This window comes from Anguilla rostrata, chromosome 9, assembly GCF_018555375.3.
Source record: "Anguilla rostrata isolate EN2019 chromosome 9, ASM1855537v3, whole genome shotgun sequence".
Classification (NCBI taxonomy): domain Eukaryota; kingdom Metazoa; phylum Chordata; class Actinopteri; order Anguilliformes; family Anguillidae; genus Anguilla; species Anguilla rostrata.
Window position 1 is genome coordinate 17,978,102 of NC_057941.1, and position 59,047 is coordinate 18,037,148.

The following is a 59,047-nucleotide window of genomic DNA, read 5'->3' on the forward strand; positions in this document are numbered from 1 at the left end:
GAATTACCCTGAATGAAATTCCTGCACTGATCGCATTGAACTTTGGACAAAGAACATTTGCACCACTTGAAACAATGTCTACATCATGGCATGCACACCGTAGTATGGGAAAAGACAGCCCAGTGGGTCTCTGCTGAAGTTCTCCCTATCACCAGAGAGAAACTACACAAGAGACTGAATTCTGTATAGTACAAATGCATTTGATGTTAGCACAATAAAATTGTTCAACATCATTTTTCTATAGCTAGTATTGTAATCGTTTATATTCAGATACTGTACGTGAAGTGTAAAATGAAGAGCATGTGTGCACTATATGTGAAAATCTGGATTGAGTTTACAGTATGACCTGAGAACAAAAACAGATTGTAACAGCTCAGAAGAGAAACCGAAATAAACTTTATTACATTGATTTAGTCTGACGGATTTAATAACATTAAACTGTACATTGATTAATCATGGACATCGACACAAACATACATGTTTATCTGACAAAGATACATTGTTCAGATTATTCAGCGTGCCCTACATAATATATGGAATTTTTAAATAAAATGAAAACAATAATATAAAAATGAATTGCAAATAAACATTGTAATTGAAGAGATCTTTAAATATCTATCATAATTATACTACAATACCTTGTAGTTTTTATCAATTTGCATTGTTTTGTCAGTGTACATAGATTAGTGCATTGCAATGCTATTCAGAGAGTTAAAATACATTGTGCTGTCTCATTAGTATGAGGGAATTTTTGGGAAACTGACGTCTCAGGTATAGAGGTTACTCTGTGTTTGCCTGTGACTGCATATATGTCTCTTTAGAGGGTTGAATAGGGTTGGGTGTGTGTTTGTGTGTGTGTGTGTGTGTGTACTGAAACAGAAAATAACTGCTTCACAATCAGGAGAAACACAATACAGCAGTTAATAAGCAACAGCAATCACACAGATGGTGAATTTAATATGCTTATGCCTATTTAACATAGAAATCTACCTCATACATACATCGAAACACTTTAAAATGTCTATTGGCCTACACTCCGATGCAAGGTCTTTTTCCCAGAATTCACTGCCCCCTTGGGGTTCTGTGACGGCTGTGGATGTCATTCAGAACCACGTCTCCATTGGGCTCCTCCAGAGCGGTTATCTCCCTGTCTTCATACACACCACCTACAGCAGGTGAAGACACTTAAATATGTTTGGGACAAAGATACATTTATTTGTAAGTAAACAATGCACATGTGGTTAAAATGCACATTCTCAGTAATTTTTTTTTTTTTATCACATTTTTATACATTTTGCTTTCACCATGTAGGAATTACAGAACTTTTTTTTTAGTTCACATGTCCACCCATTTCGTGGCACCATAATGTTTGGGACAAAGGGCTTCACAGGTGTTTCTGATTAGTCATGTGTGTTGAATTGCTTCTTTAGTGGTATGGGAGCTTTCAGCATCTAGTCTTGATTCTAGCCTTTTTATTGCCTTTGGAGTCTGTAATTAGTGCTTGTCAACATGAGTTTTGACACTGAAAGTCAAGGAAGGCATTACGAGGCTGCGAAATAAGAAAGAAAAAACAGTCAGAGACAGGCCAAACCTAGGCCAACAAAAATCAACCGCTTGGAACATCATTAAGAAGAAAGAAAGCACTGGTGAGCTCATTAATTGCAAAGGGCCTGGTAGGCCAAGGAAGACCCCTGCAGTCGATGATGAGAGAATTCTCACCATAATTAAAAAAACAAACAAACATCTGTTCGACAGATAAGGAACACTCTTCAAGAGGTAGGCCTGGATGTGACAGTGACTACTGTCTGCAGAAGACTTCATGAACAGTTACAAGGTCCAAAGCCCCCCCCCCCCCCCCCGTGAGGTATTGGCTCACTGATAGCAGCAGCAGAATGAATTCTGATGTGTACAGGAACATCTTATCTGTCGAAGTTCAAACAAATGCTTCCAAACTCATTGCTAAAGCAACAAATGTTTTTTTTTTTTAAAGTTCATCAAAGCCAAAAACAGGAAAATTCTTGACTGGCTAAAAAAAACTTAAGGCAACTAGACACCAAATCAAGCAGGAGCTAAAGATGGCTGCAGTACTACACATGACTTTAATTTACACAACATTGATTTGTCCAAAATATTATGCTTTCCTGGGGGACTATGTACGAAAATTCTGCAATTTCAAAAGTATAAAAAAATACCCTTAAATAAAAGCTATGAATGTACACTTTAACCACATGTGAATTTTTTATTACAAATCTAAAATTGTGGAGTACAGAGTCAAATCAAGAAAAATGATTAATCAAGATAACGATTAAGCAGTACCTAGCTTTAAAAAATGCTAGTTGAATACTTCAGTGAATATTCCAGTGTTTTTAAAATAAAATGCTACAAGAAAGTGCCACAGACTGCTTGAATACATGTGTGATCCCAGAGAATCAAATGCAGTTATAATTCCTTGAAATTACTACAGTATTAAACAATGAGGGGGGGGGGGGCACAGTTGGGTGCGAATGAAGGCTTGACAGAGTATTAAGAGTGTGAGTAATCAGTTGGTGCTCACCAATGCCACTGGCTCCTCCATTGCTGTCACTGGCCAGGAAAGAACTGCTGGAGGTGTTGCTGGAGTGCAGGGAGTTGCTGGACCCAAAGGAAGTCGCCTTGTTATCTCTGAATCTGTTGGTCGTCCGGTGGTGGGTAGCAGTGCGGCTCCAATCTGAGGCGTCACAGGAGAAGCAGGTGTTAGACAGAGGACCTGAGAGAGCTCAGTGAACAGGGGTTTAACACCTATCCTAGATGAATGCACAAGCCAGTTCTCATCAGTGAATCAGCTGTGGAAGAATGAGCTTAATTCCTTTGAGTTACGGAGGCTGCTCTCTGCCCGTGTGTTGCCCGGGACATTTGATGAGGTCAGAAGCCAAACCTGTGTTCTCAAGCAGCCGCAGTTTCCCACAGCACAGGTAGGTCCTCCACTGCCTGCGCACATTGTCTTTGATAGCACAGTGGAAGATGAAGATGAAAAAGCCTGTGTGTGAAAGAGAGAGCCAGCATTCCCTATGATTAATTTGCCATGAGAGACAGTCAGTGCCAATCTCCGCACTAGTCAAAACATTCTGGAATGCAAACATATTGGGAATGGATGTTAACAAGGAAGTTCTTAATCAGGTGAGAAAATGACTCATGTCTACCTAACTTAGAGGTCTCACCTTGCAGCGAATTGAAAATGGCGAACAGATACATGAAAGCCAGGTTGACGGGCCCCCAGGCGAAGAAAGCGAAGCCCCACGTGAGTCCCAGGATAACGGTCAGCCCGGCCACGCTGCGCATATTGTGCAGCGTGGAGCGTTGCTGTGTGTTGTGGGGGTTCTGCCGCTTGATCCGGTACAGCTGGACTAGCACCACTACAAACATGGTCAGGTTCACCAGGAAGACCACGCAGAAGTAGGCCACGACAGACACGTAGAAGGCCACATCATTCTTCACCCAGCAGCTAACGAAGCAGGTGGAATAACATCAGCTTTTGGCACACACATTCCTCTATGTGCACTATTTATAAAACAACCGCTGGGCTTGTACATATGGATGGCAAACTCAACTCTCAATTATTTATTTTTTTCTTTCTTTTATTTAACCAGATTAAAAAAAAAACATAACTCAATTCATATTGGCAGTGACTACTTCAGAATCTATGTGGGCAACGATTGTAAGGGGTTGTGCAGCCAATCAAATTTTATGATATAAGATATAAGATATACTTTTATTGAACCCCGTGGGGTAATTTGTCCTCTGCATTTTACCCATCCTAGTTAATTAGGAGCAGTGGGCAGCCACAGTGCAGCGCCCGGGGACCAACTCCAGTTCTGAGGCCAGTGCCTTGGTCAAGGGCAACTGCAGGAGCGCAGCTAACATGCATGTCTTTGAGTGTGGGAGGAAACCGGAGTACCCAGAGTAAATCCACGCGAACACAGGGAGAACATGCAGGCTCCACGCAGGGAGGACCCGGTCGGACCCGGATTCAAACCCGGAACCTCCTTCTTGCGAGGCAACAGTACTAACCACTATGCAACCGTGCCCGCCCAGAGGGCTGAATTTTTTTATTATTTGGGTGTGCGTTAAACATTTTGATAAAGGGTGATCCAACAGGTGGCTCTGCCTATCAACAAATTTGGAGATTTAAATGATACCAGTGTACCTACATTGCTTGCATCCAAAGAAGAATGTTTTTCATGTCTGCTATATTTTCCCCAAAAACTGTTAAATATGATAGAGGCTTTTGATAAAAGAAATCTGACTTACAAGCCATCCGTGGTGCCATTAGCAAACTTTCCATAGGAAACAAGGCCATAGTTCTTCTCAGGATTAATCGCAATGACAATGATGACCACAACAAGAGGGACACCTGAAATATGCCATCAAGGAAAGGGAAACAATAGTTACAAAATGCATATATGAACAAAGCATAGAGCTGGAGTTGGAAATACATTCAGAATGTATTAGATAAAGTAGCCAAGCAGACATAAAATGCAAATGCATACCAGTTTCAATGAAACACTTTCCTCGAGATTCTTTAGCCAGACAACAGCTGAACCTACGTAAAATCTGAGGAAAAGACCAGGGGGCCCATACAGGGGACCATTCTGAGGCACCAATGGGTAACTCACCCCAGCCTACGAGGGAGAACTTGAGCATGTATCTGGACACGTAGGTGTTGAAGACCTTTACGAGAGCCAGGTACATGTGGATGGCCTCCAGGCACATCCAGGTGAAGGACACTAGCAGGAAGTAATGCAGGAAGAAGGCGGTGGAGATGCACAGGCCTTTGGCCTCAGGGTACAGGGCCAGCCACGAGTCCAGCAAGAAGGTCAGATTCAGAAGCAGCAAGGCTGTGCACAGCTGGATCAAAATCTTAGAAGGGATGTCCTTCCGCAATTTCCTGTGTAATAAAATCAGTGTGAAATCAGCTCACATAGAGTTAATTTTACTCTGATAGAGTTGAATGAACACTGAACATGAACACTGAACTCTGAACAGGATCAGGGCTTCTATTCATGCACAGAGATGTTTAACTGAATTTATGACACTGATTTTCATGGGATTTCTTGGTATACTTCTGATATACTGCATGTGTTACTGTATTATCATGTTTTGCATTATTAACTATTAATCTCCATTATTATGATATTAAATCATCTGGTTTCCCTGTAGGTACAATAGGTTCTATAGGAATTGACACAGAGAGAAAGGTGAAAGGTTGCATGACTAACTCGAAGGCAAGATAGGTGAGTAGAGTGATGGAGAGGAAGATGGCAGAGATCCCACAGCCAATGTTGGTGATGTAGGTAAGGATGATTGACTGTACACGGTTTGTTATGCCTTCTCTAGAAATGTCCTGCAATAGAAAAGTTGCCAATTAGTCACAAATCACTCCACATCAGAATCACCAGTTGTTTCACACACAGATGGGAATGAAAGAATATAAAAATATGAAATTTCATCAGGGTTCCAAAGCACCAGGGGATCTTGTTATTGAAATGGAATTAGAACATATGAGAAATTCATTTAATTTTGCCAATTAGTTCATTCAAATTGCCTGGTTGAGTCAAACTTACCAAAAGCACTGCAAAGCTGGTGAGGTGGTTGCAGCTGCAGTTTGTCTCTTCATTTGTTGATTTTTCAACAGAGCAACCACTTGGGTTCCAACCTCCTGACCCACCTGCCAAAAACCAAACCAAACCAAATCAAAAAAATAAAAACATAGACGCAACTCATAAATAGTGACATATATCAGTTGAATCAGTTCCAACTTATGATATAATTATTTATGAAAATACCTATTTCTTTTTTTTCTAAGAAGCTGGCAAAAAACAATAGAACTAACCATTCATACGGAAGTCCCAGAAAACGCAAGAGGCTACAAAGTTTGCCTGTGGGAAAAGGGAGAGCAATTTGGTCGGTTGGTTGGTTCTGATGATGCAAATCAAAATGCAAACACAAAAACACTAATTTCCTGCAACCAGCCATTAATAAAAGACCAGACAAGCAGTTCTCTTGGTGTACGCCACGCATGCACTCGCCCACTTGTCAAATTTATGGTGAAGGATGACTCATCAGACCGTATCACTTTTTTCCACATCTCTGGAGACCAGTGCCTATGGTTTTTGCACAACTGAATTCTCAATTTGCATTTGTCTTTGTAATGAGCAGTTTATGCACTGAAACCCTACTATAATATCCCCCTCTCGTTGTCAACGGACTTCTTGCTTACACAGTCTGATTACGTCCTGCATTGACATTCTCAGTCACCTGAGGAAGAGTTGCTCTTCTGATTTTGCATACATATCATACTAATGCACAAGCACCACAGTCATTAAATGTGAGCTTTCGACCACAATTTCTGACCCCATTTTCTGATGTCCTTCCCATAGATATAAATACAGATGTCACTTTAGCCACTGTTCCTATTGAAACACTAGCAGTCTTTGTGACTGAAGCCCCAATATGTGGCCCAATAATGAATCCTCTTTCAAAGTCAATTATCAAAGGCAAAGATATGTTCCTCTTGCTGTCTTGATCCAAAATCAAGGTCAACTGGGCCTGCTAAGCATTTGTATACATGAGCATGACAACATGATAGGATGTTAATAGCTTAATTGTATCATGTAGTAAACCAGTATGGAAGCATCTGCATTAGTTATGTTTCTCCACTCATTTACTCATGTTTTTCCTTTAATTTGTCACCTGTCTGTATATATAATTTATAATTATCTGTTATTGTAATCCCATGTCTGAAAAACATATGTATGTGTTCCAAAACTTAATCTGAACATGACGTTTTGTGGTCCAAATGCAGCAACCAAATATTAAAGAGACAGAGGGAAGAACCCCCCCCCCCCAAAAAAAGGGCAAATAATGAAAGTTCCTGGACTAACTGCACTTACAGGGACAGGTTCATTGTTCCTCAGGGTGATGAATACTTTGTTTGTTAAGTTGGTAATCGATAGGTTTGCCACACTCGTTCCCAGAATACCACTGTTCAGTTTTCCTCGAAGGTTTCTATCCTGGAGAGAAAGAGAGATTTGTTAATTTTTTTTGAGTTGTCAACATCAATCTTCCCCACTTAACTAAAATAAAAATTACTCGGGGGAGACATTTAAATATTATCAAGCATACTAAATGTGTAAACTACTTCAGACTTGGGCAACTCAACTCCATTCTAAAGGGGTCATAGTTTCATGTGTGTGTCATTACACTACCAGTCTCTGAACACAAGGGGTTAAAAGAATAACAAGTTGTACCATTTAGTTGTACCAACTAGTTAATTATCTATCAGCAAAGAATGCCTGAGGATACTATGGCAATCTGAAACAGTGGATGAATAACCTCTAGGCAATAATTAAATATGAAATGCCATTTTCAATGATGAGAAGCCAAGGAAAGAACAGCAAAAATACAAACTAAGATGCAACCTGGAACACAGTGCTCTTCTGGTAGAAGTTGAACTGGATCCTGGAGGCCAGCAACTGCTGCTGGGGGGTCAGGCCAATAGTTAGGTTGGGGGGCAGTGTAATGGAACCCTGTGGGGAGCTGGGTGTCTGAGCTCTGAGAGCACGGTTGATCTGTAGGACATTGAGAGCACATAAGACACACAAAAACATGCATCAAACATCAACACATACCGTTCAGCAAACACACCAAAGTATGCATCAAGCAGATTATTTTTCTGCATTGGTGCAGTACTAGTAATGATAGCTGCATTATACTGCATTATTGGTGTGGTGGGAACAGAGCATGAAAAAAGCAGCATTCTGCATGTGTTATGCTTTATGTCTTGAGGCACAGTCATACCTGCACATTGGAGGGGTTTGTGATCAAGAAGGTTGTCCCCTGAAAGTTGGCACCATCCACTTTCTTCACAGCCAATGCAACTGAGTCAGACAAGATGGTCTCTGTCTCTCCTTTCACAACCAGCTTCAGTCCAACAGTATCCACCAATCTAATTATCCTGATAGGGATAAGTAAGTTTTGGCTATAATGTATTTGTCTGACAGTCTTTTGTCAAGGTAATGCATAGCACAGTCAGTGGATGGTAGCTGGATGGACCCCACGATACATGGGTACTTTATGTATACCAATACCATCATTGATGTGTTTTTTATAGCTGAATGAAACACTTAACAAAATATGTAAAGTTGCACATGTGGTTGCATATTGCTGTTATTCTGCTATTTTCTCCTAAAGCAATTCTATCAGAACAATGTTTCTATTTGAACATAAACATTTTCTGTTCTTGTAATACTCGAGTTATGTGCACAGTTATTTAAACACAGTGAAAACATTTGTGGGTCTTCGCATATGAAAATAAGGAGTACACATTGTTTTCACATGGGTGATAGGCACAGTCTGTGGGTACAGGTGAACTGTGACCTCATCTGAGACAGTCACTGCAGGACACTGAAGACCCACCTGTTGGAGGAGGAGGCCAAGGTTGTAACAGGGGCATTGAGGAGGTTGCTGACAATAGTGACAGAGGTGTTCCCAAGGGTCAGGCTAACATTGGGCCCAGACAGCAGGCCCTCCAGCTTGGTGACAAGCTGATCCACCTGGGAGGAGTTGAGGGATGAGACGTTCCGCGTCAGTTCCAGCAGTTGCGCCGCCTGCGCCTCTGCGCTTGCGGTCGTCATGGGAACTGTAATTTGGGTTGTGTGCTTGGTGACGTTTAGAGATGACGTTGTTGCGTTGGCTGGAGGCACTGCAGTTGTGTTGAACCTGTGGGTGGTAGAGTTCCTTGGAGCCACTGTTGTGTTCAGCAGAGGCCCAGTTGTGTTGGGCTTGATGGATGGAGTTGTCGTGTTCTGTGGGGGACCCGAAGTTGCATTGTGTTGTATTGTGGTGTTTGGCTGTGAGGAAGTTGTGACCATAGGAGGGTCTGGCAGACACACTTCAGTGAGGGGCATGCCCAGAGTTTCGCCACTTTTGCTAAAGGTAGAACATAAACATCTTGATTATATACTTTAAAAAAGATATTTAATTTACACACCTATGAAAATTATATGAATATAACAATAGCACATGTTGATTTTGCAGAAATATTAAATGTAATGACTGTGTACATAAAACATCCCACTTTTACATTAATACAAAAATATCCAAACATAAAATATACTGAAATATACACATAAATAAAATAAGAAGTACCCAATACTAAAACCATTCAGTTTATGTACAAAAATAATACATATTAATAACATAATACAAAAATATTGCTCATAACCAAAAAATAAAAAGCCACACTAGTATATCAACTCTATACATTAAATGCTAAGTGGATATTGACAGTAGACACTAATGGCATATATGAAAGTGGGCGGTGCTGTACTGACCATTTGTAGCTAATGCTGTTGTCCTGACAGATCCGAGAGTATTCTAGATTGGTGCCAATCCAGGTGAAATTGGCTATTGACATAATGCCAGAAGATCCTGCAGGCCAGCCACATATCGCTGACAAGGAAAGAGAGCACATAGCATTTGTATGTGAAAGCGGCAACTCGGGAGAGTCCACAGGAACAACCGCTGTTTCTGTATACCAATTACCGAAACACACGCACACAAACACGCATGCACGCACGCCACACAGTGACAACTATTCTTGTGGCCTTACCCACTCGTCTGAGGGGGCCATTGTAGAAGACGCCCTGTTTCTTTTCAATGAGAGACACAATGGTAGCTCGTAGCGTACAGATGTCCATAGACTTGGCCAGCTTTAGAACCACAGTGCAATTGTCAATCCTGGTGATCATGAGAGAAAAGGGGGGAAGGGATGGAGGGGCAAAATGAGAGAGGCAGAGAATGAGAGTGGAGCAGGTAGACGAGTAAGGAAGAGTGCAGAACAAAAAGCCAGGGGAAAAAAATTATTGGGAGGAGAATGTGAAATGGAGAGTGGCAGAGAGGAAGGATGAGGCAGCATGGAGATGGAGGGAAAAGAAAGATGATGAAAATGAGACCAAAGCTCAAAATAAAATACACACAAAATAACACCTACAGTCATAAGCCGCGTTTCCACCAAAAGTACCCGGAACTTTTAGGAACTACTTTTCAAGGAACTAAAAGGTTCCTTCAGCCCATGGTTGTTTGCGTTTTCACCGCGGTCCCGCGAAGATTAGGCAAATTAGCCCACTGACGTATGAAAAAGCGACGTTGTCGTCGGTCCATCTGTCCTATGATTTCTTCTGTAACCCTACATTATTTTCTAATAACCGGGACAGCCCGGAGGGGTTTATTCCACTTATATACAACGGGCTAACAACAATGGTTACTTTTGTATTTATTAATTTTTATCGATTGAATCATTACATTACATTACAGGCATTTAGCAGACGCTCTTATCCAGAGCGACTTACACAACTTTTTACATAGCATTTTACATTATATCCATTTATACAGCTGGATATATACTGAAGCAATGCAGGTTAAGTACCTTGCTCAAGGGTACAACGGCAGTGTCCTTACCCGGGATTCGAACCTACGACCTTTCGGTTACAAGCGCAGTTCCTTACCCACTGTGCCACACTCCGTCCTCTTTTTAAACATAGCGGCTGAAAATAAATACAAAAAAATGCTGCGAGTACTCGACCAATCAGAAATGTTCAGCGCTGCAAGCTCCACCCAAAAGGTTCCTGTACTTTCGGAAAGTACTACCCCCCGAGCAGGAACTTCTTGGGGGGTAAAATAAAGCCCCAGGAACTAAATTTAGACCCTAGTTCCTGCGGTGGAAAAGCACTGAGTTCCTAAAAAGGTTCCTAGTTCCTGGGTAAAGTTCCTGCGGTGGAAACGCGGCTATATTCTTTACTGTCATAAAGAACCTTTATTCTCACAAAGAATGACAAAAATGAGTCTTTATTTCAGAGCTTTTGTTCATTTTATTTTAATGACACATGGAAGAAACTTACTGTGTTCCCATGCCAAAGCACTCCTAGCAAAAGAAAAGAACACAGGTTTTACCACACAGGCCTTCAGCCAGCACTGTGGAATAGTTTGACTGTAGACACATTTAATATAAAAATACCTGATAGACTCGGGAAATGATGGGAACCTCAGTGCAACTATTGTTGAAGAAAGAGTCAATGATCAGCAAAGGTGTGTCACAGAATTCATAAAATTAAAACGTGTCACTTGTCTTGATTGTATATCCATAATAGGTATAGTGTGAGGCTAGTTTAATTATTGAGACTGCATGCATGTCTGATGTTTGTTTGATTATAGATATCATATGCTTATGACTGTTTTGGACTCTGGCGCAATTATATATACATATATATATATATATATATATATATATATATATTGTGTGTACTGGTTGTAGATGGTTGGATAGGAAGGAACATACTCTGAGCTGTTGCACATCCGTGGGGTTGAACCCAGCTCGTGGATCTGAGAGATTGTGAAAGGTCAACAAAATCATTCCTCTCTTTGAAATGTGCACACATGCACACACACACACACACACACACACACACACACACACACACGATTATGCACGCACACAAACAGAAGTGCAAATGTACAGACAGTCATGCCTACACAAAAGCACAAGCCTAGTATGTAATAATTGATCCTTCAATTATTACATACTAAGTGTAGAACAATTGTAAAACATAAAGTGTTGCAATTCTTGTGACCTTTGCTGTTATGAGCACATAAAATGTTGCAGCACACACATGTAGCAATGTAAAATAAGACTAGTCCCTCTTGGCATTGGGCTATCAATACGAGATATCATTATAATCATATCCAATATTAACAGGGAAATTGCATTAATAAAACAAATCAATTAATGAGTAGCACGGCATAGGAACTTACCAAGGACGTAATGTTCTCAAATAGGATGCTATGGTTAGTGACTCCCAGAGTCAGAGTATAGTATGCAGCTGAGAGAAAGAAGGAAAGAGAAAAAGAGATGGTGAGAAAGGGAATGGGTCACTGTTTTTGGAGCCTGGGGTACATATTGCTGAACTGCTTACCTGTTTCATTGCAGAAAGCAGAGCAGTCACAGCCAACCTCCTCGCTTACTGAAACCCAGACAGACAGCAGGCATTTTCATTAAATATCCAGTACTCAAAGTTCAATGGCAGACGCTGCTTAATTGATGGAACAGCTGTGATCAGTGATGATGGTCCAGTCTATGTGATTGCTAATGCAGCTGAGGTCAGTAATCATGGTTGAGTGAATGTGATTCCTAGTGTAGCTGAAGTCAGTAATCATGGTTGAGTCAATGTGATTTCTAGTGTAGCTGTGGTCAGTAATCATGGTTGAGTCAATGTGATTTCTAGTGTAGCTGTGGCCAGTAATCATGGTTGAGTCAATTTGATTTTTAATGCAGCTGAGGTCAATAATCATGGTTGAGTCATTGTGATTGCTAATGTAGCTGAGGTCAGTATAGTCATAAATAAGTCTGTGATTGCTAATGTAGCTGTGGTCAGTAATCACGGTTGAGTCAATGTGATTTTTAATGTAACCGTGGTCAGTAATCACGATTGAGTGTATGCAATTGCTATATTAGCTGTGACATGAACTCACCGTTGCTTGTAGTGCAGTTTTGACCCACTGGGGAAAGAGACTCCACAGGAACAACCACTGTTTCTGCATACCTTTTACTAAAATGTACACACACACACACACAAACATTATATACCGTATTGCACATCTATCATAAATGTTGAAAAAAAACAGGCTAATTCATTACTTCTATCTTTGTGCTCAGAGTATTTCATGCAAAATGTATTTTTTATCGTTGTGCATTAGAAGTGATGTCATATATTGCTAAAATATTATGGATTATTGGTTCCATAAAAAGGTCAGCCTTCCATTGGGCCTTACCATGTGACAGGTCCCTCAGTGTGACAGTCATCAGGAAGTGGGAGGGAGGAGTTGCATTTCTCAAAGCCTCCACCAACAGGCAGCATTTCTTCACTGGTGCACAGCCCCTTGCCTGTATGGAACCAAATAACCCAGTGACTTCCTGCAACAATGTGATGATATCATAACCCTGCCTCGTGCAGCCTGATGGAAATATTATTAATGCATCATTCTAATGCTAAATATTAATTCCCCCATAATTATACTGATTCATAAAGTAAAACAATATGTATGCCATAAAAATAAATATTTTACATTCATATTTTTATGGGGAATGAAACCCTGAGATAATGAGTGAACACAGTTAAAATCCTACTGAGGCCTTCCAGTGTCTGTCTCCGATCTGCCCGTTCATTTGACTGCAGGTTGCTGGCACTAACCCACTCGCTCCACGTTCCCCAGCAGACGGGCGCTGATGGATGTGCCCTTATTGGTCTCTAGCACCTGGTGCAGCACACAAGGGTCTGTGCGCTGGCTTAACTGGAGCAGCACCGTGCAGACAGTCGTTTTGGAACTGCAATCAGGGAAAGAGTGTTAGAGCACGGAGGTTCTGCTCAGAAGTTACCAAATATGCTGTGTTTCAAATACTGACCTTTGATTCTCTTTGTCATCACACATGACTTCGACTCCCTAGAAAGGAAATGGTGGCACTGTGATTGCCATGCATATACATACTATATGCACACACACACACACACACACACACACACTCACACACACCTATGCATCCCTTCCTCTTATGACCCTGTAATAAACTCATTGCTTGATCAATTAAGTACCAGCTTAGGGCAGAAACACCCCTTTTAGGAGGAAATGCGCAGCCCAACTTAACACACTTAAACATTAAAGCAGTAATCAATGGTTTACCTATCAGTTAACCTCTATATTTAGCTGTCACAGAATTAAAACTTCCTCTGATTAAAAATCGTATATTATTCCTCATATTATGCAAATTATTGTTTTCAATTAGCCTATTCACATATTCATTATCCTTGCCAATAAATATATATCCTGTATTTCCAAATCATTGTCGTGTCAGTTATTTGACTAAGTTCTCTACAGACAAAATTCTGATTGATGAACTCTGTTGTTCTGAATAAACCTGACCAAACTTCACTACATCATGAAGAAATAAATGAGTATGTTGTCTGTTGAGAGAATGGTCCTTACCTGAAATAGGGAAACAGAAGTTTCATTTTCATTCTTGCACGTTCCTTCCCTACAGAACAGAAATATTTCTACAATGCAAAGTCGTCTCAGAGTATTACAATTTTTCATAATTTCAGTGATACGTTTTATTTTTATTACTACCTGCAATAAATCATTTGAAGTATTCTCAGGTTTATCATATTATGCATATGTCATTATTTAATATGACTGTGGGCACATATCAAAGACATGTAATTTGGTGAAGTGACCACATGTTGACAGAGCATTGTATGTTGACTAAAATTACTAAAATTAGTCAAATGTCTAAAATGTACAGGTACATAACTATTACAGGGACATTATTTGAAAATGGGCAAACAAATTTAATTAAGGGGATGGCCCTTCTTGGATCAGTCCATGGCAACACTACCCTGGTGATTGCATTCAGTTGGTCTACCTGACTGAGGAGACACTGTTGCTTGAGGATGCTCCCACATTGGACGGCACACAAGCAGAGACACTGAACACACTTTGAAGCTGAAAGAGATTCATTGTACAATGTCACTTTGCATTGTTGATCATTCAGGTGCAATCAGAGTTGATCAAAACTAATACAGGGCTCGAAAATGGGTCGCATATGCTCCCGAAATTTAATCTGTTCGACCTCGAAATATAATTGGGAGCATTTGTGCGAGTGCAAATAATTGGCCTGGTGCGACCTTTTTTTTTTCTTTTTCCAGTCGAACGTCTCTTTCTCTGTACATTCGCTAGCTAGTAGCCTACACTCAGTATGTGCCTTGTGAGCTGACGGTGACCCTTCTAACCAATCGTGAGCTTGACATTCTTACCTTTAATGCTGATTTTTAAATTGGTTAATATTAGCCTTCAATCTCACCCTTTCGCTGCACTCCACTATCACGACACAGAGCTAACACGTTAACTAATGTTACCTGAAGACAAAAGTTTATGTTCAATTTATTAGCGTTATCGAAAGCTGAAAAGTTGAAGCGAACGATTACGGCATTTTTTTAAAAACGTTAACGTAATGTTTTGTGTAGCGACCCGGTTGAAACAGCTAATTTCTCCGATGCAGTTTACTAGCGGTTGATTTAATTAGCGGTATTAATGTGACGAGAAACGCTTTGTCGTTTGAATGCACAACACGCAATTCCTTGAAGAGTCGACACATTTTAGGCGTGACAGTTTAAAAAATCTATTGTATATAGGCTATTGTTGCTGCTCCTCACATTTTGGTGGGTGCTCCTAACTTTTTGAAGTTGGGAGCACCAGTGCTACCAAGTAAAAATGTTAACTTTGAACCCTGATATATTATTGAAGCTGCACTTCCCTGGCATATTGTCGGCATAGTAGGGGCTACGTTTACTAACTGCTACATCAGCAGAAGCGTGCCTGTGGGGCGTGCCTGTAAACAGACTGAGCCGGACCGAATTAACTTCTCACACCACCGAAATACCGCGCAGGTTACGTGCCAATTTACGTTTTATTACTATACATACTATTTTTATGATTGGATTAATTAGTAATTATATTTGATGCAACTTTAGCTATATTTCCATTACTTTTCAAAAAATATTATTTTGCATAACTTTTCCAAGGCCTGGAAATTGCATTTCAAATTTCATTGACCTTTCCAGGGTTTTCATGACCGCACGAACCCTGCAAATACAAAATTGGCACTGAAAGAGGCCTCGGCCCTGAAAAACACGAGTCACATGACTATGCCTACCCAGGTCTCCATGGCTTCAGATATTGACTCGTTGTTCTTGCCATTTATTGGTTGCACTTCCAGGACCATCCAGTAGAAGGCAGCTGTAATGCAAACACACACAGAACTCTCAGAAAGAATTCTTACAGGTGTGCTTTAAACCTCAGAATTCTGGGTTACTTCAAGCCTATTAAAAGTAACTACACAGTATTCAGACAAGATGCAATTCATTCCTGATTTTTTAAATGGTAATTGAAGTATCTTTTTATCCATTTACAATTTGTATCATGGTTACAAGTTGGCATAGTTAAGTAACATTTAGATCTTTAGTGATATTGCACATATACTTGCTGGTTTAGGAGTGTTGTTAGCCATGCGGATGCACTTATGTTCTCATGCCACTCTGTGTCTGCTAAATTAAATTAATGTAATTAAATGAATGTAACATAATAGCGACTGCTCTTGCTTAAAATGGCTGGCATGTTTCATGCTGGTGGGTGATACACATTCATGGATGTTGACATGAGTCAAAAGCAAAAGTTTTGTGAAATCCATGAAAGGGCCAAGGGGAATACATGCTCCATTCCTGTGTCCATCTATTACATTACCAAACCTGAGGAAAGTTTTTGGTAGGACCGAGGCCCAAGCCAAATGTTGCAAGTGCCTTCACTAGATTCCTTGATGAAAACACAACAGTGCTGCTTCACTACTTCCAAAATACACTTCTAACAGGATCAACAGGAGGCAACAACGACAAAGGAGATAGCTCACATTTGTTGGCACATAAATCTGAGAAGCTACAATGTAGCATTGCAGGGCCTGAAACACAGAAGCAGACAGAAAAGTAGAAATGAGGACATGCAGTGTTAAAAATGAGAAACTAAACACCCAAGTATAATAATTTATTGAGCCTCATCGAGATGAATAGGGCTGTACACTTGTTGAATCAACAGGGTTTACACCTGGCTGATATTCAACTAGCCTTGCGAGTCTCTTTGTGACCTTCCATAGGATTTTGGTGATTTTTTACAATCTGACAGTTTTTTCAAGAAAATTAATGAAATTATATGATAAAAGTCACATTTAAATACTGTAATGCAATAGAACTTAAAGTAGAACTTTTTGGAACAAACATGACTTCTTCCAAGTCTATTTTTGCAGAATGCAATGCATTTGCGCTGAAGGAAATTAATACAATGAGAACTTGCTATTACTAAATCATAACCCTTCAGCTTGGCAGATGCTGCCTCAAACAAGAAAAAATCCAATATTGTTCCTCCACTTCAGAAAGGAAGACAGTTCAAAGCTGTAACCATGCATGTAATGGCACATGGTTAAATGTTCCTCACTACAAAATCTGGCTTATTAAAATTATACTACTACTAGTGTGATTTTATTGTTTATGATGCTGTTAGTGCCTCACACCTGCACAGTCAACAGAAAATATTAAGGATGACACTTGAGTATAACATGAGTATAGCACTTTCTACTGCTAAAGTAAGCTTTCTATCGTTATGATTCTTATTATATCAGAGAGCTCAGGGTACAGTAAACTATAAGCATGTATTTCACATTTAACTTAACTGAACAAACTAATCCTACCATATGGAACGTGCACAGGCCATGTCTGACATCATAGACAGCTACATCATTGCTATTACTTATTATATTAAATTACATTTAAACAGAACATTAGTTCTGTTTGCCTCCAGTCTGACAAAGCAATGACATGGAGTCATTGTGCTCCCAGCCACTGAGAAACACACTGGATACCATTGCTGCACTGCTAAACCCTGAACACCTGCAGTCCAAACAACTGCTACAGATCACCATCCTGATCCTACACCTATACAGACCCTTTGTAGTACTAACCTGCTGTGTTGTTGGAGGAAGTAGCCATAGTAGGGACTGTGAAACTTGCAGTGGTGGATGCTAAAATGAAAAATAAGGCATTTACTATCATTATGTTTCATTTGTTAAAATGTGTTCTTTGTGGTCATATGGTCAACAAATAGCACAAAGCATGCATGAAATTTCTGTGACTTACTGTTCATCATAGGTTCCATTGACGTGGCTGATACATTGGATGTGGCTGGAGATTCAGAGAATGCAGTTTGTGTGGAGGATGTGGGTTGAGTAGAATTTGTGAATGTGGTTGGAAATTCTGTGGAGGATGTGGGTTGAGTAGAATTTGTGAATGTGGTTGGAGATTCTGTGGAGGATGTGGGTTCAGTAGAATTTGTGAATGTGGTTGGAGATTCTGTGGAGGATGTGGGTTGAGTAGAATTTGTGAATGTGGTTGGAGATTCTGTGGAGGATGTGGGTTGAGTAGAATTTTTGAATGTGGTTGGGGATTCTGTGGAGGATGTGGGTTGAGTAGAATTTGTGAATGTGGTTGGAGATTCTGTGGAGGATGTGGGTTGAGTAGAATTTATGAATGAGGGTCGAGATTTTGTGGAGGGTGTGGGTTGAGTAGAATTTGTGAATGTGGTTGGAGATTCTGTGGAGGATGTGGGTTGAGTAGAATTTGTGAATGAGGTTCGAGATTTTGTGGAGGGTGTGGGTTGAGTAGAATTTATTAATGAGGGTCGAGATTTTGTGCGGGATGTGGGTCGAGTAGAATTTGTGAATGAGGTCTGAGATTCTGTGGAGGATGTGGGTTGAGTAGAATTTGTGAATGAGGGTTGAGATTTTGTGGAGGATGTGGGTTGAGTAGATGCTTTTGAATGAGATTCTGTAGAGGATCTCCGTTGAGTAGATGCTGGGAATCTATTTGAATGTGGTGTGGTGGATGTGTGCTGAGTAGATGTAATGACTTTGCTTGGAGATTGTGTGGAGTGTGTGGGTTGAGTAGATGTGAGGACTGCGGCTGGAGGTTGTGTGGAGAATGTAGGTGGAGGAGATGTGTTGAATATGGCTGAATGTGGTGCAAAGGATATGGGTTGAGCAGATGTGATAACTGTGTTTGGAGGTTGTGTAGACAATGCTGGTTGATATTTGTCTGACGTGTTTGACAAGTCTACTATTATATGGGATATGGCTGACAATACTTTGTGGGATGTGGTAAGTGGAGCTGGAGGATTTGTTCTTGTTGAAGGTGGAATTGGTGGAATATCTGTTCTGGGTGGAGTAGGATGAATGCCAGAAGTTGCAGATGTTAGAATTGCTGAAATAGAGGCACATGGGTCAACATTGGTGTGGTCTGGCCATATAGACCCGCCCAGTTACATCACCATAATCACCAAAAACTGATTTGTTTTGATCATTTGAGCTATCTCTCCCTGCAATTCTGAAGAGATCAAAACAGGAAAGGAAAAGAAGAAAGTTAAAAGCAGATACAGATTTATACTAAATAGTTAAACTAGAGTTCATAGCAGAACATTAAATGCACAATATTATTACTGTAGAACATGAAATATGTCAATGTTTTACTAAAAAAGAAGTAAATGCATTTCCTGAATAATCAACTACTTCCACAATTCCACACCCCATAATTTTATCTATTCTTTTCCCCAGTGCTAAAGTTACTGTTAGAATTTCAAAAATAATCTATGTGAAGTAATCTTGGTATGAAAATTAGTTTCATACTAAGATGATAAAGGAGAAGGCAACAGGCTAGCAGTCGAATGCCAGTTGTGGTCCACCCAAAACCTCTTTCCTTACCCATTTGTTACAAATTTTGACAATGAAAGCTAGATCCATTCAACAAAAGTGAACTACATAGAAACAATAAGGATGAGATCCCTATCACTGCATAAAACTGCATATTGCATAATATTTAACTGGTACAGCAGCAATCACGTGTATATATGTGCATAATCTGGTTAGCCCCAAGTGTAATAAATATTAGGAGTCAACCATACATGAAACAAATAAGTATTTGTTGTCTTTTACATTAAACTTTTAAAATACACAGAGATTATCCAATCACACACAACATACTCAAATAGATCAAGACTACTTATCAGTCATTGTTGTGTGTTTCAAATTTGTAAACAGAATGTTGAATCAGGTTGTAACATATGCTGTCATTTTCAGGAATTGAGTTTTCTGAAGTTGCTGTGGGTTTTCACATCATTACTTATGTCTGCAGCGTGTTGCGATTAGTCATTCAATTTCAGGAAAAGCAGGGAGGAAGATTATGAGGAAAATAGGAAATAGCAGGAAAGACTCCTGATATTAGCACAAAGAAAAATACACTCCGGCAGTTTTACCTGCACGTCTCATCCTCCTTGTGCCTGAAGGATTAAACGTGACACCAACATGAAACACACAAAATGGAGACTATTTCTCAAGACTCTAAATTATAGTTTCCCTTTTTCCCTAGTAATGCAGATCTGATGACTACAGTCACAATATATTGATAATATATTGTAACTGTATAGCTAAATTGCTATACAGTTACAATATATTATCCAATATATTTGGATAATAAGAACCACCAAAACATTCCCACCATTGTGTATAAACTCAGATACCCACACACAAGTGCAGATACAGCTGTTTATAAGCTGCATGTTATTTGATACTACATGATTAAACAACCAGTTATTGGTCTGTAGGATCCAACGGGAAGAGGATTTCACTTTGATCACACTGCTCCATATGGCATACAGAATGATAACTTATTGAATTTTTGGGAAATCACACTATCACAGTGAATAGTGAATTAGTAAATTTGTCCACTAGTTCACACTGGATATTTTAATCTAGCATATTAATTCAGTTTTAGAGTATGATTTTGATTGGCTAAGAGTTTTTTTGTGATATTTTAGATACAGTTTCTGACAACCTGCCAGCATTATAATACCCGGTACAGGGGCTTTTAACTTTAGCATTTAGTAATACACTTCAGGTAACTCCAAAGCAGCTTGTAGGTATGCCTCCATAGACTGTAAGTATGTATATTACCTGATTATTTAGAAAAGACATTTAATCTTACTTTCAGTTGACTTTATTTCCTATGGCACATGAAACCTGAGACCAATGACCACCTCCTTAATACTCTCTAACTTAAAACATGCATATAAATTGAAATACAGACAAAAAAACCAAAGAAAGTGAACTATCTATTTGAAGTGTCAGGTACAAAATCTCATGTTACTGTGATTTCCACAGGAAAAGGTCATGGATTCCCATCTTTTCCAGCAAGCATCAGATGCTCTCATGCTGCAGAACCCATCGGAGAGGTGGGTTAGGTACTCACCACACAACAGGCTCTCATCTTGCAGCGGGGGATGATTGCCCATTTCCCACTGCTCTGACCTCCACCCCACCACGCCTTCGTCCTCGCAGACGCCATGGCGACCGATGTCATCCCAAATACGGAACAGGTACAGCTCCACCGCTCCTGCTCCGGCCTTCGAGGGGGAATCGCCTCGGTCCTTGGACCCGAGGACCAGCTCACCCGCTCCTGGGACGTTCTCGGCGACCACCGTGCGCACAGAGGGGGACCCGTCCACGTCCAGGCTGACACGCTGCCGGCTCGCGTCTCGCTTCAGGCAGACGTGGTACCACCTCCGGGGGAGTAGGTGCACTGGAAAGCTGTGCCTCACGCCCAGCAGCCACACGTACAGGCTCTGCCTGTCTCCCTGCAGGCCCAGCTCACGCTCCTGGGCTTGGGGGTGGCCGTACGTGTAGGCCGTCCACTCGCCAGGCACCAGCACTCGCACGTGCACGCAGACCGTCATGTGCACCAGCTCCGGAACCTGGACGCTGTCCCGCAGAGTCCAGTGGTCCCCGCTGTCCTGTGAGAAATGCACCTTGGAGTCATGCATGAAGCTGGCCTCCGCTGCAGGAAGACAATAGAAGAAGAAAAGGGAGGAGAGGACAATGGAAGAGGCAGAATGGATGGAAGAATGAAGGTGAAGACAGATTTGACATTTTCATTCACAATTCAGAATCTGTTATAAACAGTAAAAAACACTGCATGGAATCATGGTTTGAGGCTCTGTTCTCATCATTATTCATCTAACACGCTTCAATTTAGTCATCCGCTGCAGCATTTCCATATTCTCTTCTGTATTTAATTTGCCTCACAATTACATTAAATGTCTTTTGGAGTACATAGCCATTTAGAATGGCAATATTCCTGATTGATTTTTTTCACATTTAAAAAGTTCTTCCGCATATTATAAAGTATTGCAGTGTAGTAGAGAATAGAATTCATGGCCTTTTCTGAACCTTAAAGAATTTTCCGGTTGAATTCGCTAATCATCTGGAGAGTGATTTATCATCGTGGAGAGCAGCTCAAAAGTGGATAATGGGCTTTCAGGACCAGGACTGAATAGCCAGACTGGATCCGCTGTAGCTGCATGGGTGTTATGAGTAATGGTATCTGAAATAATGGTCGGCATTTCCACTGCTGAAGTCTAACCTACAACTGACCACAGACGTCAGTAAAGGTGCACTTGTCAGGTATGGCCTAACACCAACATGTATTCAATTTCTGTAACAAAATGAGTGGAATCATTTTGTATGTTCTTGTCCACTAGCCTATGATGGATGAAGAATTCCTGATGCGTCTACTTTTATTGTTTTTTAAATATTGAAACTGAACAATACAGATTACCATACACCCTTATCTACCACCAGCCTGAATGGCATAAATCTAGTTTATTTTGTATTTTGAACAGTTGATGATAAATGAACGGGAAACACGGTGCCACCTACACTAAATGGAAGTTAGCACTGAAAAAAACATAGCTATCATTAACTTTTTATTGCATAAGTTGCCATACAGGTTCAAGACTATAGGCGCAGCAGAACAGGAATGTGGAGCTACGCAGTCACTAACAGAGTGTGATAATTTCACTAAGATGCGCAGTATGTTGATACGGTCATACCGGACTCATATGAGTAGAGGAGCTGCCAGATCTGCTCACATGGTGACAACATTTCTCGATAAATTAATTCATTCCTCAACTAGTTCTGACTCTCCTTTTATGTGTCCTCTGTATGACTAAACATTTTACTCTGAAATGCAGTAATTGTTCCCTTTGAATCTGGAACTTCAGGTTTTCTATTACTGGAGCTGATTTCACCAGTAGGTGTGGCGGTGATGTCTGATCCTGAAGCATGTTCAGAAAGCCTTGATGATTGGTAACATAGATGAACTGCTTTTATACTTTTGACTCTTCAGAAATGTTCCACAACATGCCTACATTCCACACATATTCAGCTAACAGTGTCAAAAGCAACTTCTTGTTTTAATTTTCATCTTGAAGACTGTAAGCTGAAGTAGGGTTTTATTTTGATACATTTGTTGGTTTTGTTGCTTTGGCAGCACACTTAAACCACTGCTAAACCAGGCAATGCAAATATTTTGTTCTCCAAGTAATTTTTTGAAATATCTCAAGAGGTCAACTGAGGTTTGGGAAAAAATAAAAGTTAAAGTTAATTTAATTAATTAATGTATAATAGACAAGGCTGATACACTGTTTGTCCATACCAGAACCAGAGCAGTTTATGTAATTTTTGGGTGAGGCTTGTGGGTTGATCTACAAGTCTAATGATGGATTCCCATGGTGATTGGAAATCAAGTCAAGCTAGGCAATCACAACAGAGAAAGCCAAACAACAACAGTGTGCGGTAAAAGAGACTACATTGACTATAATAGAATTTGTTCATTTTAACCCAGGGAAAAATTAATAAAAATAAAAGTTGCATTGGCATGAGAGACATGAATGCACTGACTTGCGCATCCCCAGTGGCTGGGATATGAACCCGGGCCAACGTCGTGGCAGGCGGGAGCTCTACCATTGGGCCACCAATGCCCCCATAGTGTGCTTTCATTACAGAATTTTAATACACAGCATATACTGTAAACAGTGGTCAGTATGTTCATAGAACTATGTATGTATGGTCATAGGACTGTTTTTTTTCCAGATATATTGCAATATCTGAAAGCAGCAATAAGTTGTACTTGTCTATATATTGTGAAGTGTCACAATATAGTTTCTGATTGTGATATTTAATTCCAAACATTACAATATACCTTATTCCCATAAGGAGTCATGCAAAGTTTTGTCATAAAAGTACATTCTTTTAAGCAAGATAGTGAAAAACATGAACATGCCATTTGTCTGTTAATATTGCATTCGCACATTAAAACTCAACAGTCCTCTGGAGTTTGACGGGATCAGTAGTTAAATTAATTTAATATCTTTACCTTGCCATGCTGGGACAAGCATATATTGCTACTCATTGGGACAGAACGAACGCTGATACATTGTCATTGTCACTCATTCATCTAGGAATAAAACATAAAATTATTATCTTGTCAGTGCTCTTAAATGATATATCAATTAACATGGATTTATTACCATGCGAGAGCTGATAATGAACAGAAAACAAGAGAGTAAAAGTGTTTGTAACCAGTAATACAAAAGCCACTGAACTAATGGCTTCTCTGGTTGTGCCAGTCCAACGCATGCGCAAGACCAAACCAGCAGTGAGGATTTAAATCTTACATCAACTGATCTTGACTAGGACTCACAGAACACATTAATACATCCTCTAAATAACCACTTCAGCTCCCTTTGTCATTCTAAAGACAGTTACAGTATGGATACAAGTAAGAGCATTGACCGCAGGTGACTAGAGCACTGGAAGCAGGTAGGGAATATATCGGTTACACTGCTTAGCATGTAACCTGGCATTAACCTAGTTGAGAACGGAGTAGCAGATGCGTGGTGGGAAACTGTACTAGTGACATGAGGAACTGCTTTGGAAATATCAGAAGGGCTTGTATTGAGAATTCCATGGCTCACAAATGCAAGACAGTCACCGGCTGATAAGGATTCGCCACAGAGAGAACACGTGACAAACAGGTGTCAACAGGGACATCCGGCAGAAGCAGGTCTGATAAAAGAGTAAATGAATGACTCATGGCATCAGAATGGTCCCAGACAATCTTGCCGTAGTAATCAGCTATCACTTGCCTGAAATGCAAGTTCCTTCCCTTGTACACAAGAGTAGTGCCACCCCTCCAGTGAAATATGTGCCACCACATAACAGGACTTGTAAGTACAATGTTTGCAACAACAGTTGACAAACTGAAAAAGTATGTGTGAATACAATCTCTATCAACCTCTCTCTCAAAGAGTAATGAAATGATCATTTCACATAATTCAAGCTTATGAAAGGTTAAAACAGTCCATGAAACACCAGTCTGATGAGTCTCCAGCATCTGAAATGCTGACCTGTGACTCCATCTTATGAAAGACAAAGACATTTATAAACCAGAATAATGCTCTTACCTGGGACCACAAGACATAGGAGCAGCATCAGGGAAAGGAGGACATAGCAGATGAATTCACTTTTTGATCTTCTCCATGAATCCGGGTCTGTGCCGGGCATCCCTCTGTAAGGCAACAGCCAGGACATGTTATTTCTCTTGGCACCGTGCCCCAGCAGATTACTGTCTGAAAAGCTGCAGGAAACGACAGTTTGGGGCCGCAACTTTATTTGGAGTCTACTAACAGGTCAAAAGGGGGGCATAATCCATCTTCTCAGGAAAAATCTTCCAACTTTATTTCTAATTTTAGGGAAAAACAATAACATGAATATACACTTGCATTCACATAACACATTCAATGCATGTTTCAAAGTGTTTTACAATAGGGGAGTTTTGTCCTTCATGTACAACCATTGTACAGTGCCATACTGGCTTAATATTCGTATAACATGCTGAGTGCAAGCATCTATATGCATGTATTGTCCATGCTCCTGCTTGTTTGGAGGACATTATGCAGTGCCTTGCTCTGTATATTAAAAACCAAGAACAATTCTTATTTCACTACATGCAGTTTGCACACCCTGTTTGTGTGTACGGTTTTCAGTTTTTTCACAAAATTCTGAAAAACCTCCTTTACTCCACTCCCCCACTACCACTTACCTCCTACCCAGAAGTATGTGGAGGGGAGGAAGTGGAGGAAAGGAGAGAATGAATAAAACTGGGACAGCTTATCTGCTTCTCCGTTATCAAAGGTGATGACGGCTATTGATGAATTGTTGTAGGCAATCTAGCATTCAGATAGGACACTATATGTGATCACAAACTACCAAACCACACACAAATTTGGTTAAATATCTTGCATAATTGGGGAAAATACAGTTTCTCTGCCATCACCACTTTCTAAAGTTTTTATTGTGTCAGTTTCTGTAGGTTGGTCTTTCAATCCCTGTGGGCGTGAGCATGATGATGTCACCTAGAAATGTGAAAAGACTTCCGCGGTAGTATACATCGATGTATCCTTCGCATGAGGAGGTGTGGAGCCGAGTTTGAAGCCTCTTCGTTCGTCACCTCCAATATTGGGGCACTGGAGGGAGAGGGGACACAAAAGATTGGTTTCTGGGGCATGGAGGAGAGGAGGTGGTAGTGAAGGAAAGGATGATACAATTTTAGAGTATTGGGATGCTCCCTAAGTGTGAGGAGGACACAACATACTTAAGGCCATGACAGAGTACAAAGGTCTTGTATTGAAATCAAAGGGGTTTTTTCACACAAATGTGAGTGGGGACAAGACTAATCATATGATCAGCGGGTGTTCGTTGTAATTGCCAGTGTCAATCACGTGAATAGAATTCAATTTTTTACATACAGGAATTTTTGTGACAGCTTTTTGATTCTTGTGTTGGTATTTTAGGGTCTATGATAATATAGTGATAAACCCCGTGCCACTGGGTATGTAAATAATGCCTGAATACATTACATTACAGGCATTTAGCAGACTGTGCTACACTCAGTGCTACACTGAATAGAGTTGTGTTGCTGATTATTACCAAGTTACATGGGGCAAGAGCACTTATCATTTTTTTTTTTTTTTTCGAGCCCTCAAACAGTCTCATAGCCAATCACAGATCTTACATGCGGCCTGCAGATGGCCTTACAGGTGTAAAATATTAATAAATCAATCAATCAATCAAATTTAAATTATATAGCACATTTCACAGCAATTGTCACAATACGCTTCACAAACAACCCTGGCCTAAACCCCCACAGGAGCAAGCCTAAAAAGTGGCAAGGAAAACCTCCCTGTGGCAGATGGGAAGAAACCTCGGAAGGAACCAGGCTCAAGAGGGAAACCCATCCTCCTCTGGTCGGCTCACATTGGTGACCAACATGGTCAGTCATGGTCAGTAAAATAGCTTGTAAGTTTCAAGTACAAGTAGGCTAGTTGCAGGCTACAGTAGCCAGTATAAATATGAACCTGACATTGAGGTTTGCATCAAGACACTAATTAATAAGCATTCCGCTATATCAAATCAAAGTGAACATCTCAGAATACACAAACATAACAATTTACTTTAATTTCAGAATCCCAATGTGCCTGATGTCGGAACATATAGAGCGCTATTTCAATCTCATAAACTGTAGCCATAGCCTACTGTGGCATCCTACATTCTATTTCAAGTTCATTGCATCTCACACAAGCTAATTCAGAAATATTTCTGTAGATTTGTGAAAGGAATTTGTGAAAATCAACCAAACAAACAAGCTACCAATCTGTTGTCAGTGACCATGTGACAGGAGTAGTAATGGCTGATCATGAAAATTGTATGTATGTTGACCCCTAAACGAAAGAATACCATGTCAAATTTTTGGAAAGAGATTGAAAATTTTTACCATTCATTTGTTACGTGTCCTTACAGCTTAGAAATGAATCATTGCCACATGCTGCTTGGTTAATTACCACCTGTGGTTATATTTGAAATTGAATTTTTACATTCCAGGGGCCTCATTTATAAAACGGACTTATGATCAATTTTGATCTTAAGTATGATTTACGCAGAAAATCACATACAAGTAGTTATTTATAAAACCTTACTTTGATGTGGAAATGATCTTATCTCTACACAAAGTCTAGAATTTATGTAAGTGATTTTCCTGATGGCTATGTAGGGGCATTGCAGTTTGGGATGCATATGCGTCCAAGCCTGTGGTGAACGTTGCATTAGATTTATGAACAATTTGTTCACTGCAGTGGCAACACACTACCAAGCTGCCTGTTTGGCTTTGTTTGTCAACCCACTATTTAGTCCACCGAATAATATGTCTTGCCTGTCTTCAATCTCCTCTATCATCGCCGTGATCTTGTCTTCCAAAAAGTTTTCTTTTCTCTTTTGGTCCATGATTATTCCTGACTAAACCCTCATTTGTGCTAGCATTATATAAGGGGAAATCGCTGATTGTAAGGCACATTCAGGTGCCGTCAATTTTAAGTTAATTTGAGATTTATAGATCACAGGTGTGTAAGTTACAAATTGGCTTCTTAGAACCTGCTTAGCAAGGTTTTTTATGCTCAGTATCTTTTATGAATCGAATGTAAGCACATGTCAGAAATGATCTTAAGACTAAGTTCAAGTATAAATCTAAGATTTTTTTTTAAATAAATGAGGCACCTGATCCTCACTCTGTTCTCCATCTTAGAATTCTAATTGTTGTACTCTGTTCTCTACAGTTTTGTAAAGTGCCTGCCTTCCATCAGTGACACTAATGCAAGGAACAGATTGTATGAGAGAGAGAAAGTAAAGAAAGAAAGAAAGAAAGAAACTCTTTATTTCTTTCTTTCTTTCTTTCTTTATCAGCATTCCTAGGGAGTATGGGGGGCAAAAAATAAAGTGTGGATAATCTTTTCTCACCCGTAGAATGTGCTTGTGTTTGTAGAGAGAGGGAAGAACGAGAGGAAAGTGGAAAGAGGAAGAAGAAATAAAGGAGAACTAAAGTCAGTGATTACTGACAAACAAAACATTTATTTTAACTTTGTTCAACAATTAAATAAAACCATATTTGGGGGGGGGGGGGTTGGGGGGAGGTTTGGAAGTAAGCCTTTACAAAATTGCACAAATTGTGAAATTGTGCTGAATTGAAAAAAAACCCGACAGGAATTCAAATAGTATCTAATGGTCCTCTGTATTCAAATCAGTCAGAGGCCACTTGTATGTGAATTCCTGTTTTCACTCGATTCCTTTCTCCTGCAGCAGCAACAATGAGGATGTATAGTTTCAGCAGCAAGACTTCCGTAATATCATCATAAAATTTCCTGTGCATCTCTGCCACACACTTCCTTATGGTCCTCATATATGAATAATATTCTTATGATTCTCATCAGAACTGAATGAAATTTTAATCACTGAAAGTCAGGAAACTCCCTTGTCACCTGCTTCACATATACAAGACATATTTTGGTCTTGTAATCTTGAAATGTTCCTAAATGAGACATTAGCTATTTATCAAAGTGGTGTTTTAAAAAAAAAAAAACTGTATTCTTAAAATTATTTTCTCATTTAGGATTTTTCAGTGTACAGTGTTCAGTGTACAGTGTAAATGGCTTTATCCATCTTATATGACAAAATAAATAAATAAATAAATAACATTTTGTCCATCTAGGCAAGTCTAAATGAGAGTCTTATCTTAAAGATAAGAAGTTCTAGTCTTCTAAAATTACTTTATATGAGCACTAACACAGCCTAATAAGTGCCACTGGGACCTGTGACTTCTGTTGTTCACAGCAGCACAGGTCCAATGATACTGTTAAAAAATTGTTATTGATTAGAATGATTAAACGAGAAATGCAGGTGAAGCAGAAATATGCCTCAAGACATGAATTAGATATCACATTTTAAATATTTTTAAGGCAACAGTTCACGCGACAATGGAATACGTTAGCCTGGCTCCAAAGTTTGCGCTAACTTACGGTAATAGCTACAAAAAGAAATCGTAAAAGTAAGACGAACCGCGCAACACCTCTTTTATAAGGGTACAAAAATACTGCGACTTCATTTCGTCTTTGGAGTATACTCATTTCCTTTTAATAATGGACAATTACTTACCTTGTGACAGTGACCCGTGGGACACGGTCCGTTCCACTACATCCTTTAAAGAAACTTGAAGGTAGGCTTCGACCCCGAAGTAGCATGTATTTTCCATTGGCGTAGCAATCTTCCCAGACTTTCCTAAGGTACGACCAACTCAATGATTTATTAGATGGCGCCAGCCTTTTCTCCGTAATTAACTATTAAATTATGATTGATGTCAGTGGGAAATCCACTTGCCCGTAAAAAGAAGAGCGCAAAATAGTTCCCACAGGATTCGAAAGTTATGCTTGAATTATGACAAAGGTTTCGCTCGGCACAGAACAGTGGTTTTAAGAGACACTCCCATTACAATAGAGACATAAGCACAGGCACGCCTTTCTAACGTCAAATACAATTTCACAGGAGAAGCCTGCAATACACACTCACACGCATAGCACAACGCGCACAGATATCAATCAGATTTGAAATCATACTGATATTGTGTCACCGCATTTGGTTTGTTGTCAATTTGTAGAAAATGTGAATCAGAAAAGTTGAGTCTTACTTACACAACTGTCACTCCACAATAAAGTCAGGGATTTTTTAAATATAGTAGTTTTACTAAATATGTATTAGTGGCCTTTTCAAAACAAGTGTCTCTGGATATTTTGGTTTCTTTTATATTTTTGAATGTCTGTGAATTAAAGAAAAAAACTGAACTGAAAAATGGTCCACCTAAACTGCATAGAATCTGCTTTTATAATGAAACACGATTATGCCATTATGTTGAATTCTGGCCCTTGCCCATAACCGACCATACCCTCCCCTGGACATCACGGAAACCCAAAGCACAGATCCTGGATACGGAGGATACAAGGCTTATTACTGAATAGCCTGCCCCACTGTCCCACTGCCATTGCCATGGTAACACTGCTGCTATGTGAAGGGACCACCCCCACATCACTGTGGATGATAAGCTGCAGGAACCAGGATAAGCATTTTGTTCCAGGACAGAATTGTTTTTGTGCAAACGGGTAAGGGGGGGGGGGGGGGGGGGGGGGTGGGTTGGTCCACATGATGTTCAGCTGTCTGGAGAATTGTCCGTGGGGAAGAGTCTCAATACTACAGACATGTCAGGACCTCAAAGGCAGTCTTTAGTGCCATCGTCAAATTTTCAGATCACACCACTTTAGTATGTCTGATCTGAAACAACAATTAGCCTGCAGGGAGGAGGTGAATGTCTTGGCATCATAGTGTCAAAAATTATGTTTCTTTGACCATAAAAAGTCAAGCAGTTCATTTTTGCACTTCCCCAGCTTTCACTCATCACATACACAGTTTGCACACTCTATGAACACTGTATAAAATATTTTTTTTACATTGTCTGGATTGTTTATACTGTATTTTTGTGTTCAATGTTAATGTTAAAGTTTTACATTTTCGGGAGATCCCGCCAATTTCATCCCAGTTTCTTTGTTAAACTTGAGTTGAGTTGAATTATGTTCCTGAAGCTACTGTGCAGTTGATATGTCATTACACAGCCTTCCCAAAACTGGTCATGCGGCTTTTCTCCACTGCACAACAGTTTGTTGCCAAAAAAAGAGGATTAGAACTGCACATATAGTTTTGTTTTTGTTCAAGAGGGTGTGCACCTTTTGACGCATTGTTGTTCGTACTTGTTCCGTCCCCACTTGCTGTTTTCAGAAGTGACACAGAGAGAATCATACCTGAGCCAAGTCAACCTGCTCCACTACTGCTAGGTTGATTTCAAGGTGACTAAACAATGGGAACTGGAACACCTGCCCTCACCTTTGGTCTATGCCACTGCCAGTGTTCTTCACAGTGGTCTCTTGACAAAATGTCTTTGTGACACTGCAGAATTCCAAGAATGTTTCACATCACTGGACCTCGACAGAGAGTAAGAGAAAACGGGAAGGAAACTCTAGTGTCAAGTTTCACAAAACAGAAATTATGCAGTAGGCCTAAATAACACCTCACACGTCACCAGTCAGCTGCACTGTTTGTATGGTGCATTGCACAGTTGAATGCAAATGTGATGGGAGAGTAACACAATTTTTTGTGGTTTCGGCTCTGTACTCCAGCTTTAAGTGTACACACATCCATCTCAGGTGATCCATTTAGGAATTGCAGCCCTTTTTACACATAGCTCCGAATTGTAGGGGACCAAAAGTAATTGGACAAATTAACATAATCTGAAATAATAATATTTACGTAGTACTTGGTTGCAAATCCTGAAGTCTTTGACCCATAGACCTCACCAATGCCGAGTATCTTCCGTGGTGACTCTGCCAGGCCTGAACTGCAGCTATCTTCAGTTCTAGTTCATTTCTGGGGTGTTTTGCCTTCAGTTGTGTCTTCAGTAAGTGAAATGCGTTTTCAGTTAGATTCAGCAAAGAAATGTAGACCCCTAACCGACAGAACCTTCCTGTACGCTGGGTGATGCAATTGCAATTACATGTTGACATATGGGCCTACCAGCCACAGTCGTCACTGCCATGCTCTTGTTTTGATCTGAGACCGTGGGGCTCATGCACACACCGCAACATAGTGCCTTAACCCGAATAACCACCTGGTTACCCATCAACCCCTGAACTAAAATGAGTAAAGGAGTGTGTTTTTACGATGAGCTGAAAAGTGGAGCATAATTATATTTATGACTGAAAACAGCACATTTGGAAAAAAATGTATAAGAACAGTCTCATTGTTGGTTGAAGCCAGAGGAACCAGCAGCAAAAACCATAATGTCTCTCACATACTGGCTCAATGACTGAGTGAGCAAGAACACCAGTACTGTATGTGCTTTTCTTGTTAACTGATGAACAGATCAGCAAAATAGTCAAAGCCACTGAACAGGGTTTACTTAGTTAGGGATCAAGCATTATCTAGAGCAGGGGTGTTCAATTTTGTCTGGAAAGGGCTGAGGATGGGTGTAGGTTTTTGATTCAAACCAGCACTAAGAAACCTGATTCTACTTATCAAGGTCTTGATTGAAGACCATGATTACTTAGTTGAATAAGGTGCTCTGCTTGAACCCAAAGCTGCACCCACCCCTTTTCAGATAACATTGGACACGCCTGATTGAGAGCTTTTCTAAAAGTCTGCACATGCCTTTAAATGTACACAAATGTCATTGGATACTGTACGTACGGCTTTTGTGTCATGCTTCTTGGTTCAGGGTGTGGGGAAATTACACTCAGAGAAAGGAAAGGTGAATTGACACTGATGGATTGACATGTCCAGAATTCAGTAAGAAATTAGTCTATGAGTCAGACATTAGCCTGAGACATCTGGGATTCCCTGGTAAGCCTTGTGGAGTCAGTGCTTAGTCTTGACCAATAGGCCACTGAAGCCAGTAGGAAGAGTTATTATGATCTATTGACCTGGATTGTTTGTGCCTGAAATGTATGTTATTGTGTGACGTGGCCTGGTCCCAACAACTGACTAGAGAGAAACAATTTGTTACAGACAGACCTGGCATCACATCTATGAAACCCATACTGTACCATATGACACCCTGCCTTAGATTAAAATGAGTGATAGCTAATGCAGTGTTTGCATCTACGTGTAGTGTTTGTAGTTCAAAGAATTGTGAATGCTATCACAGCTCTTGGAATGTCCTTGGATTCAGTCATTTCATTTACTGGATAAAGGTGTGGGAACTGGAGTGAATACTGTATGTTGACCTCAGTGGGAAACCTCAAAAGCTTCAGTGCAAAGGTAACGTGCACACACTGTGAGATTAAAGGATCACCTCCTGACAGCTTAAGCCACAATATCGCAAAAGAACAAACGTGTTTTTTCTTTCCGCTTTCATGCCAATCTGCAGGACACTATAGGAGTATATGCTGCACCCTGACTTGAGGTGTGTGTTTCTGTTTGCGCCTTTTAGTGTTTGTGTGGGCGTACTTGTATGCTTGTGCATGTGCTTGTGTTTGTGTGTGAAGGAGATAGAGTGGGAAAGAGAGAGAGAGGGAGAGAGCTGGGAGGGGGGCTTGATATACAAACTGATTGTTTCTCAGTATGTATAAAGAGGGGTTATGAGGGTTGAACTCAGACCTGGATGTCTGGGCCTCCTGATTATCAGTCTTATCAATGGTGCTACAGACAGCTTCTGTGTGACAGAGATAATGCTCTTTACCAATGCCCCATCCTCCCCCTCCTCACACCTGCCCTGACACACATCTTTCCCATGCAATGCCAACACAGACATCCCACTGACATATCCACCTGAAATCGAGGGACAGGCTTCTTCCCAGCATTTGTGAGGCTGGGGCAGCACCAGGGTAGAGACATAGAGGACTGAGGGGTGGAAGGATGAGCAGAAGGGTACCTATAAGGGCAGAAACAGCACTCTACACTTCTAAAAAAACGAGCAAGAAACACGTTTGCTGCTAAACCACACACACATGCAGATGCAAATACAGAAACACATACCCACAAGCAGACAATACAACCTCAAAAATGCAAAAGTGACAGGGAACACACATGCATGTGCTTTTAATTGACCTGAATGTAATTTCACAAGAAGCTCTATCTGAAACAGAAACCAGAGGCACCTGCAAGCTCTCCCTGAAATCATACTACATAGTACATTTGTGTCCTGGATAAGTAGGATAAGGAGGCCGTTTTCAGAGTATGACATGAGAGGTAGGTGGCTTTAGCAGGAGCAAGAGGAAGATAAGGGAGATACAGTATTGGCTATTTGAATAGTGATCCTCTGTTCACACATCTACACTGTCAGGGTTCATCATCTGCTGTAACTTACAGGGCAGTCTGCCTGAATGTCCAGGAGCTCATGTGATAACATGATAACAGGAACTCATCGTGTTCCTGGTTTGTTGTAACTGTGATTCATGAACTTCCTACCTGTCTGTTTAAGCTGCTGGATATTTACTGAAGCACTTTGCCATATTGTATGTATAAGCCATTTGTGCACGCATGTATTTTTTGTACTCCCATTTCTTTGTTTCTATTGCGATATGGCCAGCTGATTATGGAGGTCTTTTTCAGAATACTGAGAGGATGTGTGCTTTGATTTCAGTCAGCGCGAGAGAGAGGGGGGGGGGGGGGATAAGTGGTGGCACAGATCCCATTAGTACTGCATCTGTCTCTTAGACAGGCACTCTGATTTATGGGTTTAGAGGAGAATAACCTGCCAATCCTAGTAGACAGGCTTTATCTCCTTTGCCCAAATTTCTGTCTGGCCAGACTTCCTGCTGTTCTCCTCCACATCCTCCACCCCTTTTTGCGCAAACCAGGCACATTTGCATGAGAACTCATCATGTGACACATTGTTTCCATGGTAATGATAAACAGATCAAAATGTTTTGGAACAGAACATGTTGAAGCTTTGTATTCTCTCTGTAATAAATCAGACACACCCACACCCACACAACATTAATAGAAGAATAAGATTATATCAGATATCTGTATTACCTGTAGATTATGATCTTTTCCTGAGGCATGCGTGCACCCTGCCACGGTTAAATTACCAGTTCCCCTCACACTCACAGGCAGGTGCTTTTACCCTCCACACATTCATAGACAGGCGTGCTCAACACTGAGCTTGGGGTGAACCTACCATCATATCTGAGATCAATGCACAAAACATACAGCTGTTCTAACCAAGGTCAGAGGATTCATTATTCTTTATATTATACTAAAGGCTTGGTCTAAAAAGAGAAGTTATTATCTATCTACGACCATTGACAGGTTGGATTTACATGACATGGATCTGAAAGCCTTACAAAGTAAAGAGACACTTGTACATATACAGTACATTAAGGATGAGCTGTAGTTATACTTCCCTTTTATTGTGTGGTATGGTGGCAACAGTTAACAAGACACGGCAGTCCTTTCACACTGTGCTTCAATAAACAGGCATACAAGTGTGAGACAGCATAAGGCCCTTTTAACACCATTTTAAACTATATGGACCTATGGCATTTTGTTTCAGTTTATGGGCATGTGATGTGGCATACACTATAAGCCCACAAATGTATGCTATATGAACATGTGACATCACATAAGGTTAAAAGGTACTATAAATAAATTAAAGGAAATAATTTAAATGTGGGCATAAACAATAAATCTGAATGAATTCAAATGAAATAATTTGCTTTCACATGGACATGTTTGATGTGTTTAACCTTGAAAGTTTTGTAAAGTGCTTATAAAAATATTACATTTTAATTCTATTTGTGTGGAAATAAATATTAAAATACATTTGATTCCCAGATAATGTTGTGATACGTGAAATACTGCTCTAGTAGACTGGTTTTGACAACAGGTTTAATTACCAGAATTCAAAGCTAGTAAGCAATCCTACTTGAACAGTTTGCTGAATTTTCATTGATCAGGGATGGCTATGACCACCAAGAGAACCAATGTACTTTACGCTATGATTTAGCCACCAGTAAACACTCCGCCCATTGAGCAATTTGTGACAATAGCGGTTCTCTCCTTATCTCCCCCAGTGCACAGCCTCTCTGTCCATTACAAGAAACCCACTCCCAGCACCCCCAGATAGCTTTGGTGGAATACAAATATGGAGTGAGATAAAAATAATGTATTTTTAGCTTTATTACAGATCAAATTCATCTTCTGCAACCTTCACTGCAACACAGAAAACACACCCAAAGCTGTTGTTGGGCTGTATGCTTTGTCCCTGCTACCACCCACCCTCACTCCCACACTGACTGCTCCACTCAGCACCGGAGCTTCCTGAAAAACACGTTGGTACTCCTCTCTCCTGTCTGTCATAAGTACAGGGTCCACCAGATCATCGGCCACCTCTGAGGGAAGCATCTGCCATTGGAGCATGAACAATGACACAGCAAATGGGCCACCTCCCCAGACCATATCTGCTGTACTTCCTGTCAGTCCAGTACCTCTGTCTCTTCAGATGTATACATGTTATTGTTATCCACCAGAGGTAGAAAGAGAGAGCGAGAGAGAGAGAGAGAGAGAGAGATACTAAAGAGATAATGAGAAACAGAGAAACAGAATGATATTGAAAATAGATGGAGGGAGATAAAGGAGAGTGAGATGGACTAGTTGGGCTGAAAAAGTAAGAGGAAAAGGAGGAGGGATATTCATCATAAGAGCAGACATACAGTTGGAAGAGGGCACAAAATATATTATGTGAGGAAAGAAAAGTCAGAATATTGAGATGAAAATCTAAAACTGACCACCAACCACTAGGGGGCATTGCATACCTTGTATGTTTTAATGCACAGTTCCATTTCAAGAGTAACACTGTTCATTGCCTGCTTTCACTATAATATGCCGCCATACTGACAAGTCATTCAAGCGTGTCAGTATCTAAGAAAGCCAAAACTAGCAGTCTCGTAAAAGAGGGCTTTTGGCTTTTGTGGAATGTCCGTTTACACCAATTGTGTACTGCCTTTTATGTTAACAGACACAAGGGTGTTCAGCAATGAATTCTAGTCCTAGAGGCAGGATTAATCTATGTATAAGGTTTCAGTGTTTGCATTTCCGATTAAAATGTTTAAGTGCAGGACAGCTTTGGCACAATTATAAGAATCATGTGGAGATATGAAATAAATGAGTTGCAAGAAGTAATAGATCACATGCCTGCTCATCGGTCATACTGTACATTGGAGAAGGGAAATATCACATGCTGATATCAAAGCATAAGAAATATATGATAGGAAATTCTTCTGAATACTGACCGTTTACTTTTCAATATAGAGACAGTACTTGTCAAACTGCATGATAGTGAAAAATAATTTACTGATTCAGTTACCTTTCATAGATTCCATGTTGATCAATAAATATTCCTAAGAATTAGGTGAACAGTCATTCAATATACCAATGCATAAAAATATGACTCTTACCAAAGAAAAAAAAAAGAAGATAATCACAATGCTGCATAAGAATCACATTACATTCATTTAATAAAATATGTAATTTAATACGTTCTCAGTCACATCTTTTAGATTCCCGCCCAACCCCCCCTCCCCTACAGGGAGTAGGAAGGAAATAGTCACAATACCCATAGCGTGTGTGAGTGTGTGTGTGTGTGTGTGTGTGTAGGGCCACTGTTTAGGGGGGGTATAACCAGGTACGTTGTCCTGAGCCCTAGAGGAGGGGGGGGCCCAATGTGTAATGAACGTGTAGGTTTGGGAATTTTACCCGGTGGCCCTGTATGTGTGTGACGGCAGTGAGAAAGACAGAAAGGGTGAGTGGATAGAAACATATTGAATAGAGAGATGAGAACTGACAGAAGCCGTGTATGTGAGAATCAAAGGGAGTGGGAGGCTGGCAAAATGGCTATTGTCATTTTCTTGCTCTGTTTTGAAATGTTACATGAGTCATGCACGAGACACACATCTGAAACATAAATAAAGGAAAGATTGGAGATTTGGGGAAGTTACCAGAAACAAAATCTATTCTTACATCAGAGGGAGGTGATAAAACTGGCAGTGAAATAAATCTGAAAACATCCTTATTCCACTCAAGATAACCTTTGTCATCTCTGATTCCTGCAGAGAAGAACCGTTTGATGCCATCACCCGCATATCCCTTTGTAATAGCCTGTCTATTTGACCCAGAAGCAAAATTCTCTCAACCATCCTTTCATCAGACTGAAGGGAGTAAAGGAGATGTTGCATTCTCTCTCACAATTGTTTCTCATGACAATTGAAGTATAACCTTTCACTCATCCAGACTATTCATAACTGGTGACAACTGTCAATCTAACATCACTGCTCTTGCACCTGCAGCAACAGGACTTTCCTGGCTTACGCGGCTAGCCCATTCTCTCATCATAACTTCCCCATGCACATTTCCTTTTCTAGAATATGCATTCTACTTGTGACTGGTCTCCAACCCTGCAAGCCTCTGTTAGACTTTGGTGACCTGGTCCGTGAAGTCCGCAAGCACCTCTCAGACTGTGGTGATCTGGTCAACCACTCGTGTGCTGTCCACCATCTCCACGCACTCGATCTCGTCCCTGCTCTCCACCCCTTTCTTCTCTTTCCGCTTCTTCTTGGAGGGCGGCAGGAAGGTCAGGAGTACAGGCAGAATGGCCAGGCAGTGGAAGAGGGTGATGAAGGCGGTGAGAAAGAGGCACCGGAACAGGGTGCCAGTGAGGTTGGAGGGCACGGCGGCCAGGGGCAGCAGGGCGGCGCCGTGGCACAGGCAGCTCTGCAGCACGGGCACGCCGTGGCGCTCCAGCGCCAGCTTCACCCAGCGCGTGCGGGTGCACTCACGCCCCAGAGCGAAGGTGGAGAGCAGCGGGCCGCACGAGTCCACGGCGTAGTTGACGCTGTGGATCAGGCACAGCACCGAGACGCAGTCCAGCTCCACCCTCCACAGGGTCATGAACCCGATGACGCCAAACTCCACCGAGGCCGCGGTCACCGTCAGCCACACGTTGACCAGCGAGTCGGCCACCAGGAAGGCGGAGAAGAAGAGGAGGAATAGGGCGGCGATGCAGGAGTTCTTGAGCGGGGCGCCCACCGAGGAGGCGTAACGGTCCATGTAGACGAAGGAGGGGTTGAAGATGATGAACTTGATGCGGGAGGTAAGCGAGAGCTTGCGCAGGGTGTCCAGCAGGACGTGCATCTCCTCGCGCTTGTTCTCTGTGGTCTTGGCCACCAGGAACATGCGGGAGGCCACCACGTCCACCTCGCTGTCCGCCAGGCGGCCGAAGATGATGTCGTCTGAGAAGTGCAGGAACTGCGGCTGCTTGAGGAACCCGGAGCGGAGGCGCTCGGTGAAGTCGCGCTTGGGCAGGCTGGTGCTCACATTGAGGCTGCGCAGGTAGCCCAGGTAGCTCTCGAACCATGAGATTCTCTCAAAGCCCTTGGTGTACTCCAGCAGGTCTTCCTGCACGCTGGCGTTCCAGTACTCGATGGACTCGTAGATGTAGAAGCCGATGACGGGGCTGTAGCTGCTGAAGTACTTCTGCTGGGCCTTGGTGTAGGTGATGGTGCTGGTCTCCGTGGCGACCACTCCGCTGAGGTCTGAGCCTTCGCTCACCTGCAGGTAGCCCATCAGCGCGAAGGAGATATAGACCAGGTAGAAGAGGACTACAAAGGGCTTGACGTAGGTGTTGGTGATCCACCCGCAGTAGTAGCGCTTCATGAAGGCCACCAGCAGGTGACTCTCGTACGTGCGCAGGTCCCCCAGCTCAGATGCCTCTTCGTTGAACTGCGTGTACATGAGGAATCGATACCAGGCCGGCTTCTGGAGCAGCAGCTCGGGTTTGGGCACTTTCTTGCAGAAGAGGCTGTGCTGGTAGTTGTTCTCCATGTAGCCGGTGAAGACCAGGTTGGAGCCATAGAAGGTGATGATGTAGAGGTAGTTGAAGAGCACAGAGATGCAAGTGTTCTGGCAGAAGAGGCGCACAGCCTCGATGTTGGTGAAGGGGCTGGCGCCTATGCCGAAGGTGACCAGGTACAAGGCAGTGCTGGCGGTGAATGGGAGCATGCAGTCCGAGAACACTGCCGCCACGCGCTCCTTCACGTGCTGGTCCTCCCGTGTCCGTCGCCATGATGACAGCATCTCAAAAGTCCCGAGCAGCCCATGACCTGGTAAGAAGCAGAATATATCTTGAATATACAGTATATTCAAGAAGCATAATATCAGAATATTTCTTGCATATTCTGATATTGTGTGGAGATTCTGCACTTGCAGCAGTTCTGCACTTGAGATTTCACATATAATACAAGAACATTTTTTTCATTTTACCAATTTACACACACACACCACACACAAATAAACAAACAAACAAATCAAGGAAAATGTTATGGCAATGGCAGCACTCGACTGCACATACTCAGGCAATGGAAACTACAGAGCTGCAGTGGGATCATGTTAGAGCACAACTGGAATCATACAGGCAGCAGGGATGTTGGACAGTGTAAGAACAGCATCATTCTCCCCTTTTTAATTTTCATTTTTTGTCAAGTGCCCTGGGATGTACGCATTAAGAGCGCAAAATAAGAGCTTGTCCGCTGCCCCCAGCCTCCCCTTCCCCTAGTCCCCCCCTGCCCCCAGCCTCCCCTTCCCCCAGTCCCCCCTACCCCAGCCTCCCCTTCCCCCCGTCCCCCCTGCCCCAGCCTCCCCTTCCCCCAGTCCCCCCTACCCCAGCCTCCCTTTCCCCCAGTCACCCCTGCCCCCAGCTTGAACTCCCCCGTCGCCCCCATTCACCACGCATTCTACACTAGCACGCAAGCCCATTCGCGGATGAATGCGCCTGTGAGAAATTGATTCTTAAATGAATGGCTTCTGGCATGTAGAGATAAGTGCTATTGTACTGGTGGATGGTCCTTGTACTGTAATTACTACAGCACATTTTTATTAGCATCTTACTTGAGCTATGTCTGCTCTGTATCCCTGCAGCCAGGGATATGAGGTCAGCTGACCCTCTGGAGGGATAACAACCTTCCAGGCCCTGCCAGCACTAGCCCTCTGAATGTATCCTGTCTTTGAAACCCAACTGACCTCTAAAACACCCACACTCACTTCACCCTCACCCACATCCAGGGCATTGCTGAGTGGGGGGGCGGGGGGCAGGGGGGGGAGTACCCCTGGGTCATCACTTTTGTGTAATTAGAATAAGGTTCCAAAGATTTCAGTGTATCTTCTATATCCCTTGTAACAGGAATATGTATTTATATGAATACTGTAAGATGGTTCTCCCTGAAGGATAAATGACAAAAAGAGGTTTAAAAATACCCACGGACCATCACTTTAATATAAGACCATTACTTTAATATTGACTCTAAGATGTCCTTTATGAAGAATGGATTTTTGCAAGATCTTTAAAAAATTACATTGCCCTCTAATAAACTCTTTCTTCTTCCCAGACCTTCTACCACTTCTCATCCCCCCTGCCAGAGCAGTCAACTACTGCTGCTCACAGCAGGGGTGGAGCTAAGGAGGTATAACAGGGAAAGATTTTCTAGCCACAAGTAGATCTAGGGGGCCCCTAGAGGTGGAGTGGGTATGTGTGTATGTATGTGTCAGCATAAATACTTTTTAGATCCGTCCCTGGCTCACAGATGAAGCATGCAGTGTAAATGGAGCTCATGAATAAATGAATCACACACTGGAAACTCAACCTGAGGGGATAAATGGGTGACTGAGTGAATGAATGAAATACTCACTTACTGTAGCATGACACGCAGGTTCAACAAAATGGCTGAATGGATAAATGGATGTAAGAAAGTGAAGTCTGAGTCTCACCCAGCATGATGAAGGGGATTCCCAGGAAGGTAGAGTTGTATTTGCCACCGGCGAGGTTGATAATGCCAGCAGAGGTGAGGGTAGCCAGGCCGACGCTGACCAGAGCCAGGAGCCCCAGCCAGGGCTTGGTCCGTACGCAGTCCCTCATGGAGCAACACAGTACGGCCAGCGAGACGCACAGGCACAGGCTGACCAGCAGAGGGCACTCCGACACCTTGGTGGTCTTCTGAAAGTCCCGCTGTGGGGAGGAGGAGGTGAAGGGGTACAGGGTGATCTCGGGGTGGCTAGCCTGATAGCGCTCCAGGGCGCGGCAGAACTGCGCCTCCCAGCGCGTGGCCACCATGTCGTTCAGGGGGCTTGCCGCCTGCAGGTGGTAGGTGAGCTGCAGCGCCCGGGCAGAGCGGACGCTCTTGCGCCCCCCCTGTTGCACCCCGCCCAGCTGGTGCCCGATGTACGCCTCGCGGCCGTCCTGCAGCGTGGTGATGGGATAGCGCAGGGGCGGGGCAGTGCGGTTGGAGGCCCACGCCGCCCGTAGCTCCTCCAGCACGTGCAGGATGTCGTCCACGATGCAGCTGCTGTTGTCGTCCAGCAGGCAGAGGTGGGCGAACGTGTAGTTGAAGCCCAGCACGTGCACCTGCATCATAGTGACCGCACTGTGGAGCTGGAACACAGAACACAGGAGCTTTAAAATCAACCAGCCCCTCTTCTAAGAGCTACCCTTTGTGAGGCAGGGAGGGGCAGAAGACAAGGTCTCTCCTTCAGATGTTTTGGTGCTCAAAATGCAAAACATCGACTGGAAAGAGAGGGACCTTGAGCCTGTTTGCACCTGCATAAAAAATTAGGCAGACCTAATCTATACTTCTCTTTCTCCCTCACAACATGTCAATCAATCCTCTCTTTTCATACCCATTCCTATGCTTTCTTCATGAATTCATCTTCCCTCTCTGTGAAAATAAGAACCTTATGCAATAAGGCTTAATTATGCACATTTTACACTTCTTTTGGATGCTGAGGAAAACAGAAAGGTGACTCATCCCGTAGCTAGCCACCTTCATATGTGGGAAAATCATTATCTCTGTTGACAATGGCCTCTGACAAGGCAATGGGGAGCTACACAACATTTTTCCCAGACTGCCTGTGAGCAATAGACTCAACACTCCAAGGTCGAAGTCCATTTCGATTCAGTAAATTCTGAAAATTATTTAAATTTCAATCAATTCACTGGAAAAATGTTCAAATAACATCCATGGGTTTAATGTCAGTTTAATTCCTGAAAAGATTTGAATTGGAAATGGAGTGTACTCAAAACAGAGCTACACCTTTATCAAACGGTCACACACCTGAGCATTGGGCTGACTGCAGTGGTACATCACCAAACTAAAGAAAAGATAACCGTTTCTTATGTCTGAGCTCTTTAGGTTACCTTGCCATCCAACAACAGCAGACTATTTTAATATTATTGCGTAAAGATTTTGAAGGTCTTTGCTTTTGGCAGTCTGTAAAAAGATATCTCCGATTTCTTGTTGAATGTCCCATGGTCTTTCGGATTCAAATATTCAAGACAATTACATAAAGTGCTAAGCATATGATACACATAAAAACATGGAATTTTTAGAAAGATGACCTCGCTCAAAGCCTATTTGAGAACATACAGTAGCCTTTGATCTCGGTAATTAATTGAACCAAGAGTTATGGTTTTTTTGTTGGTGGCTGAGGATGGGGAACCTCCAACGGCTCCAGTACAAGATGTTGTAGGCAGGATTATAAAGCCCTGGTAGACTTTTTTTGGCACCAGCATTGAAGCTGGCTGTTTTTCCTTCCATGTGCATCTGAAGGCTTAACTCATTTGAGAACATGTTGGTGGTCTTCATGGTTAAAAAGTGCTGCAACTTCTGTTCCCAGAGTTTTGTTCTGTTTGCGGCACCCTCTGAAGAGTACTGCAGGAGAGCTGAGGTTGGATTGTCATTTTTTCTTGAATCAAATCCAGATGAACTTTGATCTACAAAGCTGCATCACTTGGAGGATGAATAAATGAAGATAGTTACAGGACAGAAGCAGCTGTACGTACTGAACGAGCCTCTTCCTCAGGAGTAGGGGCACCTGGTGTGTCTCAGTCACATAACCTGCAGGGATTTCAGCTAGTGTTTTAATTGTTACTAGTGCAATCCTCCAGGACTCCCTGTAGGCACTCGAAGGGCACAGTGAAATGGCTAATGAGTGGCTAATTCTGACATTTATATAAAAAACTGTATCTGACTTAACACGGGGAGGGTGAAAGGAAGGAAAGTGAACATGGATGGCACATCAAATGCACAAAATACAAAAAGCATTTTTTTAGGTAATGAGAGCAACAGTACCCGTTATGTATGTGTTTGAGTTATGTAACTGCTCTCATTTTAATGTATTTACTAAACCTAAACTAATATGTTTCAAAATACTGCATGTCCACTCTCCCAAATAATCACTCTTAATTTAACATGCGACTGTTGCTTGCAAACATCCCCGTCAATACTCGTCTGTGCTAAATTAGAGGTAATTACTTTATGAACATAGGGGAAGTACAACCAAGAGGTACAATCAAAATAATTTTTTGAAACATGGTTTAATAAAAAAGCTTGTTTGTTGGCAGAAGAAAGTGAGAAAATGTGAGAAAACTGAGACAAACTGGTGGTCCTACTCATAAGGTCACACCACTGTTTTGTTCTCTTTTGCTAAGACAGGAGACATGAAGCTATCACTTGATAGCCTAATCTGGTTTAAAAAGGAGATTTGAAGGTTACTGAGCCAGACAGGTCAGCATCTATTCTGTATTGGCACTGAGGTATTTTGTGGAGGGCTACAGAAATGCGCTTTCCCCTGGGTGTGCAGGGCTTCCAGTCTCAGAGTTTCCATTTTTCAGGCAAACCAGAATCTTTTCTGACCATAACCCCTCACCCTGGGGACATTATACTCTGCTTTTGTTGTGGATGGAACAAAGAGATTACTTTTTTGAAACGGATCCCATTTTTAAACTTCCAATTTCATAACAACAAAAAAGAAAAAGGATGTCACAGTTAGCAAGAGGGGTAAAGGTCTTGCCATCCTGGAGGCATCTGAATAAAAGCTGCATTAGTGATTGTGCTAGTGACCCCAGTGGAGGACCCAAGGAGTGCTGCAAGCAGGTTTAAGCCATATACACCCTCCAGTTATCTTTCCTTAATTGGAAATGCCATAGTTAATACAATTGTTTGCAATACTGAGTAACTCTTCTTTTGTTTTGAAGTAAAGTACAAATTTACAGACTTCATCTGACAATTTGAAAAGTGCAAAGTCCATATTATTTTCCATACCATACATGACACAACCCTATCATAATTAAAATGCAAATGAAATACATCAAGCCAGAAGGTCCCAGGTTTGAATCCCATGTGGAAGTTTCTTTTGCCCATTGTTCATGTGTTTTTTCTCCCGGGGTTACTCTGGTTTCCACAGTCCAAAAACATGCAGGTTAGGCTAATTGGAGACTTTAAGGTTGCCTGTAGGTTTGAGTGAATGGTACATGTGCCCTGCAATGGATTGGTGACCTGTCCATAGTGTATTCCTGCCTCTTACCCAATTCATGCAAGGACAGGCCCCAGAAATAGCTACAGTAGTAATTCCAGTACTGTAATTGTTATTACAGTAAACATACTGTGTATTACAACAACTTATAAGCTAATTGCTGACAGGAAGTTACTGTAAATTTTCTATCATATTCCTAATTCAGTGTAGCTAATTAATAGCTGTTAATTTTAAGTAGGCCTACATTGACAATAAGAGAGCAGTTAATAGAGAAATCTGAGGAAAAAATGATATATTCTTATTTATTCAATTTTATGAGGGTATTTCAAATACGTGTTGCTTCTCTTTCTATATTCTCAATTGTGTTATTTTTTACAGTGGTTAATTACATTGTATAATAAGAAAATCAAAGACATAGCTGTATACAGCCTTAAAATACCTCGTACCTCCAGAATTTGATCGACGTGATGCTGGTCCAATACGTTCCCCCGGCCTGTGGTGACAATCACCCTGCCGTATCTCCCTGGAGTCTGGAGATCTGAATAAAGAGTGTGTTTGGATCTGTTGACAGGGAACAAGCTGTCCACCAGTTTGCCCTCTATTTTGGCCAGACTGTGTTTGGGGGCCAATAGGTGCTCCATGTTTTCTTCGACGCGATAGCGGCTGAAACTGGCTCCCAGCAGGATGGAGACGAGCACCGGAGCAGATAAGAAGAACACCGGGTGGTTGGCTACAAAGTGGCCGAGTTTGTAGAAAGACGTCCTCAGCCCTTCACGCAAAACCTGCCGCAACATTCTAGACTGCAGCCACAACGGGAGGGAGAGGAAAGGCCTGCGGGATCCGAGCCTCTCCCACCGCCGAGACACCACCATCGGGGGGTTCTATCATAGGGAAACCCGATATCAGAGTGTAAAACGCAAGGCCTAGCGGTGCCTTGAGTAAGATCAGTTCCTCTCAAGTTTCCGTGGTCAGGCACTGCCACATTTTGATTATTGGCAGCATGCTTATTCTCTTGCACATCCCCAAAATAAATAGCGAATTACCTATCAAAAATATAGCTACGAAATTACTGAAGAAAATCTGTAAGACGTTGTATCCAGTTGTATTTACATTACGTATATTACCAAAACATACACACAATTTTTATAGTAAAAAGTAAGACCGATTTTGTCGCTAAAATGTTATTATATATATTTTTTTTTTAAACGGGAAAAAACGCAGGAATCCAGGCAGATACGTAAGAGACTCTTTAAAACCGATGTCAGAGGCGTACACAATTACTGTTGCAAACGGTAAGCGTTCCAAAAAAATATATAGGCGATGAGGAAAACAGAATGCAGAAAAGTGTCACGACTGTTTTATGTTGGCTATATTTGCCGAATATGTAATCACTTATACAAACAACTATTCAGTCAAAAAGAGCAGAACACCATAGGGTACAACACATTTAGTACACTAAAACATCGCTGCGATCTTCATACTGAAGTTTACAACGTTGACATACGAGCAGTCACGTCGCTGCACATTTCTCGCTGTGTCATATAATCATTTAACATCTCCTGAACGCGCACTTAATACAGCCCTATCAACAAATCCATATTTTTCCATACCAAATAATGAAACCTGACTGATGTAAATGATACGATGTAGACAACTGATCAATTCGCATTGTCAACCTCAGTTGCTCCAGAAAATAACAAAAGAATACCTCGGCAATGCACTGGTTTGGCGCATCAATTGCGGTTTTCCACCAGCATCACCCCGTTCATATGGATGACTGTATAAATAGCTAACAATTTCACGTATTTAATCTTTTTTTTGTCGTATTGCACATATTTATAAGAATCGTCGTCCACTTAATGTAGAAGTTGATTTAGTATTTAACACTTGAGCAAAATTCCGCGCAACTCAGTCACGAACCAGCCTACACAGGTGCGTTCCTTTCACTGGTGTGATTATCCCGGCTATTCCTCTGCGTCGCGTGTTTGTTAGCAGGCTATGGCAGGGTTTGCGACGCATCTCGGCAACCTTCTGTCCTCGGCACACATCGTGCGATTGTTTCAAAGTGACTGGAAATCCCTTTGTCTTGGTCTTCAGACGGTATGCACGGCTTTTAAAGGAAGTATTTAACCAGACCGCTTTATGCGAAGATAAATCGCTGGAAATAATGTTTGTGATACGCCGTTGTACTCCGCCTTACTTGTGGTCAACGATGGGAGTGCGGATTTTTGTGTATGTTTATGTTCTTGTCGATATAATCCTTCCATCGTTGCCGGTGCTGTCTGGCAAGCCAAGTGCTGAATCAGTCTTGCACGAGAGCTGGTATTTTGCCTCAAACAGTGTGTTGCATCGAAAGGAGGACAAGATCTTGAATGCTCTTTCTACCCTTGCTGTCTTTAGTGCATTCTACTACACACATCCGGGCGGTGTGGATAGATTGACCGAACACTATATATTTATTTACTGTATGGTTGTGTTTATCTCTATACTTGAAGTTGAACCTCTTCTGTAGCACCCCCTTTTTTTGACACAAGCATGACAATGACATACCCAAAATAAAATGGTTACTATTCTTGAACCCTTTTGATTACAGGCAGAATCCTGGTCTCATCTGAAAGGTAACCCTTGGAAGTTTGTTTTCCCAAGAAAGAATTCCTCCAAATATTACTGAAACAATTAACACAGTGGACATGAAAGTTTTTTTATTTTTTTTTATCATCTGACTGAAATGTTTTAATGGATACAGCTGCTTGTGGGTGTTCTTGGGGGATTTAGAACAAAATGGAGCCACAGCCACAATGCTGGACAAATGTTGGTTCATATTTTATGACAATGCCATGTAAATTAGCATTCTGCATTGGTTTTTTTATAAGCTATGTTTAGGCAGGTTTCCAAAATTTGGAGACTCCAAAATTACACTTGGTAACCAAATTATATTATGGGTCTTTAGAAGTGTGAAATACTACATATCGCATGCCGTATTCTCATTGAAGAAGTATACTGTACTGAAATTAGCTTGCTTTCCCATTTCTTGTCACCATCCACCTCTCGCTACCCCCCCCCCCCCCCCCTCCCCTCCCCTCCCCCACTCCACCTCCCTCTCCTTGCTCTCACCTCTGGCAGCAGGAGGTCAGAAGATTGTATAAAATAACTATATTAGCTATCTAGTTTACTAGTCCAGTGATTTAAGTTTTTGTCAAATACCCCATCTCCATCAACACGTCAAACACATCACACAATTTCATGTGCCACATGTATTATTAAGTCAGGCCTACTATGTATAAGCATACTGAATAATAATAAAAATATTTTGAGAATGTGCATAGACGTTCACTGATATAAAATGAGATCAAGCCCTTCATTGAAATGTCTTCTGCTGTGGAGTCAAAGCTGTTATTACTGTCCTCAAATATATTCACTCCCACAAGTGATAATTTCCAAGGCCTGCAAATGCCTCCAAAGCCTTCTGTTTAGACTTAGGCATTGAAAAATAAATTTCTGTTCTAAAACAACAACCTTCTTAGGCATAATCTCAAGAACTTTTTTCATAATATTTTCAGGGTATGTTTTTGAGACTAAAAACTGCAATGGATTATGTTCGCTGGACCTTTGCTACAATAAGGATATCGACTTTTTTGTGAATCATGCTGTCTGTGGATTTCCAAAATGCACAGAAGACAAGGAACCCCCAAGCCTGTATGGAATATATACAGTGAGTTCCATAATGTTTGGGACAAATATATTTTTTAATCTTGGTTTGGCTCTGTACTCCACAATTTTAGATTTGTAATCAAACAATTCATGTGTAGTTAAAGTGCAGATTTTATTTAAGGACATTTATACTCTTTGGTTTCACCATGTAAAAATGACATATCCCCGGATAAGATGCTTCTGTTCACTTCAAAATTAATTCTGCTGCTGCTATCAGCAGTTACGTCATCAATCAATATAAGTGAGTCATTACCTATGGCAGCTGTACATGCCCAAAGCATGATTTGTCACATTGATCTCATTTTTCATTTCAGAATTTCTCTCTGGGCGATGCAGGGTATTTTTAGATTTGGGAAATTGTTTGGAAAAAAATCGGTATCAGTTGAAAGAAAATTTTAAAAACACAATGCAAATGCATATAAAAGACAGCACCATTTGGAACTCAAAGCATTTGACTACTATCCATTCATCATCTATACCCGCTTATCAAGGTCAGGGTCGCAGGGGGTGCTGAAGCCTATCCATTGTGCATTGGGCAAGAGGCAGGAATACACCCTGGACAGGTTGCCGATCCATTTCAGGGTACACACACCATTCACTCATACACACATACCTATGGGAAACGTGGAGTCCATTTAGCCTACCTGCATGTCTTTGGACTGTGGGGGAGACCCACATGGACAAACAGAGAACATGCAAGTTTCACACAGAAGGGCCCAGGCCCCAGATTCTAACCCAGGAACTTCTTGCTGTGAGGCGATAGTTTTTACCCTGTAACTACTAAATTATTGCAAAAGAAAGTATCCTACAAACCCTCCCTTGATGGCAAAGGATAAGATGTTGAGATGGTTCATTTCCTTGCGGGGGGGGGGGGGGGGGGAGCATAATATTTTCAGACCCATACACCACAGCCATTCCTAAACTGACATAAAATAAGGTTCAGGAGATGTTGCAGAATTGAGTTTTAAGAAAAATGTAACAAGTTTGAAGCCTTGGAGGGGTATTGAGCTGAGTACCAGAATAGCTTTATTTTTCAGCCTGTTGTATAAATGAATAATATGTAAGCCATGCAAGTCCCTCTGGACTGTATTGTATTGACTAAGCTAATTTAAAAATAGCATTTGTCTTTTGCAGGAATAAAGTACACGTAAGGAAAATATATAAGAAATAATGAATAATCTGGATCTTTGCTGTTTTTTTTAATCAGAAATCATTCAGTTTTGAATTGATATCAGAAACATGTCCAAGATCACTTTACCCCAGTCTCTGGAAAGGGGACAATTGCCATTTATTAATAGATTGGCAGTGGTTTAGATGAATCTGTGAAATGAATAACAATTGTTTTCCACATTGAGCTCTTGCATTCATTTTGGTAAAATTTGAGAATAAAAAAAATAATTTTGTGAATATGTTCCTTGGATGCCACATTGGTTCACACAGTTGTTGCTAAGATTGGATTGTACAGTGATACAGGGCTCCATATGTGAGATGTGAACCAATCTTGTCTCTGCAGTGGTAGGTTATTTTAAATAATTGACAGGATCTATGAAAGTCAGACAGAATCTTTCATATTCCCAGGGGCCCTACACGTGGGATGATTAATGCATGTCTTTAATAAAGAATGCACAAGTATCTATATTAAAACTAAAGCTATATCTCTCCCCAGTGAGAGGGGGTGGGGCCCTATTTAAGCCTTGGCCATTAGTGGGCCAGTAGTGTTTCCTTATTGGCAGAAAAAGAGCTCTGTAAATTGTTTCCACGGTAACCCAGGGCTGAAGCTGCAACCAGGGTTCACTTCCTTCTCCACAGAACCTGACGCACAGAACAGCTGTTCCCATGGAGATGAAGAACTAAGTATATGTTCAGTGAATGTCTTTGACTTTACATGTGCGTCTAGCACAGAATCTTCAAGATGATGCTGCTATTACCTCCCCTTCCATTCAAAGCCTTCCCATTTAAGAGCATTCTCTCTTAGATAAATGCAGGAGTGTCATATATATATATATATATATATATATATATATGACAACAGGAGATTTATCATGAAGCTTCTCACCATCTGTGGGTCTACTGCCTTTTTTACCCACACAGACCCAGAAATGATTTGCTCATACGTCTTCTGTGTTCTTACTATTACCTGGTTGTGCACATTTGGTGCACAACCAGGCATAAACCACAGGGATGCACACTTATTGCATATGAGGCTATTTGTACTATATACATGCAGGCAATTTTCAAACCATCTTATTAAAATATATTCCAAAGGAGGTATTAAATGTATGGTGACTGCTAATACAATTTGTTAGCCATGGTGAATTAGATTAGACCTCAGAATTCTCCGGTCTGGGAAATGTGTTTCAGAGGTCATGGGACATGTATATGCTTGACTTTCAGGTAAGGACTTAATTTCTTCTGGGTACAGTTCTCAGAGGTCTTGGAAAACACAGGCACCCTGTACTGGCTTCTGATGTATTGGGATACACCTGTGGTCTTAGGACATGTACAGTATTAGCCAGTATCATATCTCAGAGATATGCATCTCATATATGCACATTTATACCACAACTTGGATGAGTATGTGATTTTGATTGGTTGAGAGGTGTTGATTATTTTCCTATATTTCACATGGCAAAATACTTTGCATAGCTATAAAGAAGTTCCAGAAACAATGACTTTATGACCATGCCATATTAATGTGCACAAGAAATCCAACATTCTAGTTATGTTATGGCCTGCTCTAAACATAGATAAACTTTTCAACTACATAGCATCAAGAAATCTGAAAACATGTTTGCTTTGGAAAACATCCAGTATAGGGAATATAAGTATTTTTATTCTTGGATTAATCAATAATTCATTGACCTTTCTGAAGAAGAAGGAAAAAAAACCCCATCATGGCCATTTATCTTGTATGTATCCATGCATATGTAAAAGTAACCATATCATTTGACTTGTATTGCATTCTTATTCATCACAGTCCAGAGGTAAATTGAGTTATTTTTGGAACATTGGGTACCTGGTGCATTACTTTGGCTTCTGACCAGGACCCTCTGTGGAGGATGTCTGATACTGGGCCACCACGAGGAGAAGCTGTGATGCAGTCTATACGATAGCCCTTCGCTTGCCCTTTTGTCCACCCCATCTTATATCCCGGGAGCAACTTTGTGATGAGTCTTGGCTTTCCAATCAGGTGGGTGTTTACTAGGGTCCCTGGAAAAATAGGTGGAGGATGTGGAGGAGCACAGCAGAAAGTCTGGCCAGGCAGAAATTTGGCCAAAGGGGATAAAGCCTGTCTCCTAGGATTGGCAGGTTTTTTCCTATTCTCCTCCAAACCCATAAGTCAGAGTGCCTGTCTAAGAGACAGACACAGTACTAATGGGATCTGTGCCACCACTTACACCCCCCCCCCTTCTCTGTCTCTCTTTCTGTGGCACATTTGAAAAATAAAAAATAAAAATAAATTTCCAGACAAGACAAGAAAACAGTATTGCATTTAAAGATTAAAAATCAAATTGAAAGCTGATATGGAATACATCCTCAACTGTGACACAATTTGGGCCCTCCAATGTTGACACTATCCTCAGTGTTGATCATTGAATTGAATCCCTGTTGAATCCATTTTGTGTTCCATGGCCATTTACTATGTTATATGATGATTTTATATGAATTTACGTGGACATTTCCCCCCAATATCTAAATGTACATCTAAATGTTTCAAAGGGTTTATAAAGCTGTAAGGGATGTAGTACCTTTGTCCTCGTCATTGCACCTTTCCCTAGTGTCTCTTATTGAAATCCTCTGAATGGAATCCCAGCATCATCCTCAGCACTCGAAACCTATCAAAAAGGTTTTTTTTAATTTAACCATTATTTAACCAGGAAAACCCCATTGAAATTGAAATCTCTTTTGCAAGGGGGACCTGACATGAAACACAAAGTTACCCAACAAGAATTACACCTATCTTACACCTAACAAAATGTACAAAAGGTATCAGATAAAAGTCAGCTCACACAAAACTCCAGGAAACCTCAGCCCCCTGCGAGTTTGATCACTGATCTGTAGAAGGGAAGTTCCAGGAAAACCTGTCTCTATCACGTCAGCCAGACAGTGAAATACATCCAACGCACAACATGGATATGTTAAACTGCAGATGCCACCCAATCACCTCTGGGTTCTGAATGGTGACCTGCTTGCACCTCCCAAATAGCTTTTTGTTCCTGTGTGTGCTGACTTTCTGAAATTACTTGGCATTGGAAGAACTCTGAAAAGCCTCAAACCATCAAGGGAAATTACTACTAAGAGATGGACCGAGTGAGACAGATGGAGAGATAGACAGTGAAGGAAAAAAAGGACACATCAAATGAAAAAATATCTGAGTGAGTTAATGTCTGTCTCCGCACGACCCAATGCCTGTCTCATGACCTTGAGATACCACTATGCTGCTTGTGGCTCTCATAGGGATCTACAGTATGGACAGCACTCCTCCTGTGTGTCAGTGGCAGTGTTTTTGTCAGTTTCTGTTTTGTGTGTTTCAGGGCCACATGGCAGCGTTGGCATGCATGGCAATTCATGCATTTGTACCACACTCACCTTGAAACTGCACTGACAGACAACCCAACACTTAACTAGGAAGATAATGTGTTTGTGTTCCTAAAGGATCCACCTACCATAGACATCTAAAAACAACAAGCAAAAAACACTATCCTACCTTATCTAAGAGGCTAATACTGAAGGTCACTGGCTGTTTCACTTCCCATCAAGTGGATAGCTGTGGCTAAAGCATGACCACACTGGCCCTAATCCTACTGCCAACCTTGAGCCCTGTGATATGGATTCACTCTGAGAGACCTTACTGACAGAGACTAGCAGAGGATCTCTCAGTCAATTGGCCCATCATGCTGCCAGAATCAATGGATTTTCAACTGCCCCACCATCTCTCAAGTTAAAATGTCATCTAAACTTGAGGAAAGCTTATCAGAACTTTGCTAATTATGTATGAAAGACTTGTTATACAATAATCAACCTGCACTGCCAACAACTCTCATGCTCCCCCCCAGAAACCAGTAAAATGCTTGCTCGACTGTTTGCTTTTGAACAATCCATTTCCAGTGCTACTAATAGGCCAGCACGATAGCAGAATGCAATAAATCTAGGGGTGAATAAGGGGAAATTAATAAAGCAAAATAGAACATCATAAAGAGTCAGGTCATCACAGACAGATAGTCATTCCAAAAATAAACAGGTCAATCTGTACAGTCTACTTTACTCATGCTCAGTTGTGAATTTTATATGTCCCTATGATTGTATTACATGTTATTACAATATCAAGATACAGATACTGTTATTATTAATGCCCTAATTTGCATTGGTGAGCACAGGAATCCAGTTAATTACAAACATTTTTTATACAGATTTCATCAGATCTACAATTAACACATACTGTGAGAAATGTAGATTTCTGTGATGTTTTTTTCAGTCGGATATGCAATTGCAGTACATTGACAACACGAACATCACATACAGTAAGGCCAACATTTAATTTAAATTGAAGATTTTGAGTATTTATTTACTCATTAAATAACATAAGATGTGTTCCCCAAGTACCATATGTATTACTATAATGCATTCATTTGACAGACACAAAGCAACTGACAACATTGTGATGGCAATACACAAACAGTACAATAAAATAACTAAAGTATGTACATTTCTTGTGGTTGTACCTGCATAAGAGAGCAATGCATAAAATAAGAATTCTGAAGCTGACAGACAGGCCCTCACATGTCATGCACCTGTCAGATAAGGTGCACCATCACCCCCAAACAAAATCCCATTTATACCACATCACCGTGGGGTCATGAGGTTCAAATTACGTTTTGGGCTGTGGCCGTTCATCATTGCTCTTTTCATTTCTCTCTCTAGCAGACCGGTGAGGAAAGACTAAACAAAGGACTGTCGCGTATCATGCCTTCATGAGCTCGAGTCACCTTGCGATTGAAGAACCTAGTCCAGTCCAGCTTTTCAGCACATCTACATGAAAACAGACTCAAAAAATATGAATTTGATATGTTATGTTTGTCTGTTTCCTTCCAGTCCTGCTGAAAAACAAAAATGTAAGTTAGCACATCAGCCTGAAACATGATTAAGCACTGAGGTAATTAAGACTGGCCTCAGTTTCTGCGGTTACGAGAGCACAGACCTGTGCTTTAACTGTCTCTAGGTTGTATGTGGGAGCTCTTAAATCAGTTCAATCAAATTCAAATTTATTGGCATGAAATACTTACTGGCAATACCTGCCAAAATGTATACAGTACATAAAAACAGCATTGAGACCAATATATATAGAAAGCAATGAGCATATACGTAGGTTAAACATGGTAATTACAATTATTATGGTAGTATTATATTTATAGATTTAATATCCAGATTGTGTCTAAAACTACATGCAACTTGTTATTAGTTTAATTAAAAGATATCTCACTTTCCACTCTCATTCGGGGGAGGGGGGGGGGGGGGGTGGGGCATAGATCATGCTAGTATGTCTAGGTAATGTGTGAATATTACAAAAAATGGACGAAGAATCTCTGCAGATCTAAGGAATGAAATTAGTTTTACATTTAATTTCTTAAAAAGAAATTAACCCTGTCTATGCTCACAACAATCTCAAAACAGTTATTTTTCTTAGACCGTATTCATTTCTATTCATTTCTTAATGTTAAGTTCAGAACAATAAATTATACATCCTTACGTGAATATGCGGATTCCATGTTTTGCATGGTATCCATGGTGACCACATTATGGTACCATGATAAGGGCCCAAATGAAGAAAACTGTTCTGTGACATTTCACTGTCACTGATTTCCCTATGCGGTGCATCTTGTAGGTTATTTTTATTTTGGAGTAAAACATGCATGAGGCACAGTTGGCAGACCGGCTCTAATGGGACTGAAAAGTGCTGGGGCGGCAGCATCTTCTTCCTGAGCACCAGAGCCACCCCGAGCGCCATAACAGCTTCTCTGCTCACCCGCGCTGAAGTTTATTCATCGTTGGTTTACTCACATAGTGTTCCTCTCAACATTCTCCACGAGGGGGATGAGAAAAAAGCAATTTCAGTTTCTCATGAAACATTGATAAAAAGTACTGCTTTAGCGCAATGAATGCGTGAAAAAGGCACAAATGGAAGACTAAATTTAGCACCTAAAGTATACTCTTCCCAGCTCCGTCCTTGCTGTCTTTTTAAATGTATACACACGTTCAGGTATTCATCAAAGAGAATCACCACAGACACAAACATACAGAGTGCATACACAAAAGAGGTCATTCTAAATGAGGGAGGATTAGTTGTTCATACTGTGACCTGGCAGCTTCATAAGGTCTGTTCAGTTGCTTCTGGTGAATTCCTCTGGGACCGTTGAGGTCTACCTTGTGTGTGTTGCTCACTATACAGGTCAGTAGATAACCAAACTGCAACAGGACAGAAAATAAGCTCTGGATGTACAGAGGGCTAACAAGATCCAAAAAAAAACATGCAAATATGTGCGCATGTGTCACTGGAGATTATGGTTCTGTTTGTATTCTGCCAAGAAAAATAGTCAGTTAGAAATATAGAGGCTTTGCATACAGGCCAATTTCTGGAAGAGATTTCACAGCACAAATCATGCTGAGTGGAAGAAGGTGGGGTTTACTGTACAAAGTGCTGAGAACTGCAATTGAAAAGAGAAATTATAAAAACAGTGCTCTTTAAAGCTTTGAATGAATTTACTCAGTTACTCTGACCGTCCACTGAAAAAACAGATCTCTAAGAATCTTTACCAAGCAAAATACCACAAAAATGATATAGGTATATGTATATTTTAAAATACATTTTAGAATATCTACTTGTTACCTCTACCTAAATGATACATCCAACATCTATCATCATTTCAATAAGGGATTGCTCAGATGATTTCACTAGACACTTAAACTAATTTGCTCTCATTTAGACAGAGTGCATGTAGAAGGGCCTGTCGACAGCTCTCTCAGTTTGACAGAAAGCTTTCTGACGGACAATGATTGATTACCCCAGACACATCTTTAATGGCAGGCAAAGGTTTCATGAGAAACGAATCGCAATTTCTGTGGCTCTTGCTCTTGAAGTGTACAATGGCATTTAGTGACATTTCGGGCAGCTGAGAAAAACATGAAGAAGATAATGTGAATAGGGAAAAATGACGACACCTCAAAACAGAAAAGCCAATGTGATATGCACATCCAAGCTTATTCTGATTGGTAGAGGAAAAAACCATGGGAATGAAAAACTATCCATCTACATTTCAATGGTGACTCAATGGTGACAAAAAGCTGTATTCACATTATGAAGGGCGTATCTCCGATCTCAATGAAATATCATGTGCATATTATCCAGATCAATTTCTGCCCCCTCTTATTTATGACTTTTTTGGGACAATGTGGCCTCTATGTCAGATTTTGTGAGCACTTTGGGCTCATTATATAGCCTATTTTATCCTTTCTCGCTTTCTTTTCTTGTGTGGAAGTATAGAAGGCAAAATGGGTTAAATACGTGTGAAGTTGTTGTATGGAATCACACGTTGTCAACCCGTTGAGAAATCACAAAAACAACATATTGAGAACATGTGATTCCAGACATCAATTTCAAGTATTTTTGACCCGTTTGGCTTTCCATACTAAGAAAAGATGCAAGGAAAGGAAGCATGGGCGGATAAAATGAGTAAGTGAAATAAGTGATTGGAATAAGCCACTTGTGAGCAGGGCCATGAGTTTTTCCCAGTTTTTTGTTTAACATGTAGTGTCTTAAAGGTCAAGGCAGCACTTTCTGAAGCCACTTGTTAAGCAGTCAGCACATTGTTGCACCATAATCATATCAATTTATCATGGAATTACTTGCTCCCTTGAACAAACATGCTCTTCATTTGGTCCTTAATTGCATAATTGGTTGCATTCCATTGACTGCCTCCAACTGATTACTGCAATCAGTAGTGCAGTGACAGCAATGACCTGAGGATAAGGACTGGAATGCAGGTACAATGTTTCCAAGGTTGCATATTCAGGAAAAAATTAGATAATTCCAATTTAGAATGATCAAAAAATGTGAAATGTCTGGACCTTTATAAATATGTGAAAAAGAGAAGCTGTCCAGCTACACAGAGTTTTTAAATGTTCAAACCCAAAACTAAAAATCTTCATCAAAAAACAACCTATAACATGGTAGCATGGACATTGTATCGACATATGTGTGTGAATGTGAACGCAGATTAAGTGCATAAAATGATCTAAATATTTGATTTTTTATTGAAGAAATCAATAAGTACAAGCAAATAATAAATATGGAAATAATCATGCCATGTCTCGCCAATGCATTTATTATAGAACTTATTTTTAAAGAAGCTCTGATTAAGTATAGTTATCTTAATCAGTCACAGCACTCTGGTTAAAGGATTATGTCCCTGGCCACCATGCCACCCAGTAATAGCAACAGCAACTGGAGCCAAAATCTTTCCACTGTAAATTCAGGTTGGAGTAAAATGATGTGGGTGGGAGACCAATAAAAATGAGGAACAGCCTGCTTCAGAGGATGTATAGCACAGCAATTCAGCTACAGAGCCAACAGAATGCCAGACACCAACATTGGCTAGTGAAATCTGGGGGTAACAGGTGTGAAGCAATCAGAAGATGAGTGGAGATGGTATATGGACCCGATGTGGTATCTTGAACAAATCGTTTCTGTTATGTTACATGTTTGTAAATGACATAAAAGGCTTGAAGGTTTTTTGTTTCTGTCAGTGCCATAGCCACGTAATTTAGTTAGCTAAAATCTATTTATTTATTTTTAATCTTTCAATTTTTTTATTTTTGAACCATATTAATGTCTGTAAAAATACATTATGAATAATAGCTTCATTATTCACTGCACCATATTTCATCATTAAGCTTTAGTTAATTTGAAAAGTAAAAAAAACC

At 41.0% G+C, this 59,047-nt stretch overlaps 2 protein-coding genes across 4 annotated transcripts; both read right to left on the bottom strand.

Annotated features, from left to right (window-relative positions):
* Positions 1-373: 373 nt before the first annotated feature.
* On the bottom strand, positions 374-30,052 carry LOC135263135 (mucin-2). Of its 3 annotated transcripts, none has more exons than XM_064350794.1 (35): positions 29,615-30,052; positions 25,990-26,100; positions 25,039-25,211; positions 20,985-21,569; positions 19,993-20,016; positions 17,826-18,944; positions 17,651-17,710; positions 16,550-16,597; positions 15,800-15,882; positions 14,510-14,589; positions 14,074-14,122; positions 13,496-13,533; positions 13,284-13,417; positions 12,865-12,976; positions 12,565-12,641; positions 12,009-12,056; positions 11,848-11,915; positions 11,375-11,418; positions 11,054-11,090; positions 10,938-10,960; positions 9,650-9,777; positions 9,372-9,489; positions 8,455-8,967; positions 7,837-7,993; positions 7,458-7,607; positions 6,930-7,049; positions 5,870-5,915; positions 5,601-5,704; positions 5,256-5,380; positions 4,653-4,924; positions 4,288-4,390; positions 3,198-3,481; positions 2,915-3,016; positions 2,555-2,707; positions 374-1,166 (listed from the first exon to the last, which is right to left on the bottom strand). In XM_064350794.1, exons 1-35 carry the CDS (start codon positions 29,698-29,700, stop codon positions 1,063-1,065), a joined length of 5,478 nt encoding a protein of 1,825 aa, XP_064206864.1. In that variant the 5' UTR covers positions 29,701-30,052; the 3' UTR covers positions 374-1,062. The 3 variants fall into 3 exon arrangements, with proteins under 3 accessions (XP_064206864.1, XP_064206866.1, XP_064206865.1); XM_064350796.1 differs by having other exon boundaries at positions 25,039-25,142; positions 29,615-30,051; XM_064350795.1 differs by lacking the exon at positions 19,993-20,016.
* A 6,747-nt stretch (positions 30,053-36,799) lies between these two features.
* Positions 36,800-47,858, bottom strand: LOC135263136 (patched domain-containing protein 1-like). The gene is made up of 3 exons (XM_064350797.1): positions 45,805-47,858; positions 41,819-42,479; positions 36,800-40,158 (listed from the first exon to the last, which is right to left on the bottom strand). Exons 1-3 carry the CDS (start codon positions 46,228-46,230, stop codon positions 38,510-38,512), a joined length of 2,736 nt encoding a protein of 911 aa, XP_064206867.1. The 5' UTR covers positions 46,231-47,858; the 3' UTR covers positions 36,800-38,509.
* Between the last annotated feature and the right edge of the window lie 11,189 nt (positions 47,859-59,047).

Bases quoted from the DNA above. Each gene is read 5' to 3' on its own strand.
- LOC135263135 (XM_064350794.1), bottom strand. From the start codon at position 29,700: ATGCTACTTCGGGGTCGAAGCCTACCTTCAAGTTTCTTTAAAGGATGT. The intron at 18,945-19,992 runs GTAAAACTGCCG...CCTCTATTTCAG, and splicing joins AAGGAGGATGAGACGTGCAG to CAATTCTAACATCTGCAACT. The intron at 11,419-11,847 runs GTAAGTTCCTAT...ACAATCTCTCAG, and splicing joins TTGAGAACATTACGTCCTTG to ATCCACGAGCTGGGTTCAAC.
- LOC135263136 (XM_064350797.1), bottom strand. From the start codon at position 46,230: ATGGTGGTGTCTCGGCGGTGGGAGAGGCTCGGATCCCGCAGGCCTTTC. The intron at 42,480-45,804 runs GTACGAGGTATT...TCTGTGTTCCAG, and splicing joins ACGTCGATCAAATTCTGGAG to CTCCACAGTGCGGTCACTAT. The intron at 40,159-41,818 runs GTGAGACTCAGA...GCTTCTTACCAG, and splicing joins AATCCCCTTCATCATGCTGG to GTCATGGGCTGCTCGGGACT.